This window comes from Homalodisca vitripennis, unplaced genomic scaffold (assembly GCF_021130785.1).
Source record: "Homalodisca vitripennis isolate AUS2020 unplaced genomic scaffold, UT_GWSS_2.1 ScUCBcl_1170;HRSCAF=4456, whole genome shotgun sequence".
Lineage (NCBI taxonomy): Eukaryota > Metazoa > Arthropoda > Insecta > Hemiptera > Cicadellidae > Homalodisca > Homalodisca vitripennis.
The window spans coordinates 11,813-83,901 of NW_025777359.1; the positions used below are offsets into that span (position 1 = coordinate 11,813).

Below are 72,089 nucleotides of genomic sequence, written 5' to 3' on the forward strand. Positions count from 1 at the left end.
CAAAACAAAAATTTAAAGGAACTGTTATCCGCCGCAGAGGACAAGAATAAGAGACATAGATTTCTTAAAAAACACACTTTTATTTTTCAATTATCTTTATGGTTCCCAAATCTGGTAAGCATACTAGATACAATATAATATGTATCCCTCACTTTAGGTTTACCATTTTATAAACCTTCCGAACTAACATACAAAAAACACACATTACTCTTTTGTATACTCAGTGACAAATTTGCTTTGAAAGTTATACATCAATTTTAACAAATTATTTAGCTTTGTTAAAACCAAAACTTTAGTTTTTTGCTTAAATAATAAATTAAGTTTTGCACAGATTTTAATAATTATTTTAGAAATAAACGTAATGTATCTTTTATTCATCTATGATTCATCATACCAACCTGTTATCATGTTTTGCTCACTAATGTGAGCTTTTGAGTGTCAAAAGACATATTATTTCATTATAAGGCGAATACTCTTGCTAAGGCCATGGAAAACTTACAATAATCGTTTCTAAGGTATCGCCAACGTTATGGAAGTCTTGTTTTTTGAATTGTAGTCTGGGAATGAATGGCTCGTTGAGACATGTTAGTATTCATTCCTGTGTACTTTTCCTCAAGCTACGGTAAAAATGCCATATCACAATTTCAGAGAACCAAACCGGTTTCAGGTATATTGTGTGAAAAAACTGTCAGTTTATTCCATGAACGTGAGTTTTATGATAATGTTTAAATAGATTTCCAATGTATCAGTTGTTTCATATATGTCACTAGTGCGAATTCGTGTTTTACAATATTTGTTCAGTAACTTAATAAACTGAGCAACTGTAATTCCCGAATGCATATTACTATATTAGCACTTGCTCTTTTCTAGCATTTTAGGAACTTACCTGCCACCTCAATTTATTTTTAAAGTCACTGGTTCTGAGTTACAAAATAAAATTAATAATATTTCGCACCTGAAATTCTATATAAATATTTCTTCTCCAAACACATATAATATTTACGGTTTGCAAGGAAATTACACAAAATAAAATATGTATCCATGTACTACTATTATACATAACACAGTATTAAAATATTTATCGGCGAAGGGTTGAATTACTACGGTTAAGAATAACCTCAAATAGGTATTTACAAAAAATATAAATAATTAAACTCAGCTAATCAGCAGTATTTTTATGTAAAGCATGCTGAATGTAAGTCTACCTAGCCTCCAGGACTCATAATAATGCCAGTACAACAGTCTAATACTGCCTCTACAATATTGTTTATGACTCGACGGGATCTCGTCCTGAGAAACTTTTCACTCGTTACACTTTTGTTTTGTCACTGCTCCTCACTCATCAAAGTTTACTGGTGCCGGTATTTTGGATATCCATTAGACACAAAGAGTGTGGGTCTACCAAAGAAACCGCTTGTGACCGCAAGAGATGAGGGTTTTCCTGTTGTCCATGCCCCGCGTGCACTGCTCGCCGAAGTTATAAATTTGACATGTCAAGGAAAGTGACAAAGGTATCCAGCACTGCAATGCTCGGTCGCACACCAAGATCGAGAACATATACCAAACCTTATCCATCTATTTTTTTATATGAAGTTGTAACAATGGTTTATAAAAACACTTGTCTAAGCAGTTGAGTATGATATTTTTGATGGGTTATACAATTTCTATAATTATATATATAAAGGATATTAAATATAGCGCTCAAATTAAAAAAAGATTTAAATAAATAAATAATAATATTGATTAAAAATTACATAAACTGAAGTATAAAACTAGTGTTACTGGAAGCATCAAACATTTTTTAACAATGTTTCTTATAACCCACGATATTTTTACTGTATACTACTGAAAACCTTGTAGCCTATGGCAGTTTGTATGTAAAAAGATACGTTATTGTAATTAAATAACCTAAAAATACTCAAACATGTCTGGTCTTGCTTGCTCTGCGATGCATAATATCTGATATTAAAGGTATAATAGTTTTGAGGGTTTAAAAGGCTGCCATCTTGAATCGGAAAATCTAATACCGAATTAATACAAAAAACCTAGATTTAGTTGAAGTAGATATATAAAATAACTTACAAGGAAGTTTGTGCCAGCTATGAGGAACAATCTTTTGCAGCGTTATGTGTATATTGTTGATTTATTCATATACGCAATACACAATTAACCATATAAAGAAACCGTTTTAGCATATTAATTTATATTTTTATACAATTTGTGAACAAAAGCAACAGAGAAATAATTCTTTTCCAGAGTTACGTTGTAATGCAGTGGGAATTATATTACGGATGTTTCATTGTGCACTTGTGTTGTGTGTGCACTTATACTGACTGTCTAAGTTCTAATGAATTATGTAAAAATACCGGCTACTCAAAATGCAAATTTCTATATGCAAATTACAACGATTTTCAGTGCTTTTTTATTTTATACCATTTTATAAATAAATCTTGACTAAATTTTGTGCTTATGATTTTTGTAGATGCAGCCTGTTTTACACTAAATTATATGTACTAGCTTATACTTTTATTGAAAATATTGCTTTATAAAAGGAATACGTCTCTTTTAAAAGCTATTTAAAAAATCATTACCATTATATTATAATATTAAAGTACTCGTTTTGCCTTCTGGGTCCTTTTTGACTAAGAAATGTGATTCAACTTTTGTAAGTTTTGGACAACAGTTTTTCATATTACTATCTTGATAATCACTAGACCACAACACATGATATAAGAATAATTTCCTAAAGTAAAGATATCTCCAAATATAATTAGATGTCTACTTTGAGATTAGGATTTACTTTAAATATAAAACCCCATCGCCAAACATGATAGTCAAAGGGTTACAGAAACTGTACTCCGCTTCCGAGGTGAAATACAGTAAGTCAGATCTATCATAGTACACACATGGTCAATGTGATTATTTCATGTCAACCCTCGATCGAGGAGTAGGCTATTCCAAGGAATTTTGCGGAGTACACTTCTTCCAATATGGAATCTGCCAACATGACGGCTGACCCACATTGGGAGTCCACTGGGCGCAGTGCGAAATTTAGCACGGATTTCGAAGAATTCTTTTTAAGGTTGTGGCTATTGAAATATTTGGACACAATTGATGATATCAACAAATGTTTGTAGTTCCAAATGATCTTGTGATTTGCCCAGTCTCTAAATTTTAGAAACATCTTTGTACTATTTGTCTAAATGTGCCATAACCAGGGAACGTGACATACACGGGTATGGGACTAGAGGCAGAGATAACTACCGAACTGGAGGATACAGAACGGTGGTTTATGAGCACTTGCTTTCGCAGGCAGGTGTTCATTTCATCAACAGATTTGACAAATTCTATGAAAAACTCCCAAACGCTCAAGGTGTAAAAAGCTCGTCTTAAGCGCTTTCTGGTGTCAAAGGCTTTCTACAGCGTTGAACAGTTTCCGGCGTTTAACTGGCAGACCGCCCAATTTGATGACTGACTCCAGCGATCGAAGTGGGTTGAGATTGGCGAAGGATGAATTAGACTGGGATGTATGAAAATTATGTAAGTTTGAACGTTTGGGTAATGTGGTATGTGAGTTTAAAATTCAGAATTAATTATAACGTTTGCCATACAATGTCAAATTGTTACGAGCAATTAAAGATTTGATTTTGAATTAAATAGTGTAGCTAATTGGACAATCATTTATTTTAAAATTTCCATTATGTTATTACGAATTAAAGTTTTACATGAAAAACACAATACACATAAATTTAAATTGGCTTAAGAAATGAGTCTACATGGGCAGAAAAGCCTCTGCGTAGGCTCTAGTTGCTTTCCTGAAAAAGTTTTGACGGATTGTATTTGGGTGATTATCGTATAACATTAACCAAGCTATTATGCGCGCGCAAACACACGCACAAATACACTAACATAAAACACAAGAGAAAAACCTGTATATACATAGTACGGTACTGAAATAAATCTAGCGTGATTACTTTTATAAAATTAAAAGTTTTATACAAAATGTTTTTATAAAATATATGTATATATCTTTTTATTGTATAATCTATCGGGAATGTGTTCATGTATTTTTATATTACTGTATAGTTCAGAACCCTTTATTCACAAATTCGTAGATATAAAAAATTTATAAAATACAACAATATGTGGGGTTTTTTTTGTGCTTGAAAATATGGGTTTTGTTGGTTTGGGATTCTAGGGGTCATGATAGGAATCGATGAAAATATTTCCGGAAATTTGTCATCAAGGGGATTGTAATAGGCGGTTCTTTATTAAATCAACGTAATTTTTTACAGGGTTTTATGTTCAAAAAATTAAAGTATGCATTTTAACACAAACAGGTAAAAGCGTTTTTATAAAATTACATTCCCTTTTCAGTTAATGAGCTTGTACTTATTTTTAAGTACCCGTTTATCGGTGGAAAAAGTACTAAAGTATATAAGGATATATTGTACTTATATGTACAATTACATCAAGATTGTGTATAAATCTATATGGACTTCTGGTTTAAAGCTGTTACAAACTATTACTTTAAAATATCGAGTCGTCATGAAAGTGATTTGAAACTAAAGTTATAACAATTAATACGTACATCAATTGTTATATTGTCTTTACATAGCTTTTATATCTTCTATTTTTTTATAAGGCAAAAGATTAACTCCTTCTGGAGATCTCTTTTTGGCAACCTTTTCTTCACATCATTAACTAGAAGCCAAATAACTTATGATATTGGTACATTACGCACATGAGTTATAGGTTTTGGGAATAACGTACTTTTTATTAATTTACAACCTAATAACTTATGCTATGATATTTAAATACCCACATATACATATGTATTTTACACTTTTAAATAAAAATTTGTTGATTTTTTAAAGTTTCTAAATATATATATATATATATATATGTGTATATGTGTGTGTGTGTGTGTGTGTGTGTGTGTGTTTTTGTGTGTTGTGTTTAAAAAAATAACAGTGTTGTTCTTTAGTAACTAAGTTCAAGGATGAAATCAACTCGATTAAATAAAGTTTTCAATTCTTCAAGACTCAGATTTTTATTTTATTAAAAAGTAAATTCAGGTTGTCAGAAGTTGTAAGGAAAGGACCTGTGAGTGCATGGAAGTTCTACTAGACGTTAAAATTGTATATTTGTGTTAACCAGTCTAAATTTAAGTCTCCCTACCTTCAAGGATTAATAATATTGCCAGTACAACAGTATAATACAGCCTCTACAATATTGCTTATGACAGGACTGGTCATAGGAATTGACGACCGATCACGTCCTAAGAAACTTTCCACTCAACACTCTTTTGTTTTGTCACTGACTGTATCACAGTTTACTGGCGCCGGTATTTTGGGTATACTAAGACACCAAGAGTGTGGGTCTAATGAAGAGACTGCGTAATGATTAGGTATTCCTGGTGATGTTTTTGTTACTTTGTTGTCTGCTGAATGCGCCACATACACTGAGCACTGAATGGATATATCTGACAAGGGCAGTAATGAAGCTAATCAGCGCAGCAATGGTCTGCCAGACACCAGGTTCAAGAACATATACCTAAATTATTCATTTTGTTTTTTGGTTTAAATAAGTAAAAATGGGTTTGAAACTGTATATTTCATGCGCGTTTAGAGAATTTGTTTAATAGTTTGGGGAATTTTTTCAATTTCACGCTCGACGTTGCTTGATCCTTTTATATTGTGATAACCTCTGTATTTTGTAAAGTATCAACAGCTGGTTAGGATCAGTATCAACAGCAGTTAACTTTGGATTATGTGTCGTATATATTATAATTATGTTTCTATATTATTAAATATACTGAGAAAATGTTTCTAGGTTGCTCACCTTTTAAACCTTCCCTTTATTTCGGAACCAAAATTAGCCAAATTGGCCCAGCTGTTCTCGGGTTTATTAAGGCTAACTAACGTCATTTCATTTATAGGCTATGTATAAAAATCATTAACATATGAGAAATTTATAGTTTCTTAAAACATCGGCAACTATAAAAAACGTCTTAAGCAACTATAAAAGTCACGTCAAACAGCAAGTCCTTGTACACTTGTAATTTGCCAGTCTAACCTTGTTAGCTTGATGGTTAGCTGTTATGTCTAGTTACTACTTACAAGTGTTTGTGCTGTCTGATTCACTTTTATCCAGGGTTATGATATTAAATAATCACGTTATTTCGTCCAAAACCTTTCGATATATTTTAAAAACCGAAAATAATTCAATTAAACTGCGGAGCGTCGTGGAGTAGCCTACGTGTTGACAAGATAGGACCAGGCCTACCAACCTTAATTCCATAATATGTTTAGTGACTAATTTTACAATAAATTACATATTATAGATTTGTTGCCACATTTTATTTTAATAATCTCACGAAGTGTTATCATATTTTAAAAACTGGACGCATGTAAATATTTGGAAATAAACTATGATTCTATTCAATATAATTAAAAGTTAAATACTCACTGAATTTCTAGTAACTTTTAGCATTGCATAGGGTATAAGTAACATGTATCCCATGTGATATGTTTATGCTATATACATAAACTCCATCCTAAGTAATCTTCTAAAATCATAAAGCCTACACAGCATCATATCCCACGTCATTAGAGTTGTGAGCCGCGTGACTAAAGCACCGGACACGCGGATGTGTTCTGCTGCTATTAACACATTCCCAACAGATATCCCTTCTTACTCAATTTCATTATTTCTCCATACAAAACGAAGCATATCATTTATTGTGTGTAAAAATACAATGTAACTTTAATTTCAGTACAATTTTGTTTGTGTTCTGTAGAGCTTATAAAATTATTTTTGTATTTCATATTACTTTTATTGGTTTTATATTGGATCAATTATATTTTTACTTAGATTTATCAATTAGACATTTTTGTATAAGTTTGTAATTACTAATTAACTTGTATTTCTTATCAAAATCTTAAAGTATTTCCCAATTAACTATTTTCATGTTTTATAAGATAAACGTATTGTACAACTGGTGACTTCAACATATGGTCTTTGAGAATGTGCGATATAATTTTTTTTTTCTAAGAAAAACTAATCAAGAGTTCTTTTGGTGAAAAGGGGAACTTAAAACAAAAAAATTACAAGATATTTATAACCAAAGTTTATTTACAATAATCTGAATATATATAAGATAGAAATAAACATGTACATAGAAGGCCCACGACTAGACTTTCAGAATCGAAGGTGAGGTTTGTTTTTCATCAAGTGTCTGAAACAGAATGAAGAAAATTAGTTTTGCATGTACATAATTATTTGCTATTACCTTTTACGATATAACTACTTTATTTATTTAAATTAAGTAATTTATAAATATAACAGTTTTTATCTTTTTTGATAGATATAAATTCATTCATGTCTGACATAACCTAAATAAAAAGTTAGAAGTTTGCAAATAGACCAAACACATACACTTGAATATAATGGTGCATGGTATATAGTATGTTATTACGTGTAGGCCTACATGAAAACAATACGTATCACAGGGGGAAATGAAGTGTATTACGGCTGTTATAGATAGTGAATTGATCAATGATTTTTATTGACAGTGCTGTAGGTGAATAAGATTTTGTTTTAGGTAGCCACAGTAGCAACGCCGAGAAAATATTCTGAAGAAGATTGGAGCAATGACCCTAATGGATATCTATGATTGTCAACAGTCTCAGTCTAACCACAGACATTTATGCAAAAGTCAACGTTTTATGGCTAGTTAAGGTTTTAGAGGACAAAACCTCTCAATACCATTCCGGTGTAAAAGTGTTTTTTTCAAAAGCAGCTATTTTATGAAGTTCTATGAACTGTTTTGCCATTTCTATTGCGATGGTCATCAATGTATTTATAGGTAATTATTAACAATAAATAAAGTAGTATGCAAATTTTATACAGTACAATTTAAGTCAAAATACAGTTCAACACTTGATACTTTTTCTACTTATGAATGTCTTTTTAAGTATTATTGTATTAATTTCAAACGTTATCATTGGATCAGCAAAATTCTTTCATTCATTGTTATGGTATAAGCAGATGACGGGTAAATAAGCCTCTCTGGATAAAACAATTTAAATTTTTATATATTACTTACTTGTCTAGTTTTTCCCAGAACACCATGAGTGCAGCACGATCCAAGTGACGTTTTGTTCGAGACACCTGAATAATAGAGACATCCCAGCCTGCCACGTTCTTCTCCAGCCCCATCTCATCATATTTCAGATGAAAACCACACACTATAACAAAATAATATATTAATAGTTTAAGGTCATTACTGTAAACTAATACATCAACATTTAATTATAAACTTTTTTTCTTTCCAATTATTTTGCATTTAATCTGCAAGAATGTACATAAACTTGGTACCATCTTTTTAAATGTGAAATTAACACCTGTAAACTGATGTTTGTTGTCTAATGAGATGTGGTTTATTATTTCAAACTGCATAAATTCATAAGTATATCTTGGTTTTTATTATGAAATATTAATGATTTTATGGTCAGTAGCGTAATCTAGACCTAATTAAAAATGTATTAAAATATATAATTTTAAAAACATTAAAACTTTTTAAGTCAATAAATAGAGTAGTTGTAAGCTAATTTGTTAAGTACTGGATACAATTATTGACATACAAAACAATTTGTTTTTCATAGCATCAGGTTTTTCTTTGAAGCAGATTTCGAAGGAATAATATATTGGGACTGAAACATGGACCCTACGATCACAAATGAAAAAATCAATACAATACAAAACAAACAATGTTTGCAGTTAATAGTTTATTTTAAATATACTTTAATATGTATTTAAGGAAAATGTACTTAACTTATATGACTAAACTGTATTTATATCCAATGTTCCTTCCATGCAATATTTGTTGCAGATATAATAAAATTACAATTTTGTTATTGATGTTGGTCACTTACCTTGAGAAAATATTTCTACAGGATTTCCTTTCCAGGGCCATCCTTTGAACTGCCAAGTAGGGCCCATGGCAAACACAGCCACTACTCGGTCCCAGTCTCCTGGAGCCAGTTTCTGAGGATTGTCTATGACTCTATACTGAACTGTCGATGCCCCATTCTTTCGCCGTTGGAGCAAAATTTCGTTCTCCCGGGTAGCACCTTGTTTCTTCTTATCCTCTGTAGTAACGAACCTGCAAGAGAAACCCAGTGAATGAAGATTGATTTACAATGTATTTTATTTCATTTTTCATTACTTCATATTTTTATTTCATTAATTTAAGCCGATCAAATAAGGTATCATCGTCTTTTATTCATACAAATGTTGAAGTAACAAAAAAGTATAAAGCATCTATTTATTCCTCAATTAAAATGTTATATTTTTAAAGTTATTTATTTATAGAACCTGTTTTTATGCATAACGCTTTTGCTTGTCTAGGGAAAAACAATAATATTACATTTTATTACTCAACAGTATTGCTGCTGCTACTATCAATAAAAATCATGGGAGTGCTCTTGTCCTTTTTGTATAGATTATGATTACTTTGCTGTGGAAGCAATACCATAATTAATCATAAAACAAAGTCATTCTAAAAAATTACGTAGTTTTAGATATTAAACTTTAAAATAAGGTGAAATAACAACTAGTATAATACTACATTTTAATTCGTTTTTAAGTACAATTGTGAACAATTAATTACAATCTTTCAATATTATTTTATAATTTTTTGCTATTAAAAAGAATTGTTTGTAAGATTATAATGGACGTAATCTTTGATTGGTTATTTTAAAATATTACTGTAATAAATAGTTAGATTTTTAACTTGACCTTAGCTAATTCCATTAATAAAGTAGCGATTATTTATAATAATATCTACAATTACCTATAATAACAAGCATGTGTTTATAAATTGGTTTTCACAACATTTATATGGTAATTTTTACATAAACACTAAGCGAAGAAAAGTTTTGCAAATCAGAGATTTTACAGTTTAACCTGGCAGATAACATCTTAATATTTTGATAAATTCTTGTATGAATAACTTTATACTTCTGAAACACCAGGGAGGTAAAGCAAAGAGCAAAAGCTTGTTTAATTTACATTATTTTATAGTATTTTCAATAGCAGATAAAGTTTTAAAATGTACTTATAGATGTTGCTTTTTATTTACTCAACGTTGTCAACACTATACCATATGTAGTATTGGTATTCAATAATGAGTTACTTACTTGAAGTCCTGCAAGATGTCCTTTGCATTGTACATGGTGATCAGTGAGGTGTTTGCTCCAGGGATGATGATGATGGGAGTACGAGACGTTCTCTTGATAGGTTGGGAAGACAACTGGAGACCAGGCTGTAATCATAAAATTCATTAACTACTCATCCATTAGATGTAATATTCATTTTACCAATATTCCTTATATGTATTTCAATTACCTGGAATAATAATTATTTTTATTAAATTACTTGACTTCAAACATGTGCTTCACACACTCACATAAATGTAACTTTGGAAATAGCTAATTCATTCAAGTTGTCTATTATTATGGACCCGATATCAGTAAACAGTTCAGAAACTAAAATTTCCACCTGCTGTGCTTGAATTATATCGTTAAGAAGCAATAGGTTTTATTGTACAACATATGTTTTACATTGCGTGTAATGATGATATATCAAAACTCACATTAATCTGAATTTGATAATGTATTGTATATTGTTGTGGTTTGAGAATATAATTCGAGTAATAGTGACACAGTGAAAGCGTTGAAGGTTATCCTAGTTCCTACTCCTTCTGAAAATTGTTTTTTATAATTTAAATAATAGGTAGGACTGGCATTTAATAGCATCTTCATGTTTCTCATTCAATCCACCTGACTATCAGCTCACTGCTTACAATTATTGTCCATGGTATTCTAAAGTAAACTAAACTAAGTTTGAGCTTAAATTGTATCAAACTGAGAGATATTTTACCAATGGTGATAGAATGTGCTCAGGATGAGGTGTCTGAGGGGATGGCATTTTCTTGTGTTGATCGCCTTCAGTTACTGACTTCAAGGACATTTTGTGGTACGTTGCCATTGTATTGATTTTGAATCCATTCGCCTCTGTAACAGTTTCATTTAAATATAAAAGAGAACTCTCATATTTTAACCCTATATTAAATTATGTATATAAATTAAAAAATAGTTTTCTGAGTGGTCATTACATTTTATTGAGAATAAGGCAGATTATTTACAAAATATGCAATGTTGGTATGACCCTAGTTAACACGTAGTCCAGAAACAAGCACCTGAGACAATTGAGTATAACATTAGATAACAATCCATACGACTCAATAGTATTCTAGTGCCAACTGCATGTTCCTTAACAAGATCAATGGTCAATGCATGTTATATCATTATCTAATAATGTACAATCCCATAACATAAGATGAAAACTTAAAAATAATAATGTTATAAAATTACCTTTCTCCTGTTTAATGAACCGCTCCTGATCGTAACGGTTGTACACTTTGGCCATAGGGATAACTCTAGGCGCGGGGGGCCTGATGGGAGTGGGTTTATATGTCATGGTGGAGGTTGAAGCAGGAGGCCTGATAGGAGTTGGTTTATATGTCATGACGGAGGTTGCAGCAGGAAGCCTGATGGGAGTGGGTTTATATGTCATGGTGGAGGTTGAAGCAGGAGGCCTGATATAAGTTGGTTTATATGTCATGACGGAGGCTGAAGCAGGAGACATTTGTTTGCTCTCCTCTTTTTCCTTTACTGATTGCAGAATGGCAAAGACATCTTGTGCAAACATCTGAAAAAATTTTGAAATAAAATATCAAAAAAGCTGGTTTAGATTTAGTGCAATAATAGAACGGTGTGGTATTCTTTATCAGAAATTTTTAAACGTTCATCAGTAACAACTATTTCATTGTAATCGCATAAATAATGACACATTTTAATATTGGCAAAGAACTGTTAAATAGTGAACAGTGTTGTGTGTGTGTGTGTGTGTGTGTTTGTGTGTTGTGTTAAAGTTGTTTTTAACTCAATTTTTACCTTTTTTCTGTATAAGTGCTTAAAATATATTGCTGGAAATTGTTTAATTTGTTAATGTGCTTAACATTCAATCTACCTACATTCCTACATTGTATCAATCTACATTGTAAAATTATTGAGTGCAATAAATATTCATGGATTTAAGTTTCACCATGATTAAACCTGGAAATTAACTTACTTTTCCCGTGCTTTGTAATATTGTATTTCTTGACCTTCCCGGACGTTCACAGGATAGTATGTCTTTTATGTTGTCATCATCGAGGTCCATCATAACTCTGCGTTTAGAACATATATCAATATCATCATGTCTTTTGATAGTAGTCCTCTTCTTCGCCAAGCGTTTCACTTTGATAGCAGCTATCGTCTCTACTGTCATGGCTTCAGATAGGGATCTGAAAAGAGATTTAGATATTCATAAAATCACTAAATTATTATTAATAGGATTAGTTCATTATCAGTACTTAGAACGATAGTCACAAATTTAAAGATTTCCTATACTTTTGTAGAATGTATCTCTTACGCATCCTGGCCAGTTTAGGCAAAATTGAGTCAATTTCCAAACCTTTATGTGCTTAACTAACTCTCAGACAATACACTAGACCAAGTCTCATGTAGTAGGCTTTGCCTTAAACCTAATTAATATTAATAGTGTAGTAAGGAATGAGTCTGAAATAATTTTATAGATCTTTAGAATTATTCAAGAGTTTTAATTAGCGATTTAATTAGAAGTTTTAGGGTGACAGTAAGTATTAAAAATTATATTAAATATTAAGATTTATATATTGTAAAACATTTTATTTTATACCAAAAAACTCTTTGAAATAAATAACCTATGTAATATAACAATATCATCTTATTATAGAAATGTATTTCCAACGCGCATATACATGTTCCAATAATCTTAATTTAAGCCATTGCTATAAAGAATACCTAAATTCACTTACTTAATGTTGTCAGCAGTTACGGATGCTTGTTTTGGCGTATCCAACCTCGCAGCAAGCCGTTGTTTCAACCTCTGCTCTTGCAAATCTTCTAGCTTGCGTCTCTTGGACGTGCTCTCTACTGAACCGTCACGTGCACGTTTTACTGGTCTGAGGATATCTACAGCTGCATTTTTATCAATATTTACAGAGGTAGCAGCTTCTCCATTTAAGTAAGCCAGAAGGTCTTTACGGTCAGGTCTGCGCACAACTTGTTTATTTTCAGCCTACAACAAATTCATGAGTTATAAACAAATTTCTAAAAAGTATTACCCAAAACAGAGAAATGTAGAAACAATATATTTCTGTCTGTATGTCTGTCCTTACGATATCAGAAAACAAAACGACCTATAGGCTTAAAATTGTACGAGTACAAGCCTAGGATGCTCATTTCTACCTAGTTAAGCTTCGTGTAAAATACTGAGTTCGATGATGGTGTACGTCACTCCATTACATTTGGATGAATGCTAGATAATATGATGCCTCATACAAAATTAACTAAATATATCTTATACATAGTAAAATATATCTTCAGAACACCTGTGATGGAACCGTCTTATAGCTACTAAGGTCAAACAATTAATAATCAACATTTTCAATGTATTTTTAACACTTTAAATGCAATATTTTTTTCATAAATTGTTTTTAAGAAAGGATACACAGTTGGTAAAAAGCGTTAAGGTAAAATCTGTAAAATACTTACAACAGCTTTTCGGACATATGCAGAATGTGTCAGTGTGACATGCTTGAGTAGAAATAGCAAACATTCTAATGTATAATACTCCTTTGGTGCCCCATTATCGGACCTGTAAAAAGCATTTTATCTGTAGACATAACGGAATTATACTTAAAAAATATGATCTATGATTTAATATTAGTTGTATTCCTACCATCTATTCTTTATTGACAAAAATGAACTAATCATTATGAAAGATAATTCATCAATGTAACACTATTTCTGCACACGACTCTAACCAATTCTCTTAAAAAAATATTTTACAAAGAATATAATATCGCCTTTCAATTAGCGCTTTAATATATATTGGTTTGCAGTAAAACTATATGTTATCTCTTAAATACTCATCGAGTAGGCTGAAAACTGTAAAAGAAATAAGAAAGTAACATTTCGGTGCGCATTATTCACATATTTAACATGATAAATCATTCAAAATTCTATTAACAAAAATAAGGTAATAAAATTGTTTGAAATTTAACTTTGATCTTAAGGGGGAGAACCCTACGTCGTTTCACTACAGCCAACTCTTACCTTGCTTGTTTTCCTTGTTCTAAATTACTGATCGCTGTATATACAATATTTGCAACGCTGTTTGGTCATAATCCAAATTAATTGTTAATCTTATACTATTTAATCTTAGTTTAATAACGTTTCTGTTACTTTTGGTTTAGCACTTGTTCTGATAAATCTTTATCGGTTTTGTGAGTTACCTCATTCGATACCTAGAAGCAACGGTCCACCAAGCTAATGTATTTTTTACCATATAAATTATCATATGCATGTGCCATGTTTATTGTCTGTTCCCTAATACAGAAAATAAGTTTGTGTCTTGCATAAATTATTATAAATTACGAGTGATTCAAAGTGCAAGGAGATAAACTAATAGTTATGAAAACAGTATTTTATATTTTGAAAAATATTTACATTTAGGAATCGATCATGTACACACTTGGTGTTACTCATGGGAATCTAGAACCTTTTGAAAATAATTCGAAAAAATGTATAGCTCCTCATTTTATTTTTATTAATTCTGAAAAAAATATAACACGTGTTATATATAGAGCTATGGATGCAGTATAAATAAATATTTAAGTGATACTGCCAGTACGTATCTAGTATTGCATGAGATAATAGATGTTAGGTTTTGGAAATTAAAATATTTGTCCTATGTCTATAAAGATTCCTAATTTCATTTTGATTATTTAACACATTTATAGTAGGAGATTTCAATAGATATGCAAAGTAGTTATAAAGTAAAAACAATCAATTTTGCTGTTTTCCAATTATAAACATTTGTATTTATTTCTCATAAATAGATCCATATACCATAAACCACGAGATTCCTGACGTATCTTGGTCTACATTGTTTAATTAAACCTAGCTAGCTGCCTAGGTATACCATAACTTTTTGGTCTAGCCAAGCCTGGGTACAGAGCAGTGACGTCACTCGCCGGACACAGAAAATCGTGATTTGTGACTACCCTCAGATCAAGAAAAATAGATAACCGAGTTTGAACGTTAAGAAAAACTAACTTCTATAGTAAAGATTAAAATAGTAAATTCAATTTAGCTTCTTTATATTTAGATCTCGACATTAGAGCTGCGTTTAATTATTTACAAACAAAATAGCTTAGACATTTTTATGTACAACTAATAAATTTTAAGTTTTTATTTTATGTTTCTATATTTGTAATTTTAGAATTCTGCATTTTATCTTATTATAATATAGGCAAAACACGAGACATTCCTGGTGTGTTTTAGGAATAAAATAATTTTTTCTTGATAAACTTGGTTTTGTAATATCAATGTCATGGTCTACATTTATTTAACAAAGCTGATGGCAAATCCAATAAAAGCGTTACAAACACTCACGACCAATCACAATTAAATATTATTAATTATTATTTTTATATACAAATACACATCATATACATTTTTCTACAAATGAAATACAATTAATAGAGGAGAGGAAACAAAAAATTACGAAAATTAATAGAATTGTATATACCCAATAAAAAAATTAGTTACGAACGATAAATTCAAGTTTTTATGTATATACAAAATTATGGGGTTTTGGCGCTTTTCAACCAAATTCCAACTTTGAACATTCATTACTTTGGAGCTTTGATGATATTAAAACCAAATATATATGCAATATATACTGTTTGAGGATGTAATTTTAAAATTATAAGAATTAATACATTATCCAATAACTTTTTAACTTAACCGAGCGGTAAGAAAGTCTGAATTGGTCTTGCTACGGAGCTAATTGTTTGATTAATTATTGATTATGAAATTGTCGTCAATCAACTCTAAAGTCAGAATAGCGACTCAAAAAGAAATACAACAGCTTTACTATTGAAAACATGCTTCCTAATAATCTTACGTAAGTGCATCAAGATTTGATGTTATTATTATATAACTCCTTTTAGACACGATTGGCTGTGACATCTGTGCTGATTTTCGGCCAGTTGATATTTAGAAACAAACTGTTAATAATATCATACATTTCTGAACTGATTTAAAGAAGTAAACATACCATATTATGACTCCTTAAAAATGACCATGTGACCATGACCGCTAATACTGTTTGCAAGGTTATATTAAAATCTGCATCTAAGAAGGACAGTCAGAACCATTGTACCCGATGACCTGATCGTTTTAACCGAAACATTTACTCAACCGAAAGTTTGCTAATCTTCGCCGACAACATAGTAAATACCTATGCTGTCTCTAGAGACGGCAGCTTTAAATTAATTAAGTTTTAAGAATTGTTAACAATACGACGCCCAACACGTCTGTGAAACTGCTTCATATTGGTCCATTTATTAGCAAATTGTTTATCTTTTGAACCCGTGTGCAACGTCAGATCCCCTCTCTTACCAAAAGGTGTAGCATTCTATCGACTAGGCCGTAATTAATTAGCCATAAGTACGACCAAAATGACAAAATGTGTTCCTTAACCTTTAAATTAAAGTTGTGAAGATAGAACTACTTATAAACGTGTTTGATAAAAACAAAGACATTAATATACCACGTAGATATCCGGGCAACATTTTTAATGGTCCTAATGACTACTATAACAAACAGTAGTCTAATATATTTCGGGAAATCCATACTTAATTATTATCATCGTAATGAAAACAGGTGATTGCAGAGACTCTATTAGTAGACCTAAGTCTGAAACGAATGTTTTCAGTTATGCATTATTTATTGATTTCTGGATACGAGAAATTTAGATTAGACCCCTTTGTTTATATTTATTTTCTAGACAGTAAAAGATTTGAAAAAAGGTAAATATAAAACAATGGATGTTGCTGAGTATGATGAATGTGGCAAATTTATACATTTAACAATACTGCAAAAGTCAGATTATCGTAATTTTTTGGGTGTCTTAATTGATTCTTTATGTAAGAAACAAATTCTGCATGTGGCAAAATCCAGTAATACTTTGCAATTCCGGTAAAAAATCCGGTTTTTGTTCAAAAAACACTACATGTTCTTGAATGTGAAGCCACATTTTGTACAGTTGAAAGTAAAGTTTAGTATGCCTTTTTCTAATACTGAAGGATTCCTTATTAACTCCTGATGAACTAGTCTCCAAGTAGTTACTGACGCCATAAATACTTATTGTTTAAAACTTAATACGTCAAGCAAATTGATAGTTGGGTTGATAACCACTATAAGACTTTTAGAAAAAATTATAATATTAATATTTAGGCAAATTAGTATTGATTAGTATTTTATGTATAACTATAGGGCTCAAAATTACACTTATTGCATTAAATGAAATAACATCTACATCAAAATGGTAATATAACTAAAGTTTATGTCTAAACCATTTACTTTGCATAGAGTCATTGTGACACAGAAAAGTTTTTATAGCCTAGGTTATGAAAGGAATACTTGAAAATGTTCACTAATGTAGCCAATAAGTGATGGCATTATTGTATGTGTAATGTGAAATCTAGACCCTACATCTTTCAATGTAAGTTCTATTTTTCAATATAACTTACAGAGATTGCATATAAAAAAGACAAAATTTGCTGAAATTGAATACAATGTCCTATAAGTATAATATATAACAGTGGATTATAACAACTCAGAATGACGCAAACAAATATAAATGGCACAATCAACCTTGTACTTTCTGAGATAGCTTGCAAAGATATTAATAAAAAACTGAAATAGTATTTTTAATCCATCATAAACATGTATTTTTAGTTTATGAATACACTAACTATCATACATTAATTTGTTACGGAAGGAACAACTTGTGTAGTAAAACGATTGAAGTGAATTGGACTCCGATGATTCAACATACAATTCAACTATTTTTCAAAATATTTTTAATCATAAAAATCAAGATAACGCTTTTATTTTTATAGTTTACATTAGACTAATTCAAAAAAAATCTGAACTTCCTCTACAGTAAATATGAGATCAATCTAGGATCAAAATTTTTAGCTGTCCAAGTAATTATGCTAAACAAAAAGAACTAGTAGAACTAAAATTACGAGAGTTAAATTAAAATGTAGGGTGTTTATTATTCAATTACTCAGTTCAAGGATTTGTGTCGGCCCGCCTGCAAACTGTAGCCTACATTAAGAGGAATCCGTCATAGGTTACATATTGTATTAAATTTAACTATTTCTCATTATCTTTTATTGTACCGGGATTAGAACTCCAATGGTAGATTCAAAATAAATTGTAAATCACGATGCAAATTTTAAACTTCGTAACTTGGGAAACAACGGGTAATTATATTATAATAGCTGTAATTTATAATAATTGCCAATAGTTCCACAGGATTTAAGTCAAACTGCTTGTTGTTTTCTAGGACCTTAGAGTAAATGGTACATATTCGGCCTCCTGTAACGTTCTTTTTGTTTTATTTTTCGCATTAATTCATTGACAATTGTAATTAGTTAAATGACAAAAATCGTTAAAAGTGCATTATTAAAAAAATATTGTTCAGAGGAGATTTTATAATCCAGTTTAGGTTAATATTTGTGTGTAGAAAAAAATTAAAACATACTAGATAGATCTATATTTGACAACACAAATGAGTCAAAAATATATTTTAAAAAGAAGGTTAGATTAATAACTATATTTCTAGAGGTTTGGTACCAAGATAAAATTAGGTTATAAAACATAATTAAATTATACTCAAAGTAAACTAAAGTAGTAAAGTATGGTCTTTAAAAATTACTAAAGTAAGATACTCGTATGTATACACACTTACCTCCACATAAGGTAGTTGGTCTTGACGTGTTTTGGCCATGAATGCTCGCCAAAAAATATGCGGTTGTCCCTTTCGATGATCTCTTCATTCTTCACATTGTACAACCGAAGAAGATTTAGAATATCTGCCATGACGTTGGTCGACACAAAAGAAAGTAGCAGAGATACTCGTATACTTAGGATACAGCACTACCACAAACAGTCTACAGCGGTAACAATCATAGACTGGGAAATCAATGAGCTTGGGTTGGAAAGGCAACCCCGGAAAGTGGAGGGGGTACACAGCAGTTGCTCGCTGGTGATTGGTGAGGGGATGGGTCGACGAGGATGTGAAGGGGAGAGAGGCGGCCAATGGGACATTGGGACAGCCTAGGTGGGGGTGTATTTTATTCAAAGGGAAAATAGTTGACAGTGCAATAAGAAATATAATTACGATTTAAATAAAAGGAAATTCCCTTCAATGCTATTTCTAGTAATTTTCCAATTACCAACTTAAAACAATTGAATTTATGCATAAAACTATAGTAAGTTATGAGTATTATTTCACGCTGTTAACACATAAACATTATGCGCTGTCCTAGATCATCCGTCCACTATTTATATAAGGAGAAGCATATGAGGTATTATAGGAAACAGCTATTAAATTGCAAACCGACAAAAAAGATATTGGTTACGTCTTAAAACTAGTTTTAATTTCAATTTACAGAGTATTCCTGAAATAGAAGTTCACATCTCCGAATTCCGAAAAATCCAAATGTTAACATAAATTAATTGATGATAATTTAAAATTTTATTTGAAGGCCAACATTTTCAACTTTGTTTTACGTTTTTATCTCTGTCCGTTCCATAAGAGCGCCCAAAAATATTCAACACTTATTCCAAATTTTGAAAACTTTAAATTTAAATTATTTAAAAGAATTTGAAATGGTTAGTTAGTGGTTATTAAATGTTTCAAATACTGATCTAAGTAATTGTACTCAAGACAATTTTTTTATTTAAAAGAAAACTATTCCACGTAATATAAAAAGTATTGGATGAGTTAGGAAGAGCAGTAGAAATTTTACCAAATTTTAAGGTTAGTCCTCTTCTTTATTACACAGAAACACTAGGAAACACTAGTGTGACGGAACATGGCATTGATTATACTCTTATAATGTATGACAAGGGTCGTTCGAAAAGTAAGTTGCAATGAAGTGTTTTATAACACGACCAATGTCAATCTCTTTAACCACCCTGTCAAAACATCAAATCATTCTAAAATTTTACAACTATATAATAAAAACAATAAACTTGTACATATCATGAATAATTATTCTTGTTTAATTTGGATAAAACGTTTACTGGTTATATATGTTTAAATTTGCAGTTTAATCGAAAAGCGCCAAAGTCCTGTACTTTTTTATTTTACCGACTTAAAAAATTATTGTTTCAATAATTTACATTAAATGTTAGAACGTAAAAAAGAAACACCCTAAATTTGATGTAATTCGTGGAATTTTAGCTATACTAGTTCGTTTGCAGTTAGCGTTCAAACTCTGGTATATTTTTTTGTTCAAGAATAGACACACTTATTGAGGAGGAAATTGTGATTTTTCTGATTTAGTCAAAAGTAAATGAATAAAAATGATTAATTAATTAAAAATATGGTTATATGTTTAAACATACTGTAGTTTCTAATTTTGCCACGTGCATTATTCATTATTGGCTATTGCTTTAAATTATATTTATTCTATTATCATTCATTTTCTATAGGGAAACGTAAACAAAGTCATCAACGTAGTCAAATTCAAATTTTACGTTGCTAAGAATTAGTAAAAAGTAAGCAACTGATATATGTTTTTTCCTGAAATGCAGTTTTATACATTGTTTAGGTTACATAAAGTATAAATTAGTGATTAATGTAATTATATAAACTGCCCACTAAATCAGTATCGCTCTACCAGGAAGAACTACTTACTTAAAGATGTTTGCTTTAGAAATTTGTAGGTGTTTGCTATATGAGAACCAGGTTGAGAACAATTAGGCTAACTAATAACTTTAGAATATTGAACAATATTGCCTATATGCAACGTGAATATTTGAGACAAGTGTTTTGGAGGACACAATAAGTTCACATTTCACACTCTAGATTTCAGGGTTACTACAAGAGTCTCCGCAATTACATCATTTTTATCAAGGCTATAACAATTAGGCAAAGGGTGTTCGTAATATTGGACTCTAGTGATTGTTACGGTAACAATTAAGAACATTGCAAATATTGCTCGAAATCTTATGCAGTATATCAACTTTTCTGTTTTTATAATACATTGTTACACAAAGTTGTATCTTTAAAACTTTATTTTACAGGTTAAGGACATTAACACATTTTGCTTTTTGATCGTAATTATGGCCAATCAATTATGGTCCAGACGATAGAATACTAAAACTTATGGAGACTGTGATTTCTACCGTAGGACAATGGTTCAGCGGATATAAAAATTCCAAGGTAACGGATCAATACGAAGCAGTTTGAAATACGTGTTGAGTACCCGCATTCTTCATATTTCTAAGAACTGTAATAAAGAGAAGCCCTAGTCCTAGAGACAGCAGAGGTATTTATGATGTCGGCGATGATTCGTGGACTTCGGGTTAAGGAAACGTTCTGATTCCAGCGGTCAGGTCATTGCAGGTACTGGCTTCTTAGAAGTAGGTTAGAATAAACCCTTTCAAAAACAGTAAGGGTAGTATTTTATGCGATTTACAATTGCTCTTCTGAGGATTTTTAGGTCAGTTGATGTTTGGTCATTTTTAGATAAATAATAGAGTATAAGTGATGTAAAGTATGATAATGAATGTGATAAATGGATAATATTGAAATAATTCTAGATAATTAATTTCTCTCAACAGATCACAATGCTGTTTTAACAAGGTATTGCATATTCGCAAGGAAAGATTCATGAAAAGAATTTTGAAATCGATCAGAAATAATTATATTAACATTAGTTTTTTTTCTCCTAAACATCAAATTACCGAAAATCAATAGAGATGTCACATCCCATAGTGTACCGATGTTAGTAGTTAAATATTCATAAATCGAGTTGCACTATCACAGTATTACTAGCAAGCATTTTTTCAGAACGACAGGATTGGTATTTATGGTTGAAAGTATTTTCTGACTTTTAAGTTAATTGACAATTACAAAAGCACATAATTATTTAAATAATGGGTTTGTTTTATTATTGGGCTGATGGACTAACTGCACAGGCTTGTTGGAGGATCTTAACATTCGTGTAACTTCTGGTACTCGATCAAGGGGTATCTTCAGGAGACTTCATTGCACAAGGAACCACGTATTCCACAACTAGCAAACTATAGCTCGCAATGAGATGGAAATGTTATCTCAGCAACCAGACTCTATAAATAAATATTTGTGTGACCCTCAGCTAAAAACTACATGGCGTAAGTAATATATTCGATACGTTTATTATTTAGGAATCTACATTAAATAAATATTTAAGGAAAAATAAGGAAAATTCCGTTATTTTGGCAACTTTCAATCAAACTGCAAATTTTGAACTGCCGTTTTGATGTACCAAACTTCACACCTCAGAATCGTGTGATCCAGTTAAGACCAAATTTTAATACAAGATGTGTACAAGTATATTGTTTTGAGTATATTATTTTTTAAGTATTACGGCAATTACTATTATTTATACTTGACTAGGTGGTTCAAGAAATTGGGCATGGATCTCGTTAGGAAGCTCTTAAAGTCAATATCTCGGTAATGTAATTTGTAAACGACAATTTAAAAGTTGTAATTTTAAACACGGTTTCAATTGAGCAGATTACGTTAATTTCGTACAACGCGGCTGATGCCTGCTCGTTTGGACCCACAAACCCCAAGGCAGCCGATGCAATATTGCTCTTGACATAATCGGTTAATTAGTTTAAAAAATTCTATACATTCAGTCAGAGATCACTCCGAATAATAAGTATAAGTATTATGTTTATCATATCGACAAGACTTTGGTCTTCTCTTTTAATGGAAATCCTAAATTCTTTATTAAGTTAGTATTTAATTGAATGTATAGCTAATTATTCGTGCAATTGAGAACAAAAAAGAAATTAAACACAGAATATATTTTACGCAACCAGTACTTGTTATAAGTGGTGTTAGACATTGTGATGTTTGAGTGCCGTTTCGAAAGGAAATATTTATATCCCAGCTATTACTTACCTTTGAGCGATGGACAGGTGTTATAGAGCTTTATGACTCTTATCTTACAACAACTTCTTTAAAATTATAATCTTATTACTTTATTTTATTGTTCGTTTGTTATGGAGAAATTTTTAAACAGTTTCAAACACACACACACACACACACACACACACACACAACACACACACTTCTATATTGTATGTGTGTGTGTGTTGTGCCAATCGCGACGTGGTGTTAAAAACTCGTATCAAACTTTGTCTGGCGTCAAACTCTTTCTACAGTGTTGATGAGTTTCTGGCATTCAACTGGGGGACCATGCGATGAGGAAACTGACTCCAGTGCCGGAAGTGGTAGTAATTGGCATGGGATGAATGGTGAGTGAATATTTGAATGTTGTAAGTTTAAATGTGGCCTTGATGTGGGATAAATAAAAAAATTAGGTATGAAAATTGACGTTTGCTATGCAATATATATTGTTAACTACAGTGAAACGATTTGATTTGATTGAAACACAGCGAAACACATTAGTATCCGTGAATCGAAACAACACGCCTGACTAACCATACGAACTGAAGACGTATTCTTAACATGTATGAAAGTTTTATTCCTGGGTTCGCAGGCACATCCAGAATGCGAATCTGATCCATATGTTTGAAATAGAATGATAGGGTTTGAATATGTAAAATTTTTGAATATAATAAATTGACTTTAGGTATGCAATTGTAACATATTGTTTTCGCAATAAACATAATTTGATTTGAGTTGTAAATTTCAACACCACTCCGTCGGCAAACTTGTGCTCTGCGTTATCACTCACGCACTCAGTTCTAATTAGAGAGTGTGGTTATTGTTGCCCAGCAGTCAATTGCCTTTAACTCCTCATATAATGAAATATGTCTCTTCTTTCAATATTGTTTGATATTTAGAACTTAAAAATACTTAACATAAAGGAATAAATAAACTAATGAACCTTAGTACTTTGTGTTTTAAGCAAGTTTTTTCTAGTAGGCCTAATACTCAAAAAATAATTAAATCTCTTAGAAGTACAGCTAAAGATATTGTGGATATACTGAAATATAGTACATATCAGTAGCTATAAAACTAAAAATAATTTAAGCTTTATTTTGAAATTCAATATAACTAATCTCAACATTGACAGCAAACTAAGAGGTGAGGGCTAATTTACATAACAGTTTACAAATATAGTTAAAGGATGATTTTCCTGATTAGCTTGTTGTTACAGGACACGATTTTAACAACAGTAATATAGAATGTTAAAAATTGAAATTATAAATTGGCGAATGTCTTCACAGTATCTCTGCGCAAATCCAAAATATATTACTTTAAATAAGCATTTATCTAAAGTAGTATAGACACTTTATTTTCACTGAGAGATTATGAAAGCAATTTAGAGTAATAAAAGGATGAGTGTCTGTTGATGGAGAACAAAAAGGTTGGTAAAGAGGTTTGTGGTGACCGCGGCTATACCTCAGTTTCCTTGTGTCAAGACGAACGCAGACTTTCGGGGATATAAATGTGCGGCGATGGTCATTTTCCTGTCTACTTGCAAATTACGTCGATGGTCACTTTTCAGAGACAATCAGTGTGTGCCGGTGTTCACTTTTAAATTCAACCTAGGCTATATGTTACCAAGAACCAGGTCTCCGTCTCAACAGTCTAGTCAGATGATCTTACTATCCATGAACAATCAGGTTACCGGTAAACGGAATGTTAGAGCTACCTTCACTAAGAATATTAGCCGTTTGTTTTTATCATAAATAATGTTTACAAATGTTGTATCTTCACACCTTTATTTTACAGGTTAAGGAACACATTTAGCATTAATAGTTGTTATTATGCTCAATGAATTATGGCCCAGTCGATAGAATACTACAACTTATGGAAACAGAGGTTTTCAAAAGTTAGACAATGCTTCAGAGGATATAAAAGTTCTAAGGTAACGGATAAATATGAAGCAGTTTCACAGACATGTTGAGTGCAGGCATTGCTAACATTTGTCAGAACTGCAATAATTAGTAGCTGCCTCTCTAGCGACAGCAAAGATACTTATGATGTTGTCGGCGGAGATTGGACTTTTGGTTGAGGAAACCGGTTCCAGCGTTCATGGCATATTCGCTGCACTTAGAAGCAGATTACAAAAAAAACCAACACCAGTTGTTGTAATAAAGTCATTGTAATTACCATAGCGTTTTATGCGATTTAAAAATCCTTTCTAGATGTTTTTAGGTCAGTGGATATTAAACATGTTTATATAAGTATTAGAGTTATCAGTTATGTAAGCCATTATGATAATTGTAATAAACATATTATGATGAAATACCCCTAAATAATTAATCTGTTACAACAGATCATAATGCTGTTTCAACAAGATATTGTATATTCTTAAGTGGACTCATGAGAAGGAATGTTTAGGGGTTTTAAAAAATATACACTAAAATACTAACCTAACATAAAATTATAGAATATTTCAGTTTTTAAAACTAAGGCGTACTATGTGAGTCATCGGCACCAGTGAGGCAGGTAGGCTGGGCTGTGCGTGAGACGGGGTGTGGGCGTTCGGGTGCAAGGGTCGCCTTATAATCCTCTAGGGTTCTTGAGTTGGACAAACTGTAATTTATTACTTTTCAGGCGGCCTAGTCATCCCAGAACTAATTATAAAAGGATTAACTTTACTCACCTGGCCGAGTACACAGAACTCTGACTAATTGTATAGAATGTCTAACACTAATTTATTACCTCTCAAAGGGTCTAGTCGTCCATGAACTGATTATAAGGGGCTAAACTTTACTGGCCTGGCCAGTCTACAAAATTTCTCCTGCAGACGTCTGTGTAGTGGATGAAGTAGTGCCCATTCCTAAGTTAAAGTACAGCAAGTAACTAACATAATCGTACATAAACCACATTCACAGCACTAAAAGTGGTATAATAGTGCAGATTATAACAAGCTTAGCTCTAGTTAATATTTACTGATAAAACATTGCTATTAAAGTCAGTAATTGTAAAGTTATCTAGCTAAATTATCAGTTTTTAAAGGACTGTTTAATAAAAAACAATATTATATTTTTTCATAAAAATTAATATACTATTTGAAATTACAATTATATTAGAGAAATTAAGAAAAAGAAATCATACACTTAATTAATAAATATTTTGCGTTTAAAACGTAATCAAATATAATACACAGGAGCATAATGTAGTATAACGTAAAGCTATTAAATATTTAAATGATTATTTTAATTTTGAGTTTAAATTTAGTAATGTACATCATCTTAGGTGAAAACGTAAATAAACCATGAAAATTGCTACAATTAATACACACAAACTAGGTGTTTACTCATAAATTGGTATATTTTACTTATCAGAGAAACATTCGTCATAATAACTTGACATTGGCTGAGCTATAGCAAAGCCTGTCTCTCATGAGGCTTGACAGATTTCATGTTTATATGACTGTCAGCACGATACTTCTAAAACGAACTTATACAAAGACTTGAAGTTTTGTATGAAACTATTTCTACATAGGCAATAATAATTTATATGATGGTGCATTTCCAGCCATACAATTTCGTCACGCACCATTGAAGCCCATCACTCATTGAATATCTTAGTGTGGCGTACTTCTACATTGTTATTGCAGTAAATTAAGGTACCTCCTGCTTTAGGCCTACCAATTAAATGGAAGCTAATCTTTCAATAAAAATTCTTTCCGATCACTTTCAAAGAAGTTTGTGTCAGTTATGGTGAATCATTTATTTACAGCATTATGAGCAGCATTCAAGCTCGAGTCAGATGTGTAATACTTTCTTAAACATATAAAAAAACCACAAAAGACTAGTAATTTATATTTTTATCAAATTTGAGAACAAAAGCAACCTAAAAATAATTACTTTCAGAGTTACGTTATAATACAGTGTGAAAGATATGCGCGGTCAATGTCGATACGCATAGTGATAATATCGTCTTCACTGCTTGGACAAGATCAGACTGCTTTTGTGTCATGGGTTCTCTGCTATGAAGTGTTTTTAACATACTGCTTGTGATTATATATGATTTTACTCTTATCCAACAGGACTGATACGTTCTGAATATCACAAAAGTATATTATAAGTGTATTTTTTATGTAATTTGTTATTATATGAACAAATTTAATTATAATTCAACTAAAAAAGAAATCCATCCCACGCTATTTCCAATCATTTTCTAATTACTAACGTAAATAATTCAATGGTTTCGTATACACTTGTGCAGTGCATCATTTTAAGATGCCAAACGAGATTACAGTATAAGGAATTTTCACGCTTTTTATATTATAAATATAAACAATATGCAATGTTTCAGACAATTCGTCTTTTATTTATCTAAGGAGAAGTATATGGAGCTGGAACCACTAATTATATTTATTAAACGTATATTTATTAAACGTATAAATAAGCTACTGAATATGTGTTAACATTAGTAAAGACTGTTTCAATTTATAGAGTATTCCTGGATTAGGGTTGAATTTCAAAAAAGTCAAATAATAATATAATATGTCTATTTATAATAATTATTAAACTTCATGAAACCAAACTTAATCATAATCTTTAATTTACGTTTGTATCTTTATCGATTTTTTAACTACACCTAAAAATATATAAATTAAGATATTTTTTTTTATTAGTACCACCCCTTAAAATAGGCAACCCGTTATCATTCGGTTCAGTTTACCTTATTACTCTAGATAAAAATTACCTTTACAGCGATATCTTAGATGTCAAGATTACTTATAATTTTGATTAAATATCCTATTCCAAATTTTGCAATTGAATCAGAAATTATATATTGTTATTCTTAGGAAAAAATTACTCACATGGGCCAGCTTGCCACAGTGCTAACGTTTTTTTAAACATTTTAATGTTGATTAATTTACAAAAATACCTTCTTTATATTTCTTTTTATTTAATTTAGAAATGTTGTTAAAGATTTTTGTTATATCATAGAAAACATCATGCGGGGATGACAACGCTAAGCATACACACAGGCACACCTACACAGACAAAATTTGGAGGATTGTGTAAAATAAATTACTAATCTGTTTTGTTTCTTATTCAATGTCTCATCAATAATATATACGGTTGTAGAATTCTGTTAAATAGAGTTTTTAAATCTTAAATATCACTAATGGTTCACTTTCCGAATGTAGTGCAGGTTTTCTACAGTCCAATACCGCATATATTTCGGATATAAATCACCTTACTTTCCAAATGAAGCCTTATAACACAGATTAAAATGTTAAACCGTAACTGACTGAAGATTGCCAAAAGTTTGAAGAATGTAATAAATTGGCTAAGCAATATTTTGACATATAGTGACCCTGAAGAATAGATGTTAATTAAAACACCGACCAAGAAGTCAAAAAATGAATGTTACTATTGAGAAGTGGCGTTCTTTTGTAAAAATGTGGTTATCAGCAAAACTTAAAAATATTATTTGATTTTACCCGCAAACTTCATTCATCAATCGCATAAGAAATAAATTGAGAACAAAAATGAATGATAATCTACATGAACTCTTTTAATATTGGTAATGTTTGGCAAATGCCATTTTCAAATACATATTATTAAAATTCTCCTTATCCCATTTTCAAATCTTGTGTTTACAAGGAACCAAATCAAAATTTAAATAACCACAAATCAATAAATAGTAGCCTACTCAACTGAAAAATTATTTTCTTTGAAGTGCAATGTTATAAATCTTTTAAGCTACATAGAGTACAATTCAATACTTAAGATAATTATGCAACCTGCAATAAATATTTATCTGCCAGATAGTATTGGTTATTTTAAACAATTAAATATTTTGGCAATATCTATTTACTTCAGCCTTGTGAGAACCGGGTTGAGAACTTAAATAGCAATATGATACAATATTACCGATTAAAAATGTAAAGATAGTACTGTAAAGTATTTTTGTGGATAAGATAAAGTCACATTTTATCAGCGAGGTTTCGGGATTGCCACAAGAGTCTCCGCAATCAAACATTTACATCACGGTATAAATTACTATAATATCCGTAATATATTAAGACTCTACTGATTGTTATAGCAGTCATTAGGAACATTACAAACATTACTGGGGATTTCTAAATTTGGGCAAGAGTTTAGATGTATAAGGTTTCCATAGATCAATATGAAGCAGTTTCACAGACATGTTGAGTACCGGCATTGTTAACATTTCTAAGAACCGTAATAATGAACAGACGTCGTCTCTAGTGACGGACGCCTCTATTTAGGACGTTGTCGGCGAAGATTACCGGACTTTGGGTTGAGGAAACATCCCAGTTCGAGCGGTCAGTTCATCAGGTCAGGCAGTCCTTCTTAGAAGTAGGTTATAGTAAAACCATTCAAACAACTCCAGGCGTATTACGCTTAATTTTTAAACATGGATTATGAATAAGACAATACTGTTTTCATAAAATAAACATAGGCTACCATTTTTAATGTACCTGAACAAAATCAGACAGAGTGATATATGTAGATAGCCGGATTATAATAACTATCTTATAGCATATTAAATATATCATATGCAAAAGGTTAGTTGTATTTATTCTAACCTAATGAAATTTAAACGTCTATTGAATAATAATATGTAGTCAACACTTTTAATTTAAAAATTTTAACGGTGTGTTGTTAAGTATTTTATATTTAATTTGATTTTTTATAATAAATATTAGAAGAAATGTTTGCTGACAACACGATTGTCTGTAAACTCCATCAAATGGTTTAATAACACTAACACCTACATCGTATATTATATGTTTTATAGTGATGAAGGCAATCCTTCTCTCGGATTAAAATGTTTAGATATCAGTTTTAACGTTAACTATAAACAAACTAGTATAACGACGTTGTTGTCTTGTTCACTCAGCAGTTTGCGCGCTCCAACGTGCAAGTACAGGCATCGGCAAATTGACAAAACCTGCTCAATTACAATCGATGTTAAGACAACACAGCCTAGACAAGGAAGGATTCCAGAAAATGACCAATGCTGAATTTGTAGGAACACCCGCTTCAGAATAAATGTCTAGATGCTAATTAATTATTAATTATTATATTATAAAGTTGTACTGTGTCGTAACAGTATTAGATAAATTATCACGCAATTTTTCAAAGTTATTGCTGATTTAAGTGTGATAGACAGACAGAAATGATTTTTTCAGTTTCACGAGCGTTTAAAATCGTTCAATAATTCTGAACTTCCAAAACTACACATTCAAAAACAAAACTCTAGTTATAACTTTCTAAGGTAATGGATTTTTGAAGTTGCAGTTTTGTTTGAAGGTAATAAAACCAGACACATTTCGTTCTCTATAAAAAGTTAAATTTATTTCGTGTAAGTAATTTGGTTTACATTTCTAATAGCTGAAAGTAAAAAGCTTTAATTTAATGTAATGCCTGAATTGTAGCTCTACTGATCAGCATGTGGTTGGTATTCAAACTCGAGTATGCAAGAAATTTTAACTGGGGTCATTTATTTACTCCTTTGCATGGCCATCCAGGATACAGTTACTGTACAGCCCACATTTTGCACTTAGATATATATTTTGTATTTTAAAACTTAAAGCAAGATCCTAACCTTTAAAATTCTCTACACTTTTATTTGACTGCCACTTTTTGTTTATTATGTGACGGGTCAAATTACGACATTTTAATATTCGCGGGGAATTAGCAGACCGTGACGCAAGTAATTCACATGTTATTGGAATTGAGATTTACGTTAAACTTTATACGGGAACAAATTCAAATAATTAAACTGAGCTAAACATAACCAAAATTCGTATTTACTAAAAGTACCAAATAAAATTACGCAAAAAGCCAATTGTGGGATAAAATGACTTGCGTATTGATGACATCAGAAAGCACATGTTGCAAAAATTTAAATAAAAAGCGATAGAAAAATAGTTAAAGAAAATAGAAAGACTTAAATTGATCAATTATAGTGAACGTGATAAAATTCGATAATTATGAGAAAAGAATTAAATTATATTCAATCGTGAAGACGCTAATTTGAACGGGAGAGGGGTTGAGCATTGTTTGAGACAGTACGCAAGGTTTTGGCCGGAGAATCTTTCTTCTGATTCGAGAGCTGAAGCAGGGAGGACGTGTACTCGTGTAGATCCACCTGGCAGTGATGCAATACGGAATTGTGCAATAGTGTATTAAAAGTTATAACCAGGCGATGGGATATTGTTTTTAATGTATAAATTAACAACAAAGCAAAGTGAGTACAATTAGTTGTTTGTATCACATCAAAATAAATTAACGTATCAAAGTGATTTGCTTTGTTTTAATATGATTGACTATCCCATCTGCGAAGAAGTGTGGTAAGTAAAGAAAATAAGCGTTAGCTCAAAGAATATTACATTTCAAAATTTATTAAAATCAAAGTGATTGATGAGAACCCAGTGAATATTTGTGAACTTTATCCTGATATAAATAACCATATTTATAAAAGCCTTCAATACAGTGATATTTAATTTGCACTATCATTTAACCTATTTAAAACCTGAGATGAATATAGGCCTAGGCCTAGTGACATATAACGTGTACTTTCACTAACACTCAATATACTTCCAACAACACTACATACAATTTCCACAGCATAGGACGCATCGACGTGGGAATTGGAAGTTTGAACATTATTTAAACACCGATTCGGAGCAAAATGACACAGCCAACATGGGACTACAACACTCTTTAAAACTGATCATATTCAATTATACTGGTAATATACATACTTTCATTTAATTATAGCCTTAATCCAAGTACATCACATTTATTACAATATTTATTTTTAAAATATAATTTTTTTATTTTTAACGATAGTATTTTAAATGGAATTATATACGAGTCTGAATCATTAAAAATTCCAAATAAATAATGCTCCCTATACTAACAAACAAGCTTATCTAGCAAGGATCACAGAGACATTAGAATTTATAAGAATACAGGGTTGCGTCGTTGTATGCTTTGTTGTTAAGAACTATTGTACTGCATTTAAAAGTAAACTCACTAATTAACCAGAAAAAGCCATTGTCAACGTTTGTCACAGATTTATGGTGAAGAGGAATGTGAGGATGAGTTTACCCTTAGGATTATTCCAATTAGGACCTCTGATGGTTCAGGACCTCCGTTTTTCATCTTTATATCTATTCACTCCTGACTACGTCACTTGTCATGTTTTGTTGAACATGTTTGTGCACAACAAACAATTAATTACTCACTTTTTAAAAATATCTTAAAACCTTCATGATGTGATATAGAAGAAAAGAATATAAATATTAACTGGGATGAATTTAAACTGTACTGGATAAGCAACGGTTAATGATTTCTTGCGTAATTATTAGGCCAGCAAAAACTTTCTTGAAGATATTGCAAATTTTAAAGACTACTTTATTAATAAATGCTCTAACTATAATTTCAGAATGTATATATATCAACACCTATATATCGCGGGCTCTGATTTTGTTTACTGAACTAGCAACTGAAATTATATCTAAATTGATCTTATCCCAATATATGTGATGATGTCTGATTGCCAGAAAATCACACAAAGTAACCAACAGTCTAATACTGCATCTACAATAATGTTAATGACTGGACGTATTGACCGATCACGTCCTGAGGAACTTTCCACTCAACACTCTTTTGTTTTGCCACTACTCCTCACTGCATCACAGTTTAGTGGCGTCGGTATTTAGGGCTTTCCTGAGACACAGTCTTTGGGTCTACTAAAGAGACCGCATAATGATGAGGGTTTTCCTGTTGACAGGTTTACTACTTAGGTATCTGCGCCGAGCGCTGCATATCCTGTGCGCCGAAGTAATAAATCTGAACTGTCAAGGAAAGTGACAAAGGTATCCAGCACCGCAATGGCCGCTGGACACCGAGATCAAGAACATATAGCAAACCTGATATATATATATATCTTTAAAATAAAAAAAGTAATATTGGTTTTTAAACATTCTGTATTTTGTTATGTAAGCGGTAGGGTATAATATTTTTATACGGTATGAAGTTATTATATACGGTAATAAAATTAAATAAATCACTGCAATGTAAAAAACATAAAATAAATAAACCATAATATTATTGTCAAATGGAAGAAAAATTACATATACTTAATATATATAAATTATGTTTTGTAATAGACTAACTCTGTGTACTAGTTACAATTACTTGATACTGATTTTTGTAAATAGTGTGCAGCTTATAAACTATTGTTACTGGAAGCACTAAACATGGTATACAAATTGTAATTGCAACACACAAAAATGTTACTTTATATTACTAAAAACATATTAGCCTAAGGTGGTATGTATGTACAAAGATACATTATTGTAATTAGCCTTAGAATACTCAAATCATGCCCTCGTTTAGATCTGCGATACTTAGTAACTGATATGAAAGGTGTAATGCATTTTAGAGTTTTAAAGGCTGCCATCCTGTATCGAAAATGAACAACAGAATTCCATCTTGATAATCACTAGACCACAACACAACAGATGATATGATACAATTACAACTCCAATATCTAACATGTAGAGTAAAATGTTAAAGAAAGTAATCCGCCATAGAGGACAAGAAACCAGAAACGTATGTATAAATTTAAGCTGTTATTAGTGGACTTCGGAGATTTCCTGGCAACATAGGTCGGTTCAAGTCCGTAGCAGTTAAGAAACAGTTCAATTAAAACAGGTTTTAAGTAGATGTTTGTACAGGTATGAGTACAGTTAGGGTTGGATAAACCACATGGAAAACTGTGATTAGTCTTAAGAACAAATATGTGTAATAAATTACTGCGTTTTGAAATAACATGAGCAGATCGTCTGAAAAGTAACCTTTAAAACAAGGACTGTAATTTGAACTATCTATTACAAATATAAACTTTACAAATAAAACAGAGTCTAGTAATTTTGAAATCGTCGTCTGTAATGAAGTTAAACTCTTGCAGTCCAATACGATCACTGTATAACTGTAATTGAGTTTGTCAGTGTTAAACATCACTATAGAGAAAAAACTACACTTAAAAGAATTGCAAAGAGCTTCTATATATATAGAATTCTATATATATTTTTTTCTTCAATCAATCATACACTATCTTGATCAAAAGTATTACTTCTTTAATTAAATAAAAATTCTGTCTCAGTCAAAAGTAGTAGGTATACTTCATGAAAACATAAATATTATTAATTTAGGATTAAACCGTTTGAAATAAAAAAACATAGTTTAATATATGATATTTAACATATTTTTTAAGCAAAATCAATATAAAATCCTGTTTTGACTAACTATCTGGAAGAAACGTAAAATTTATCACGTTATTCTAAAATCTTGTGTTAGACATATTTTCACACTTCTAATTGGACGGTTTCAGACCTGCTGTGGCCCTGAACTGATCTCTGGCGTCAAGAACTCTATAAAACCATGCCCAAATTCCACTAATCTTGCCTCACAACACCCTAAGTCTATATGTCACTGATCTAGCACCCTGTCTGGTGCTGTTTCCACAGCTCCTAACCTTTGAAGGGAAGTACACTTTTTTAAACTTTTGATGTTCATTGTTGATGGTGTGGTTTATTTTTGTTAAGTGAATCATAATCTTTCAAGTTCACATATAATAGTATGTGGAGATAGTTTCTTACTTAAAGAAAACTGTTATTATAACATGTGGTATATCAAGATAGTAAGCTAAAACAAATCTTCTCCCAAAGTTACAATGGTGGACTTAAATATCTTATTTACAAATCAGACATAGAGGGCAGGGCGAGCGCATTCGTACTGTACTATACTAGTACAGGTTTTTACTTATTTTTTAAAGATAATAACTTCAAGACTCGTATATAGAAAGCTAACACATTTATTTTAGAGGCAGACACGCAGAATATACAGTAATATTCAAAACCAAATAACTACATAATAATATATTAAATAATGTAATTAAACTTCAAGTCACTGTTATGTTTTCCATTAGAATTCATCGAGTATCCGTGGAAATTTGGCCAAATTATTACGTCCCGAATATCTTTTTTCACTTCATTAAAACGTACTTCTTATAGAAGTTTAAATGTAGGTTGCTCTTGTACTCAAATTTATTAAAGATAATAATTACCAGCTTATTATGGTTTATTTACACGTTTTATATAATATTAAAAATCTAAATAAAGCAGTAATCAACTCATAACACTGCAAATAACTTTTTCCTCATAATTAGCACAAAATTCCTCGGAAATTATTGTCTATTTTTACTGCAAGTAAATAAAATGATGGAATTACATTTTTGTTAATCAAGGCCGTTTAAACCTTTAAACAGAATTATACCTAGTATGTCAGTTATTATACATAGCAGAGCAAAACACACATTATTTAGAATTCTCTTTTTTACAATAATGTTTATTTTACGAACAAACTGCCTTGCACTACAAGGTTTTCAGTAACATATAGTAACATTATTTCTGTTGTGCACAAAACTGTTTGAAACACGTTCTATTAACATTTGTTTATATGCTTTACTCTTTTCATAAGCATCAGTGTCCAAATATTCTAAATAGTAAAAAAAAAACTATTTAAACAAATACTATACTAACAAATACTATAAGACAATTTATAACTGAGATTATTTTAAATTGTGCTGTATCTTGATTTTAATGAATTTACATATCTTAACCTAATATTTTATTTTATTTCCATAAATGGCAATAATAATGTTTCAAGTTTTAAAATTTAGGAGTTCAATAATAAATCATATACTTTCCTAAGACTTGCATTAAAAATACACCTTAAAATGAAAATAAAACATATAATATGGTATAATATAGCTACTATCGATCCAATGCACTATTACTTGTTTTAGTTACAAGTTAAATAATAACTTTCATCTTCACAACAGTTCAAGTGCGGTAAAGGACGATTATGAGTAGGTCGACTTGAATACATAAAATAATATATCAATTAATTCTAATGCTATTACAGCTGCATAATTTTGTTTCATTATTTTAACAAACTACTTTAATGTTAGGATGAATTTCAGGAGAAACATTATTGTAGTCTACTCAGAACATAATTTTTATGGTATAAAAAAGGAAAAAATATAGTAATATAATACTATCCAGTAATATTTACTGTATGTCCACAATATAGAATAAGTTCAAATGACTATTTAATGATTATTGATTGAAAGTGGATGAGTGCCAGCGAAGACTGACACCAAATTAGACTAGATATAAAATATATTATTCCGTAGTGTACCATTTTCGCCCTGTTTTGTGGATAATACGAAACGAATACAGCTGCTTGTAAATACTGTCTTTCATATTATCCCAACCTTATGACAAGTGTGATACATACAATATGAATTATTCAAGAATGTTAACTATTAATTATTAAATGGAAGGCGCGTAGTCTTGAATTTTATTGTCTCAAGGTTCCAAAATATAACATTTGAGTTTGGTATAACCGGTTCAAACCATATGTGGATATCGATGCTTTTCCAGACCCTCCTAGTATTTTTCTTGAAAATCCAAAATGTGTTGGCTCAAAAATTAAAAATAAATGCTTATTTAGTGTAGATGTCCACCGTTACAACAACTATTGCAATGGCTTTTGCACAATGAAGCTTTATTTCCTCAGAAACACTAATAATCTACCGCTTACACATGATAAATAGAGAGTTCTAGATAAACCATTATTGCATCTTTGGATTAAAACATTTCAGGAATAGGTTTGGCATATGTTCTTGAACCTGTCGTCTAGGCGACCATCGCAGCTCTGGTTACCCTGTCACTTTCCTTGACAAGTGACATTTATAACTACGGCTCTCAGTGACCGCGGCGCTTGGTGCAGACATATAAGTAGTAAAACTGTCAACAGGACACCCCTCATCATTATGCGGTCTCTTCAGTAAACCCACAGGCTTTGTGCCTCAGCAAAACCTAAAATGCCGGCTTCAGTAAATTTTCCCCAGTGGCGACCTGCTAGGTACTCCCACTAGCCTCTGTCACCTGGAAGAACCACATTGCTAGGTCCACTAATCCTTGCCGACAACACTTTAAATATATCAGCAGTTTACAGAGAGGTGACAGCTTCTCATTATTACAATTCTTAGAAATTTTTAATACACAGCACCAAAGAAATATCACAAATGTCACTTCATTGTTTTGCTCTCTGGAAATTTCCACGTGGTCCAGTCAGTGACCAGCTTTAGAGACGTTTTTACAAAAATTGTATAGTCTATTATTAATAATTAAGTGTTAGTAGCCAGATTTATTGTATTAAAACACCTAACAATGTGCTATGATGGAATATGTTATTCTTATTAAAAGTTAACTGGGTGGCACCACCCTCTAATGCGCTGTGAGAAGTTCCAGTACAATTAAGTGCTATTACTCGTTAACTGTTATGTAATTAATTTACAACATACATAATACTTTGTAATGATCTTCACCTTTCAAGTATATTTTATCCTCCATAAATTGTTAGGAAATAAATATTGTACATCTAGATTGATTTTATACGCTTGTTACTAATATATGTTTATGACTTTTATTTCCCTTTTGAAATATCAGTTCATAAACAACTAATTTAAAAATCTGTTTTGACCGTTAAACGTGAACTTATATACTATTTTATAACATAAATCAAAATTGACCTTTTTCTTTAATATTGTCAAGAAATTTTACGCAACATTTATTCTTAATTATTTTAAAATAACTATTAAGGTACTATCAATATCGTTACCGTTAAAGAAATGTACCGTTATAAGTAAATATGTTTACAAACATAGTTTCTTTATTAATTGTAACTAAATCAATACCACGTTTTCGCATATAAATCTACAAATATTTGCCTATAAAACTTTACTCCTCTTATGGTTTCATGATTATTGACTTTCAAAATAGTTATTTGTTATATATGCATGAAATAATTTTATTGCCATAATAAACTTATGTACACTTTTTATAGATAACCTTTGCAGGAGTTTGCAGTATTTTTACCACTTTCTATTCCTTCAACTCTCGCTCCGCCCACTCACAACCCTCAGGAACATCTCCCCCTACCACTCCTGCTACCTGCGTAACCCCTGAGGAGTTTTGGGTTTGATGGTCAGTCTCACTTTACCAGTGGTACCTGTCACGAGTCTATAGCTTGTAGTGCGTTACAACTTGTAGTGTGAAGTTATTTTGAGAGCAATGGCTGCGGTAGCGGATCTGCTGCACGGACGTCCTCTTCTACCGACGTTCATTCACACAACGGAATCACGACGGAAGTAAGTAAACTTTACTGTATATCATTGTTAATCATTTATATGTGGTATAAAACCTATAATTAGTCACTGTGATGTGCTGTCTTAGCTTCGACATGTCCTATAACATTGTTAGATTATGTTTGTTTTCCTTTCTGTTAAACATAACCTCTCGAATTGTATAGACTACAAGCAAGATAAAGTAACCCGAGTACTAAATATGCAGTATGCTTTATAATATATATAAAGCATTATTAAGCTAAGTAGAGCACTAGGCTTACTGGCCTGCGAAGTCCCGCTGCACAGTAATATGTATTAAATTGGTTCACAACAAAAAGACAAACATATTTATATTCATATTGTATATATTTATATACTAAAAGTTATTCACGGTTTTGCACGTTATTTCGTAGATTTTAACTGGTTTCAGTACTTCTTATTCGAGTGAATTATATTTCCAACGCCAATGTCAAGTTAGCCTTGTTGCCACCACCAAGAAAATATGTTAAAAGTGCGTATGTATGGTAATTGTGATTTGGTAATGGGTAATTCTTTTGTTCCGTAGATGATTTTATCGTTTTCCCGATCAGGAAAATATACATCACTGATCAGCGATGTTTACTTCTGTTAAAATAAACTAAAAATGGTTAAAATAAAAGGTTTTAAATAAATTTGTTATTAAAGTAAGATAACAACTTTTTGTTCTATGTTTAATACTTAATATTTGATAAGAAAAACTGTTTATAGTAAATTAACAATAACAGTATTTGCGTGTTTGTTTCTTTATAAACTGTACCATATAATTTTTATATTTTAGAACTTTGAGAGCTGGAATTGATACGTTAGTTCAACCGCTAAGTCCAGCTAACTGTCATATTGTAGTGTTCTTGCCGACTACTTGAAAGGAAATCAGTGTTTGGGGTCAAATTATAAAAATCTGACGTATAGGACAATTTATTGAAGTGCTTTAATTAGTTTATTTCTAGGGTAGAGTACTTAGCTAATCGCTTAAAACTAAAAAGGGTATAAAACTACTATTCGGAAAATGTACACATTAAAAATGTAAATAAATTGAAAATAATGGTTAAATTAATTATCATATGTTTGTGCTGTCATAAAACAATGTTTACACATTAGAGTCGATTACATTTGACAGGTCATAACATACATTTTGGCCACTATGATGGGCAGTCCACAAAATTATCTATTCAGTTTAAAATGTAGTAACAAGTAAAAAACTCGAAACCCCCTAAAGTTATTGAATAAATTAACAAATAGTTAGCTTATATAAAATCATCGCTGAATGATTTACAAATCTAGTTCACAGTGTTAAGTACTACATAATGATAAGTTGGACTTACTTGCTCAATGTTTTCATTTGAACAACGAGCTCTAAATATATTTTAATCAATTATACGGTTAAAATAACATTGATTTTTCAATTTTGCATCTTTTTATATTGAAAAGCCACGTCAAAAGTTTAAGATCTCTCGAATTTTATAAGACATGTATATTAAATAATAGTTTTTGACACCCAAAAGCTCTATAAAAAAGAAAGAAATTATTTTAGTAATATTAATTCATGGTTAAAATTTTATATAAATTGAATAATAAAGCAGGCTATAGTAAGAACAAAGAAATCAAATGCGGGGCTTAAGGTTTACAGTTTGTTTTAGCACTGTTTATTAATAAATAGTGTTATTTCACTTGAATTAGCCTTTTAGACGGTACAGAGTGTTCACAAAAGGGAATCACAAACTTCTATGGATGATAATATAAATCATTTTAAACATAAATATCATATATACTAAGGTCGAGAATTCTCTAGTTTAGTCTCTAGTTAACATTTTATATTTTTTTTTAGAAACAATTAATATTTTCAGAACTAGTAAAGCTACTCATATGAAACATTGTACATAGCAAGTAAAAACATAATACGAAAATTAATATAAAATGGGTGTCATTTGCTTTAAAATTAACAAAATGTCGCCTGTTGAAAGTCTTCAAAGTCAAATGTCAAAGAAAGTGGTTGTAATATAATTTTGTACAATAACATGTAATAACATTGTACAAAAATGCACTCGATACTAGTTATTTAGTAATCCTATAAAAATTCTAAAGTTATCTCTTCAACGAAATCTGTCAGTACATGAGCAAACACAATGACTTTAAAGGAATGCTTGTAACAAGCCGGGAGCATAATTTTTCAATTTTATAACAATTACTGCAAAAACCGGTAAATTAGTTAAGATCTTGTATTTTTTACAACTGATGCAAAACAGCTGATAAGCTTCAACTGATATACCAGCAGGAACCTAAATAAAATTTTTAGTATGCGAGTTCGATATGCAACGTCCAGACTTTCAAAGTAATGCCCCTGGGCAGTTCTGCGGTTTACACGTTCAAAGCAAAAGGAACGATGTATTAACAAAAACTGTTCAGATAAAGATAAAATGGTGTTCAATTAGTTTCAAGATTTTGTTTTTATTTTTAAAATGTAACCTCCATAATGAGAACAATGCCAAATGTTTGAACCGTCCAGTCAAGAATCAAATTAAAACTTTTAATTTATCGACAACTTTTTCATACAATCAATATATTCCAAAATTGCATACTCTCAAAATAGTACACATATGTATATATATATATATATATATATATATATATATATATATATATACGTAAGTAACTGCTCCCTTTCTGACGATTTCTATACGAAAGCGCTACCTTTCTGACGATCCTGGCCCATTCTGACGCTCATCAGAATAGGACATGGCAGTTATTAATTAATAAACGGAACTACGTATCCACGATTTTTATTATATGTTTTATGTTGTTTAATGACTTTGAACTATTTCTATGTTTTTAACTTTATTCTTCAAAAGTAATAAGACTCTTTTATCCCTGAATAATTACGTCATGTTTTTTAGTTCTTGGACATAAGAGAAAATAAAGTATTGTATTGAATTGCACAATTCTTCAATGCATTGCATTAAAATTAGTAGATAAAAAATAAATACAAGCTATGTTTTCTTAGCTTACAAAGACCTACTGTTTCATTCTTCTTATAGATACACCTCCTCTCCTACAGCTCATAAGTAGTAAACACATGTAAACAAAGTTATTTGGATAAATTTATTATTGATAAACAATCGAAATCGGGGAATGAAAATGTCACTTCTGACCATCCCCACACTTATCGTGATTAAGTTTGGGATTTTTTGTGAAGCCTCTTATAAATGTAAGAAATATCGAATTCGATAAAAATGCATACACCTACAAGGTATTTGACTGAGCGCCATTTAAGCTTAACTTTCATCATTATATCTCGAGAGCTGATTGAGCTCCAAACTTGGAATTTTAGATATTTATATGCCATTCAGTGTACTGGCAAAATTGATTTATGCCTGTCTGTTTGTCTTTCGCAAAGATATTTTGAAAACGAAATAAATGTCTTATAGACTTTGATGATGTATGAAGCTTTATTTCTAAATAGAGATCACATTGTTACTCTTACAAAATCTTACAGGGAATTTGGCTGAGCGACAGCAATCTCATGTAGCCCAGGTCTTTTTAATACGGGTCTTACAGTCTAAACCAGCACTTGGGGCATTGAGGCCGCGTGCAGGTAGTTGCGTTCTTCAGCTGCAGGCGCGTTTTGTAATTCAAATTGATTATACCTATGAAATAGGTTTTTTCATACACTGTTAAGGTTTGATTTGTATAAATGCACTTTGAAAGTATTCATTGATTAAGTTAGCTTATAACGTTTACCATTGAAAAATATGATATATTACCACATCTCTTTAGTCAACAAACCTCAGATATAACCGATTATCTGAAAGTGTAAATTAAAAACTATTATTAGAAGTTGTGAACCAGTAGTTTATAACCTAATAAACAATACATATATAATATATCTTTACAGTAAATGCGATTAAGACTTCAATGTCCGAGTGTTCATAGTTTACATTTAGTTTAAATAATCTATATATCCTAGTGGTCAAAATGATGCAATGATAAAACTATTGATTGCATAAATCATAAATATATTTGGACTTTCATATTTACTTTTTATTTTATAAACTCCAATGAGTAGTTTTATAGTACCCATCGATACCTAGACCAATAGTGTTGCCGCATTTTTACCAGTCCTGTTTTGCACGTGATTATATAAATAGTCCTAAATATTAGATTTCTTGTATCTTTGGATACTTTGGATAGCCTATAAATCACTTTAAGCATACAATTTTAGGCTTAAAAATACAATTGCATATGGAATGGTCAAAAATATTTACAGCGTTTATATCTTTGTACTGCGAGATACCTGTATACGGAAATTGTTAATATACATACTTAGGTCCCATTAAGGTGGTGCAATAAGGCTGTTGGTATTATGATACCCCTGATGCTATTTCTAAATGCAGAAATATTTGTTATTTGTCTAAAAATGGTAGGAATGTGAAGCATAATTTTGGACATTATAACATGGCCCACAGAAAAACTCTTGAAAATAAAAATAAGAACCTTTACAGAAGGCTATACATAAAAAATAACTAGATAGTGAAATTTATATTTATAATAATGTCATCCCCTTATGTCATAAATTTAATAACGGTCACTCCCTGAAGCTTGTCTTATTTGCGTAGGCTACTATAACAATTTTTCATGTGTATGTTCAGCGGTTTATTTGGGACATTACAGAATTGTTTACATTTTGAACTTTCCATACCTGCAATTCCTAGTGGACTGATTAAAAATATTTTTATAAAACTGTCACTTTGAAAAAATTATTCCACTTTTCAAATTTATTTAATTTTTTGTACACAGTTAAACAGAATTGTACATTAAAATATTGTAAGGTGATCCTACTATCGGTACTTTGTAGGTCAATACTATCCTTCAATGAAATAATTTGGCTAGATCTTTCTAATTATGTTGCCGTCACCCATAATCCCCTTCAAACGAGTAGAAATGAAATATTTTTTTGACACGCCTCTGTTTACGTGTAGCCTACAGGAAGGCACTACTATGATGCATCTATATAAAACTTTCCCTACTATGACCATTCTATGCTTAAAGGTGGATTAGCATTTGATGTTTGAGTATGGTTCCTTGTAGTGTTTAAAATATATTGGGTACTTTGGGATTATACCAACCACACCAGTATTAAGAACACAAAAATATAAATTTATAGAAACAAACATGATAGAACGAAAAAACAACTCTTCAACGCTTAAACTTTTTTCAATGAACTTAGAACGTCATAAAACGATGTAGTTGAGTAACAGAACTAAAATTCCATCAATCAACAAGCATTTCCAGTTATTGTGATCGGTATTGTTGTCGCTGTTATCTTATCTTTCTTGAGAATCCCGATTACGGCAGGCCGCGCGGCATCACATGATTATTTAAGTTTTTTGCACGGTACATAATTGCCTTTCCATTACAATTCAATTTATATTTCTGATCAGCCCCTCTAGAATTTGATATTTTACAGATAGGTACTATCTCGAGGGATGTTTTTCTTTCGTTGAGGCACTCGCATTTTGGGTGGCGGAGTGTAATCAAGAATAAAAACAAGTTTTGTGTGTTTTTTCTGAATTAAGAGTTTAGTTCTTGTTTGGTAATGTTTGTTTTTGTTGAATTTTTGTGTTTGGAGAAATGTAGGTGTAAAACACAGAAGTACAACAAAGCGACGCACCAGCTGAACGGGCGGCGAGACTCTGCAATCACGTTTATCTACTAGACCGCTCGACTTTGACCTCTGTCTGAGGATAGGGAGGGGTTTGCGATAAGACAATTCCTGTTTCATATGGACGAAATATTGTTCTACGCTAATCTAGTAATCAGTAAAAGCAAGATGTCAAATAACGATTCATGTCTGGATGTGGTCGTTATAATCCCAAAGTACCATTTATATTGTTATGTAAATTGATATTAGAAATAGTTTTTTATAGGCATCATTGGACCTAGTGTAGAAGAGATCAAATATAGGTTTTCAATGTCTGTACTTAATTACTATTATAAAGACTATTGCAAAAGTAAGTCTATAGCTAACCTACAATCAATATTGCTTAGGTTTACTTTTAAAACTAACTGTCTTTAGCGAGAAATGCCTCGGTATTGATTGATAATAGCTCAAAAGGTTATGAATTTGTATAAACAAAACTGCATAAGAGAATTTATTTAATGGTTTAAGACAACTGATTTTATAGTATGTTACCATTGGTAAAAAGGCAGAATTTTCCCAGTGAAAATTGTTATCTTTAGGAAGACTGAAGTAACTGCAGATTATGATAGTGTTACCAATAACAACCCCTCACCTATTCAATATCACAATACAACCCACATAACCATCCCCCTTAAACCCACACACCTACTACACACAAAATCCACCCCTACCCCCCACCCCAACCAAAACAAACCACCTCCACAAACACCTCCTCAACCACACCCCCTATCCCAAAACCCACCACCCCATAAATTACAAAATCCACCCCACTCCAACCCACCCCCCCAAACAAACCCCCCCCCCAAAACAAACCCCCACCCAACCCAACCCATCAAACCAAAACCCCACTCCCCCACCCTCAATCCACCTAACTCAACCATACCCCATCCCCCTTCTTTCCCAAACCCCTCCACAACCACCCCCCATCATTTCCAACACTCATAACACACCCCACCCCAATTAACCCAACAAAAACAATACAAAAAACCCAAAACTCTTCTACACAATTCCTCCCCCCCACCCCCCCCAACAAAATAAAACCCACACAACACCTAACATATTATAATCCCACCCAATCACTCAACCCAACAAACAATCCCCAAATAAACATTCCCCCCCCCTTCCCCAAAACCAATAACCCCCAACCAAAATAACCCTATCATTCCCTAAAATTCTATATCCAATTTCATAACCAAACCATACCCATATCCACCCAAAACTACACATTCCACCCCCTCCAAGCACCACCCAACCAACACCACCACACCCCAATACCATCCACCCAATATATCCACACATTTTCATCAACCCACAACCCACTAAAACCCCCCCAACCACCCATTATTACTCACCCCCCCACCCACCCAAATCAATCTTCCATACATACCACCACCCATTCACCACCCCCTCCCTCAAAACCTCTCCAAACATAATTACCACAAACACTCCACACCCCCACACAAGGAAACATATGAAATTTGGGTAGGGAGGGTTATTAATTTTAAAATAGCGCTCACTTTGAGCATTCATCAGTTTATATAATTGTTATGGCACATTTTCTAACAGTTAAAATTTTACTATTCTTATTGAATTTACATATAAACAACCTGGGCTTTAATGAAAATTGTGGGGAAGGAAATACGTATAAGATTGTGAAGATGATAATTGATCTACATATAGTGAAGCTAGCGTGTAGGGATCAAGATACTGTAACTAATCCATACCCCAACCTACCTGAGAGATTGTTTTTAAGTTTGTAAAAGATCTTACACACATCACCCCACCCCCACTCATCCACCCCACCCTATAACAAATAACCACCCCCTCCCCACAACATACCCCCAACCAACAACCCCCCAACACCCTTTCAACCCCCCCTACCCACCTCACACCATATTACCCATCACTTAACTTTTCACATTTCCCCTAAAAATAATTCTCCAACACCTCTATTAAAAACCCACCAAATCAACCTAACCAACCATTATCAAACAATCCCTTCTTACCAATATCAACCCATCCCCCACCCACAAACCACCCCCAACCCCACCACAAATCACTAATTCTTACCCCCTATAATAATCCCCCCCAACCATCCACACCCAACCCTCCAAAATAATCATTAAATCAACCCAACATCATTCCTCACCCTTATAAAGGACTTCCAACACACTATAGTATAATATTGGTCACTATGGACTATAACTGATATCCTTATTGTTAATATATAAAATGAAATTATTAGATCAATATTAACTCTTCATAAAACACGGAAATTATCTTTAATCATTTTAATAAGTGTTATACGTATATTTGTTCCACACCCACAAATTAAAACCCCTCAAGTCCCCCCCCTCCCATGAATCCACCTTTTAACCCCCACTGTTAGAAGAGGAAAAACAATATGTAAGTTATCTATTTGATTCATTATAATTATTGAAGAAGCAAAATCTCAGTTTGGAATAAGTGTTGTAGTGGAAAATTAAACATATAAATAATACAGATAAACATTGGAGTTAATTGAGAAATAATTATAAAAATAAATATATAATATAAAAAAAACCCAACACACCTTTTCTCTAAAAAATATGGGGTCGTTTAACATTTACTCCCTGCATTTCTGCAGCTTTTAGTTAGTGAAAGACATTTGAACGTCATAAATGGTGGCACAGAGATAATTTGAAAAGGGGAAATTTGTGTATGATTCTGCTCTGATGATCTTTCTTAATAAACCATTTAGTGTTCCCTGGAAACATCAGTGTAGAAGGGATATCACCTCCAAATTGTTCCACTACCCCCACCAAACTACTTACATTCTGTACATACCATGTACCAAGGTACAAAGAATAGCTGTCAGCGTACCATCTAACTTGAAACTAAATACTAATATTTAGTAACTGTAATTTCAAATAGTAAAACTTACCAAACATAAATATTTTTAGCTAAAGTCTTTAATCAGGGATTCATCAACTCCATTCCCAACCAAACTATGCCCGTGAGTGTTATAAGTTTTATATAAGTTTTAAAACTGACACCCCCCCCCCAAAATGATGTTTTTGAAAAATTTCTTGTTAAAACCATATGAGAATAATAAGTAAAAAAAATCGGTCCCCAAAGCAAAAACAACATGGTCACACCTATTGTCATACTCTCCCCCCCCTTACTTCACAAAGGTATTAGTCACCCCCCTTACAATACCACCCAACAAAAAACAACCAAAAACATTAAAAGCTTTCATTGAAAACTACTCCAACTCAATAAAAAATTATAAATATATTTTTTATATCAATCAAATGATTAGGCACAAAAACTTCTCCTTTCATCTGCAAAATTTTGTTAAAAACTACAGTATATTCAAATCTTAAACCATTATGTTTCTTGAAAATCAAAACCATGAAGTACTACATGATTTATTGGTCTTGCTGAAACTTTTATGCAAGCATGTATTATAATATTTTTATAAAAAAAACTTCAGATTTGTTAAGATAAATAATCCATTTTATCCCAGGTTTTTACCCATTACCACCCATAAATAATGTTTTTAAAAAGAACCTTTTAAAGTTTAGATTGAAATATGTTGAACTTATAAATGCCTATTAAATAGATTTAAAATAAACTTATGTTGATTTCAAGGTCCCATCTGAGGTTTCTTTAACTTTTGGATTTAGATTTTCTGTAATTATTAATATTAATTTTGAATTTTAAAAATTTACTAAAATTAAAGAGGAATGGCCTTTCTTTAATCATTGAATATCTTGTTTTTCAGGTCGTTAAATGTTTAGATATTTCACCTTAACCTATCAACAAAAAAATTAATTTTTAAATTTATAAAATTTATTTCTTATTCTTTTACATGTTCTTTGATAAACATAACATTTGTGTTTGTTTTTTCATGGGGTTTATACACTTCTCTGAATATTTTAAACCCCCATTAACAGTACCACACATCCCATAAACTCCATTAGAATGATTTTGGACCCCCCAGTAAAAACCTCTTCTTCATCACCCCCCAACCTGATCACTGTAGAATTTCCACATCCCAGGGATCCACAAATTTTTCCCCCCAATGAGATATATTACACCCCCCATATATGGAATAATCATTGAAGGCACAATCATAAGTAGATTAAAAATATCCTTCCCCCCCCCCCACCACTAGCCAAACCCCCAAAACCATTAACCCCCCCTACCCCCCCCAACCACACATCCCCCAAGTCAGGGAACCCTACCTTCCAACAACCAATTGGCACCCAACACATTGTCCAGTTACCATTCCTTACCCTATAGCTCAAAATGATAGCCAGTGTAGAGATATACCAACTTATGAATATCGAAAGGAAGTCACTCAGGAAATCTTAATCAAGTAATAAGTATCCCAATGGAAAATTTATTTTCTTCCAGAGACGTATAAGGGATTCCCAATAAATATTTAAGTCTGGGTTTAATATATTAAATTTAATTATACACAATACAAATGTTACTTCTTTTTAAAATAACTACTGTATTAAAACATTTCCTCATACAGTTTAAATTTGAAAAGTTTAGGTTACAAATAAATTTATTAAAAGAAAAATCCAGTTTATAAAACAGACTACTTTTTTCAAAAATATGTATAAAATCATTGTGTATAATTTTACATTAATTAAATCTACAGATACAACGGAATTGTAAACAATGTACATAAACAATTCATATATCTTTTTCTTGATTAAATAAAAGTTTCTACCTTTTTATACCTAAGCATCCCCCCAAACCACCACCAAATACCCACAGTCTATCTATTAATTCCAATAATTACCAACACTATACCCCACAACCATTACAGTACATATACCACAACACCCCCCCAAAAACCCACCCTTATTATACCACCTAACGTGTCATACCCCATAATGTTCTGTAAAATGATAATCCCAACCACCATGTTTGTAGTTGCCCTTCTAAAAATTTGCTGTCACCCAGAAACCCCCCCCTTACAAATATCCCACTCCACCCTAAAAGATGTGAATCCACCCATAAAAGACCCTTACCAAACAGTTGAATACAATGTTTCCAGACTAATTTATTTACACCATACGTTGCTGTATAAAGTCATCTCCCACCCCTTCAAACCCCTCAATCCAAAGGAATTTTCACAGTTTACCCCCCACTACATTTTGACTTTCTTACCACCCCTTGTATGTGTAGTGCTTATAAACAAAATAAACCAAGTTTTATTTTAGACCAAACCCAAAACCTAACAATCCCCAAACCCCAATAACCCCCCTACAATTTAAATTCCATTGCACCCTATAAACAATTGTTTAAAACAGAACGTCTAAATTTTGGCATCCCAACATCCGTGGTCATATTGTTTTAACCCCTGTTGGCTAACAAATATTTAATTAGCTGTTTGTTACACTGGCTTTCTCCCCCATTTATTTAATTTACTCGTCTCAGGGCAACAAATGAAGGTGTTTAAATATATTGGTTATAATTAGTATTAACCACAAACACTTTTAACCCCCCTCTTCAAACAGAGGATATTTTGTTGTGGTGTTTTTTATATTACATATTTCCCTTTAAAACCCCATGACCCACCCCCAATAAAACCCCCCACCCCCCTCAGGGGGGGGGGGGGGGGGGGACTACAGTGTTATCGGTGTGTTGATATTATTTTAAAAATATTGGTCTTAGCTAAGAAATAATACAAATATTACTTACGTAGTTACAAAATATTGCAGTTAAAAAAGGATGGCCCCCAAAATTATATGACCACCATAACCCTTTACTGTTAAATTGAATATTTAGTAGGAGTTGAAAACTGAGATATATCAATGACGTGATCTATAACAATCAAATTACATTAATATATATTCTTATAAAGAGCCGAAAACGTTTTTAAAAAAAAATATTTTCCACCAACAAAGCTTCTAATGGAGTATTTCTTCATATCTCATTAGTTTGTCATTTAAAACCTTAAAATAAGTCATCGTGAAGTAATTCGACTGGAACATGTAAATTTTAATTTACTATACCTTCCAATGCCATTCAAAAATGAGTAAATGCTATTCAAATACTAAAAATACATGTTGTACTTAAATATTGAAGGTTTAAAAACATTTGAATGTATGACTTTTCATTATATAATGCCAAGTCCATGTTGTGTATCTTTTTTACTCGGTAATATAACATTTTTTGAGGACCCCCCCCCCAAAACCCCCCAAAATTATAACCCCCCAAAAAATTGTTTCTCAAATACCAAACACAAGCGTTAAATCTTAAATTTAAACCTTTTTTTTCTAATACGGGACCATCAAACCTTTGTCTACTTATGCCTTTAACGTACCCAACTCTGTGTAAATTTTTAAACAGTTTCCCCTCATCCCACAAAGGGGTGGGGGGACTGACCATATTTAGTCACCCCCCTTTATAACCCCAAACGGGTGTCCTACCCTACACCCCTTTGCAGTACAAAGTACATACCCACCCCCAGTCTATTAGTCCTAGGTATGTACACCCAACCCCATCCAGTGGTCAGATAACTTAACATCCCCCTGCACCATCCTTGTGAAATTATCGACCGCCCCAATCCTGCGGTCTACACCTAGTAATCCCCAACTCATTCTTAGCCAGTAAATAATCCCCTTCGCCTGGGCGGTCAGTTTTATGTCCGTGTCAAACAATAGTGCGGGATTTCAACGACTTACGCTATGTAGGTCTAGTGGAAGTGCATAACCCGAGTGGCCTACAATCCCAACCCACCCACTAATCCGCCTACCAGTTTTTAAAACTGTAACCGGATTTTACCGGTCAAACCTGACCATCGAGGTCCTTTCAGTATGGTTATGACTATGTGTGCAATGTCACAATTAATATCCCTTCCAAATAAACACCTACCAAAAATTAAACACCAACTTAAAACAAAACACCCCCTTTTCCATTAGTGTTGTCCCAACTTAACATCCACCTTTTTAAAACCCCACCACATACTAAAAGGTTATGTACATACCACACCCACATATAAAGTTTACCAACAAATCTCCAATTCCATACCAATTACATACACCCCCCTGGTTCCCCCCTAACAACCAAAAAATCACATTTGCCTATGAAACTAATTTTTTTCCCCATTTATGTTACATGACCTCATTGACAAAACTTATTCAATCCTTGCAAGCTATTTTAACCCAAATCCTTCACAATGATAGTTAAATTTCCCTTAAAAACTCACAATAAAACCGACATTTTTATAGTAACCACTCACCATTCCCCCTCCCATATATAACACTGAAAAACGCACTTACTTTCCCACCACACAAATATATAAATATTATAGACCACGCCAAATTCCACCCCCCACCACCACACCACAATCCTCAAAACCCCCCCCCCACCACCACACCCCACCCACCCGTCAGATAACAATTACCCCACACCCAATTAGTACTTTACCACCCAAAGTTTAACCCTCACCCCCACACCAATATCACTGTTACAATTCCCCTTTACGTACAATTCCAACCCCTTTTTTGTAACCTTCAAAATAACCACTACCCAAACTTCGTTAACCCCCCCCCCTAAATCACCACCCATGGCTATAAATTTCAATTAAGAAAAAAGCCCCTCTACCTACCCCCCCTCACCCACCAACCCCCTCCGCCTTTTATGGTATCATAAACATCACCAAATGAATAACAATTGGACCTTCATAAACTTGGGGTTCATGTAATAGAAAAAAGAAGTTCCCCACCCACCCCAATTAAGACTCATACTCCCCTCCTTTTTTGAACACCCCACCTTTGTAGCCACCACCATGTTTAAAAAATTAGGACCCCCCCAGTATATTCCACCCTTTTTAAACCCCCCCCATAAAAGGTTCCCAAATCTGTTAACAGAAAATCAAACCAATTTCAACTACAAGTTACAATATTTGATTCCCCACATTTAACAACCACCCCAATATTTAAAACCCAGATTGTTTCAATATCATAAACACCCCAACCCCCCCACCCCACAACCCCAATCATTTAAGATTATGCTTAACAAAATGTAGTTAATTATATATATGGGACTAACCATCACTAAAAACACATTTCCCACCACCACCTCCACATACAAATTAACCCAACCCAAATTCTCAAACAATACATAATATAGAAGCAATTACTTGTATACAAATCCCAAATACGCTGTCATAGAAATATAAAAGTATGACTTAAATTGAACATAGATTACAAGTATAATGGGTAAAGCAGCCTAAATTTTTTTTAAGAGATTAAAAAAGATAATAAAATAAAAGTTTTGTTACCTTAGTAACATGTGTGGTGATTCGGATGGATACTTCCATAATGACTGTTTTAATTTATATAATCAATACGTGAAAATAAAAATAATATAACCAATCATGGTAGATAAACAGAAAATTATTACACGTTATGTATGACTCCTATTGTGTATTTTGTACAATAACAATATATAAAAAAATACAATGAAAATTAAATTTCTTTTACGAAATATAAAAAATTCCAACATAGTATTTTTTGGAACCAAACAACAAAAAAGAAAAACATTACTGTAATAATCATACATTATGTTTACTTTGCATACATCAAACATATAAAAATTAAACAGACTATTTTATTTCTACGTGAATAGGAAATCTTTGCAAAATTGTTTTACAACTACAAGTTATCACCAGATTTAATGTAACCAATCTCATATTAATTACGGCTAAATTAGATGTCAGAAATGCGTAAATTATATTAAGCTATACTACATAAATCACAAATTGCAATGTATAAACGAATGTGGTATTACAGAAAGTACTGTAACACAGTCTGAAGAACAATAATTTGACTCATTATTTAACAGATTATTTTTTGTTAAGCTGAGTGATGGGGTATGTTAAGCTTATTATAAACCGGGTTTATAAACAACGAATAAGCAACAAATTTAAGAAGTTGTTGACTACAAACACAAATGTAGAAATCGTCCATGTGATTGTGATTTGAAAACTCTTTACTATTGCTGCAAAGTAAGTAAAATTTAGATCTCTTGTTTCACAATTCTTTCTCATTCACAAAACAACTATATAACATTGTAGATGAGGTAGTTTCATTGTAAGTAAATTATGCCTAAAATATATTGAATTATATATATATATAATAATAATACTAACTTTATTTTCCACCATTTACAAACAAATACAAAACAAATATACATTCTTTGGAAATTAACAACACTGACCAAGAAAACCAGTAGACCTCTGGTCAGCGTAACAAAAACAAAACAATGTACAAAAAAATAAAATAAAAAGAGTCCCTTTCCTAATAAAAATAATATTTCCTGCCAAAAGCTGCTCTTCCATGACGTCTGCATCTGATTAAAACGTCCAGAGGCATATGATGAGAATACAGTACACATTTATACACACATACATATAGTACACATAAATATAAAATACAATAGACAAAGTTGCCATTCACTAACCTAAATTCACAATAAATCTAATATATTAATTAAAAGTTTGGTCTAATACCAATTACAAGGAAAAATAACAAAAGTTTTAATAATGGTAAAATAAAATAAATTCCAGAATTTAGTGTACTATTTGAAAAAATTAAAAATTGAATATTCAGCTCAAAACATTTGTTAAATCACCAATATTAAGATGTGTCAAAAAGTCAAGCTTTCAGCATTTATCCAGCATTTAGACACATATCCCGTATTGACTACCATAAATTTTACCAGATTATGTTATAGATTAAAACAAAAAATGTTTGCCATATAATGTATAGCCCTGTCTAGCTTAGTTTTCTGTCTGTCCATATTGGGGGTTTTTATTTGTAATAGTTTATATCTCCAGTGATGGTTTGTGATATCAAACTGAAACTATATACGATTAATGGTCTAAAACCGTCACATCTTAACACTTTGAGTGCCATAGCGTCGCCAATTTTGACTTTCCGTATTTCGATAATATTTTATATAGTACAAGATTATTTTGGCCAAATAACCAGACAGCTGTATTCAATAGGTTCCAAACTTATCAATAAATATGAGTTTTATGTTGTTTCTCTACTATTTATCTGTGAAACTTAGTTGTTTGTGTACTTTATCAAGAAGCCACTATTTTTGGACGAGTTTTCCTTACCGGGGACAAAACAAATTACAGTAAAACACCTAACTTTATTTAACCAATTTTGGAATTTTACAAGTTATTACGGACAGCCAATGGAAATCAAAAACTATAAGAACAAACGTTTCATTATTCGAAAATGTCAGATCATTCGTGTGTCTATTTGGAGAGATTTGGAGATAGGAAGTATAACTCATCGAGTATTATTCGATTCGTTAAGGAAGAAAGGAAGGTATAATGAAGTTTAATTTTGATCTCTGATAAGGAAAACCCGTCCAAAAATAGTGTGGGCTGTGATAATTACCGAAGTACCTGTGTGATGACTTCCAGTCCACGCGACGTTAGCGGACGAGTACCGTGTTGCGTAAACGGCCATTCTTGTTGTTTATGTGCCGATAACCAAGCATTTGAGTAAATACAAAATAAAATAGTAACTTATACTGTATTTTAATGTATTTCTCTACAAAAGTAATCTAGTGTTGTGTCCCAAGCGAAAAAACGTAAATTTTTCACTGTAAATATTATTAGAGTTATTATTTAGTAAGCGTAAACTTTTATGTAAATATGTTAGCAAGTATTTGATTAGCAAACATTTACCAATCATATTTATTTGTGTTATATTGATGTTTTATTAGATTTATTGGGAAAACTACATCATTACTAAGTAATTTCTAAACTCTGACAAATGAAGTACAGTTTATAAAATGTCGGTACCCGGGCAGCATTTTGTTAATACATATAATGCCATTTTAAAAAATACTAGAATAAGATATTACACGTGGGTTTTATTTCGAATTATATGGCCTCTAATCATGGTATAAAGAAAAACTCTTAAAAATACCGTACACACTCAAATTAGGTCGAAACTTAACTTTTTATACAAAAGTAAAAAAACTTTTTTATAAATACTGAAATGTTTATAAATCATATTTTATTTGTAACGATATGTATCATATTCTGCATTTAATAAAAAAAACAACAACAAAATTATGGAAATCTGTTTGGTAGTTATTTTACAACAGCTTTTTCCCCCAAAAGTTTACAAATATGCGAAAAACAGTGTGGCACTTTATGCATATGCCTTCGGAATACACCCATGGCACTCAAAGGGATAAATATTCTTTAGTAATACATTAAATTTAGTAATATTAACGACGTAACAAAACCCGTGGCATTTTAACAAATTTCAAGGCCTCAAAGCAAGTTCTATTTAGACTGCACTTTTGGTGTTGCATTGAACGTTACTCAACGAACGAAGAATTACAAAAATACTTTTGACTTTTCAAATAAACCATAATTAATTTATTTAGACCGTTAGAAAATAAACAAAGGAAGAGCAAACATAAGTTGTTTAATTGTGAGTGAGTAATCTTTTACCAATACAATTACATTCTTCACATATGCAGTGTAAGTTTAAGGCTCTGATCAATGAAATCATCCATATTTTAGCATGGTCTTGTAAATGAGCTGATTTCATTTAAATTTTAGAGCTGAGATAATAGATAAAGAGTAAACTATTTGCCCTTATGATTTGTTTACCATCCACAACTATTTATTACTTAACACCTTTTCCCAAGAATAGTTAGACCATTAAACAAACAGAGCTTCAGTTTTCTTTTCAATATCTCAAATCGCCACTGCTGATATATAAATTATTACGAAAAAAACAATAAACGGAAGAAATATAGCTAGCTTAGATACGGTATTTTATATGTTACAATGGTCCCTGAATATGAAATAGTTTGAAGTAAATTATCTACTTTGGAAATTGAAAAATTTTGTTACACTTCTCATTTCTGTCTGTTTTAACTACATATACTGGTATACTAGCTTGGGCCATTTACCTTGTTTAATTTATCTATAATGGCAACAATAAAAATGCTTCTTCACGTGATTCACTTCAAATAAGAGCCTGTGGCAATTTTTTTCAACTTTTGAACCTCTTAACAATTAATTGTAAAAATAATATTTAGAGTTAAACATGTCTACTTCCAATTAAAAATTATATTACATCGTAAGCGTTTTCACTAAGCTTTCCATTAATTACAAAGTACAAGTGAGATGTCACATTGTTGGGGCTATACATTCAAATGGAATTTTGCAAATAGATATACAGTATGTATTTTAATGGTACTCATATCAACTGACTTCCGGACCCCAAAATTTTTATCTCTTCAAACTAAAAAGTCCAATCCATTGGAAAATAATATGGCTATGACATACTTGTTATTCAATAGGTAATTGCGGGCAAAGCTACGAGTAAATGCTAGTTAATATAAATATGTATATACATATTTTTGAAATAGGAATAAATATATACATATTTTTAGATGTTATTATTAGAATATAAATAAGTTCAACTAAGGCGTAATGTATGCAAACTTACCTGAACCCTTTTTTCCTTTTATATCTTGACCAACATACATTTTCTCTAACTTTCGGAGCCTTATAACAATCTTCACGAAAGAGCCCCTTTCGATACTTTTCTGTAAATGAACCATCATATTAAAAAATGATTATAGCTGTTAAATCAGTGATAAATTAGATTAAGCATACATCAGTATTTTATAGTAACAGAATAAACGTGATTTGCTATGCTATTTGCTTATTTTTAATTATTTTATTGTCTACTCGCTACTGCTGTGTATTAAATACTATAATAAATAATCGTTCATTAACTTTTGTAAGTAAAAGTCCTAAAAACTTCCCTGTACATCACATATTTTGCTACTCTCATATTGCAGAATCACAAGACTGTCAGGAGACATATGGAGGATAATGTCAGGAGAGCCCCTTTATTATTATAAAATATTGATTTTTTCTTTTCTTTTTGAGGTAAGGTTTATAAGTTTGTTGTTAATTTTAGTATGGTTTAAATATTTCAATAGATTCAATTACTTTAAATTATCTTTTGTATTTCAAACACCATGGACAACGTTTTTTTGGGGTAAAAACATAAAATATGTACAATATTTAAATTCTAACTAATGTCATATTTCATTACATTAAGAACAATCATATCAAAGTTACTAATTAGATAAATTTCTTTCTAAATTTCACACGTGCTTTGTGAAGCACATTAAATGTATAAATGCATTAAATACAATTATTGAATAAAGACTTTTTGAACTTGAAAGTCATACTAATGGTCATACATCTGTCGTTTAAGTACAGTTTTAGCACTTTACGAGAAAAAAAAAAACATTTAAAATCATATTACTTAAACTTTTTACCTTTTCGTCTTTTATATTAAGCCCTAACTATTACCATTTGCTCATTATTTAATTCATCATAATTATTTCTTGTATTTTTTATTAGCACGTTGTATTTGTATTTATCGAGGATTGCAATGAACATATAGACAGTTAATAAATATATAAGGTTATCAAAACTTCCACCATTAAAGTTGTATAATATTTGTGATATAATTATTATATATAATATAATAGTATTCTGCACATTTTGTTGGTGCCACCCCACTTTAAGGAGTATCCCCCAATATTTTTCATGTTTTAGAAACTTTTTCAATTGAATGTCACAAGCTAAATCCTATATGTTATCCATAGAACAAAAATGCCTTATATTGTTTTGTATGTTTAAAAAAATAATTGTGAGAGTGTATTATTGCTTAGCGGATCTAAATTATAATTTCACCTAGTAATAAACTGTCGTGATTGTAGTAAAAGATTCTCCTTATTTCCGGAGGTAAATATTGTATTCACTTATTTTGCACTGCTATGTTGCAGTTTTAGACAGTACAACAATAATAATTGCTATTTGTTGTTAGTCGAGCCTTTATATTCCTGTATGAGAAATAACATTAGTAACAATAACCTTAAACTCACAACTAATATAAATACCGAGGTATATAGTTTTATACAAAGATAGAGACATGTATGTAAACTACAAAGAACAGACTTAAATTTTTAAGGGTGTTCCACATGTGTATAATATGTAAAATTAACCATTATGTTATGGATGCCTATAAATCAACTGGACTTATAACCATCCATAGTAATAGATGTTTGGTAATTTTTGTTGTATTACAATCACTAGTACACTCAACAACATATTTTAAGTTTTTTTTTTTAATTTTATACTAGGAAAGTAAATTTGTAATATTAAATTAGTAAAGATAGGAAATGAATATTTGTCATACAAATTTAGTTATTAAACAAATATAAATGGGATGATAAGTTCTTAAGCCATGTTTTGTATTAATATCTTTTAGTTTAAGTTCAGCAATATAGTGTCTCAGCAATATCTTTGTCTGGAAATATTTTGAGTTTTTAATACTTTTCTAGGGTCTTAATGGCGTTCATATATTTATACGTTATATACCTAGAAATCTAAACTAAAATTTTATAATTCCTGTTTTCTATCTTATTATTTGTAAAACTAAATTAGTTTTAGTAAATATGATTAGTAAAACATAGGAAATGAATAATTCTGTTTTAAAAATGTTTAATAGTTAACAAATATTAATCGGGCGATAATTCTTTACACTGTTTAGTTTCAATAAAATTCACATTGTAATAATAAAAATAAATATTTTAAATTTTTAAGCTTTTCAAACAAATTTAATGTTAATAGATTTTATTTTTTTACTAAGCAGTAGAGTAATATAGGGCCTTAGCAAAATATTTATGGCTGTAAGTATTTTGAGTTATTAATATTTGTCTAAGGCCTTAGTTTATATAGGAGCATATTTATATATTTATATTTATCCACCTACAACTCTAGACTAAAAATGTACAAACTTTACGTTAAACTAAATAAATTTCGTTAAAAACGTTTTGCTGACTAATTCTTTCCGGTGATAACAGAACTAACTGCTAAGGTACTCCAAATCAATGGTTTAAACTTACTCAAATCAGGAGTATGAGGCTGATCCCTGAAGCCGCTTGGATCGTAGTCAGGATCGCTGTCTGTATCGTCTATAGCTGATGACATTTCATCTTCACTTTCTTCTTGTTCAAGAAGCTGGCGAACAGTAGCTTCATTCAGTGGAGACCTCGATGGCTTTTTCTTATTTACTTTGATAATTCTAACCAATTTTATAACCGTAAAATCGACAGAAAAAAGCACTTATAGCAGGTGTAACGCACTCCCAACATTTTAAAACTTAGATCAAACACATTTACATCTTGGATCACTAATAACTGCTATTAAATGCTGTCTCATAACAAAACATAGAAAGTTAACTATATAGTCGGGATGTTCCACCACTACCCCACTATCTATTACCATAACGAATAACGCGTAATGATGGACCCCAACGACCAACACCCCACGACCATACCACTGACTGAAGGAACTAGGCATACAGCAGCCACCTAGCGCGAACCTTGGAGCGGATAGTATCGTGTCTGCATCACACAGTCCCCCACCCCCCCCCCCCTCCTCATCACTCGCGACGTGACCACGTGTACTATCAGTAACCAAGAAATACACGGCGACACCGTTGATTAGTATGACTGTCTGTATTATCACCGAGACTCGCTAGCATATCTCTATCTCTGTAATAATTATGGCCTGTTAAGTTTTCATAAAAAGTTAAGTATTGTTTTTTTAAATATTGGGAGAGTAAAAAAGAACTGTTTTGCTATAAAACATATTAAATTTAAAAATTAGCCTATATTATAATTTGAAATATAGTAATATTTTTTGTACAAAATAAAGAAATGCAGGAAATTGTGGAAATAAAAAGGTGGAATCTAGATTGAACTGCAGATAGGGAGTTATTCCTTCTTTTCAGCTTATCATTCAAAAAAAAATAAACAATTAGTTTCCTCACGGGGACTAGGGTAGTGAGATATCGCATATCCTCATTTATTTGTTTTTTCAAAAACCATTTATGGGCGATTGCATAGCTACGGTGTAACATTTGTACAAACCTTATGTGCTTTTATACAATCATAAAAAGGTAGATTAAATTGATTTTAATGTGTATCAAAATACTTCCTATATGTATTTAAGATATTAAATTTTTATACATAATTTACAGTATTAGCAGTAGAAAAACATGAAAAACTTCTATTACGAGTGTTTACAAAACCTATGTTTCTGAAGAGAGCCAATGTCTGGGGTAAGTACTTTTTAAGTCCCAATAGGGATTCAGTTTACAGACTGGTAGCTATGTTGATTGTAGCCACTTTGGAAAATGTTAAAATCTAATGCACTTTTTCGACTTTATTTTTAGTCCTATAATTCTGAGATATGTTTCATATTAAAGATATAAATGTATTTTACGCATCCAAAGGCTTTGTAGTTTTTTTCGGTAGGTTTGCCAGGTTTTTGCGAAATTATTTGCAGATAAAATTAATTTGTATTTATTAACAGACATAGAACAAATCAAGTAGACAAATAACACCCTTTCTTAAAAAACAAATAAAATAGCATGTCATGTATAGTTTGTAAATATATAATTACTCTGCAATATTAGGACCATTCTTGAGGTACGAAAAAGAAGTAATTTCTATTGTATATGCCAATAATAAGTGTACGATCAAATATGCTTAATAAATAATTAATCCCTTATATGGTACTTGCAGTTACCAGTTTCATTTTTTAAATCAGGGACACAATGAGCACATTATTTTTAAGTGGCAGTCCCAAACACCTGTATAAATGTGTATAAATTATTATACTGATTATTCTTGGCCTTGACAGGGGATTAAATACAAAAACTATCTACAGTTTAAGCCAAGTCCATAAATATATTTATTAATGGAGTTATAAGTAATTTTTCATAACCAGTGGGGCGTAGCCCGCAGGGATGTTCGAAATAGGAATAGACCTAGGAGTTAATCAGAGACTAAGAATATCCATGTAAAATTTCAGTTCAATTGGTCCAGTACCTTTCAGGTGATTGAACAACGCAAACACAAATACAAAAATATACGCTATTAGATTTTTTATATAATAACATAGTATAATGTATTTTTTTTATAAATCATCCTGAAGTGATTAGAAATAAGTTTTTGGGATACTAACAACATATGTGAACAAGGAATAAAGTAAATAATGTAGAATAATGTAGAAAAGCGTTGTACATAACAACATTAATATAAGTCTGATATTTCACAAATATTAAACCATCACGTAAAACACACATATATATATACGACAGCCAGTCTAAACGTATCTTATTTGAAGAACAGCGTCGTCAGGTGTACACTTCCAAGACCCCTCGCAGATCGGAAGTTCCTTTTGATAAAGAACTTCCGGTGAGTTGCGAACTTAGCAGATTCTCGTGGGAAGTAAACAATCCGTACTAATCTTAAATTTATTTCCTGTATTGTACTCACAAAATAGGAAATAAAGATTTAGTTAGTTTTTAAATATAATTAAAGGTATTAGTTTTATATCATACCATGGTTATGAAATACAATTTAAATTTAGTAGAGCTGTGTACTTGTCACATGTAGTGATTACTATTATTCATATTGACACATAATTAACCGTTCTTATTAGTCCATATAAAATGTAACTAAAATTGTTTAAATTCCTATGAGGTATGAGTAAAATGTTGAAATCAACACATGAGAGGTCACATGAAGGCCATTTGTTCACTTTTTATATTTTTAAATTTTAATTCAATAGGAAAACCCTTATAAAAATCATGTGACTGATTTAACTGTGTCTCAGAATATGTTTCTATTTTTACAGTAGATTCTGTAGTAGTTTAAGAATGGAAAATTAATGAAACAAAATATAATTTTTATTCTAAAAAAAATTAATGAAACAAGGGGAGACTCATCTCTTCAATGGAGAATTCTGAATACCTATAAGAACTCCGTTGACAGAGTGGAACTAGATAATGGAGTAATCTTATCTGATTCGTCTTTAGTAGCTGACACAATTAACAATTATTTGTTCGAAGAACATTCAAGTCAATATGAAAATTTAGTCAATGAGGTTTTTTTTTTACTTTTCCTACAAATGAAAATGAAGTGTTGCACGTAATTATGAAAAACAAAACATCTTCAGGTTTTGATAATATAAGTGTAGCATTAATCGAACTTATTGCACACATAATATCGCCTGTTCTTGCTCAGCTAATTAATTTAAGTTTCTATACTTGTAAATTTTCAGAACAACTAAAGTCCAGTATAGTTGTGCCAATTGACAAGAAAACCGTTTCTGTTAAATTGGACAATCTCAGTCCCATTAGTTTAGTTTACTTTCGGATTTTTCTTAAAACTATTGAGAAATTAAGGAAAATAAGATTACTTAATTATTTAAATAATGCAACATTTTTTAGTAAAAACCAGTACGGTTTCATGAAGGGAAGGTCTACCGAAGATGTCCTTGTTAGTTGTTACTGACATAATTTATTCTGGTTTAAACGAAGGTAAAAAAATGTGCTGGTCTTTTCGTAGATTTTAAGAAGGCATTTGATTTGGTAGACCATTGTATCATAATGGAGGCGGCTGCAGTGAGGGGCTTGGCCTTTAGCTGGTTTCCGCAGCTTCCTTACCGGGCGAGAGCAGCGAGTGCGTGTTGGTCAAACTGTCAGCGCACCACTGCCCGTCAAAACAGGGGTGCCGCAAGGCTTTCTCTGCCACTTTATTCTTGATTTTTATTAACGATGTATTAGAGAAAATTTTTAATGCGATGATCAGTGCATTCGCTGATGACATAGCTTTTTTATACTGTCAAACAAATATCATACACAATTGTTACGGAACCAATTTAATGAAGATCTTTCAATTTTGAAACATTGGTGTAAATTAAATAAAATGTTAGTAAACGTTGAAACAACAAAGTATGTAAAACTCCGTAAAATATGGAGGCGGCTGCAGTGAGGGGCTTGGCCTTTAGCTGGTTCCGCAGCTTCCTTACCGGGCGAGAGCAGCGAGTGCGTGTTGGTCAAACTGTCAGCGCACCACTGCCCGTCAAAACAGGGGTGCCGCAAGGCTTTCTCTGCCACTTTATTCTTGATTTTTATTAACGATGTATTAGAGAAAATTTTTTAATGCGATGATCAGTGCATTCGCTGATGACATAGCTTTTTTATACTGTCAAACAAATAGCATACACAATTGTTACGGAACACAAATTTAATGAAAATCTTTCAATTTTGAAACATTGGTGTAAATTAAATAAAATGTTAGTAAACGTTGAAACAACAAAGTATGTAAAACTCGATTTTAAAGATTTTAACTTTTATTCTGATTTCAAATTTCATGAATTAAAGTTATACGGATAACATAGGAGACTTATGTAACTGTAAATATATTACAAAGGAAGACAATTTTAAATTTCTTGGAATACTTTTTTATTCAAAATTAGCATGGGAAAATCATATAACAGTCTTGCAAAATAAACTTAAATCCACTATAAGAAAATTTTATTTTTTTGCGAAATTTCTGTGATGACTGATTGTTACGAATTCTGTATTTTGCTCTGGTAGAGTCAAGCCTTCAGTATGGAGTTGTTTGCTGGGGAGGGACGTATAAATATTTAATAGAGAGGTTAAGAGTCATACACAATCATTTTATGAGAATAATTACGCACAAAAGAATACGAGAGAGCTCCTTTCCTATTCGCATTCAATTTAAAATTCTACCACTGCAACATTTGTTTATTTTTAAAACTCTTATGCTGTTTTACACTAGAAGTGGGTAATTTAAGAACAACGGTCTTAAATTATCCTACCAGAAGCACAGACCGGCGAATGTTCAGAAACGCCTAAAGTCAACAAGTCAATACTAAAGCATTCTTTTCTTAACAATGGCCCAAATATTTTTTAATAAATTGCCTTATAAACATTAAAATGTGTGTGAATGTTAGATAATTTTGTTGTAAATTAAGAACGTTGTTGTTATTACAAGAAAACTGTGACTCATTTTACAAGAAATAATTTCCCCCTATAGTTATAATTTGAGTTATTATATAAATCAATGTGTACAAATAAATTAGTATTTAATTAACATAAAGAAATATGTAAATAGCAAAGAATCATGTATTTTACTTGTGTATATTTAACATAATTTCTAGTTTCTAGTTGAGAAGGAAGGGTTATTGAGATATATTTTTTAGTTTGTAAGATAAAGATTGTAACAAGGAAAGTTTTTTTTAGTTCTGGTTGGTGATTCATACAGTCCATTATTAATCTTGTAGTGCAGGCGCCACGGGGAGCAGCCCGGCTAATATCTTAAAGAATCTATAGACTGGACTCTGATAAAAAACCTGTTTTATTTTACATTTTTACCAGCTTCTTCTTATTGGAAACTAAATGCTTAATATATAATCAAACACTCCAATAAATGAAAGATTTTTTATTTTTATTTTGTGAGGCCTTTCGTGCTCAAAGAACACATCGTCAGACCCACATAACTGAAATAAAAGTAAATTAAATAATAAAAACAATTTAGATTTAAATAAAAACATATGTCTTGAAAAATACAAAGAGATAAGATTTTAAAGGCCAGGAAGCATGTCTACTGTATATATAAAAAATTAATATTTAATTAGATTAAAGGCAGTAACGGTGAATTTTGTAGAGGTCCAGGTTCATTATTTACTAAATAAATTTTGGTTCTTCTGCATAAAAATAGTTTCGTAAGCATCGAGGAATTTGTTGTCATTGATTTCTTTTAATAATTTGACTTGTGAAAAGCAGTGTCCAGTATGGAGTGCATGTTTCGCCATGGCCGATCTTTCCTCTTGCTGATACTTCAGACATGCTTTATGTTCCTTTACTCTCTTTTTTATTTTTCCTTTTTGTTTGGCCAATATATTTTAAATCACATGTTGTCACAATTAATTTGATAGATTCCAGATTTTTCTTCATCGTCTATTTTATTCTTTGGATTTCCTAATATGTTTTTTAGTTTTATTTTGGAATTTGAGGATACATTAATACTGGCATGTGTTTTAAAACTTTTAGCAATTTCTGTAGTTAAATTGTTGTAAGACACAGATATCCATTTTTCAGGTTCTTTGCATTTAGTTTGATAGAGAGTTGTTCTAGAATTTCTTTCAATAATTTTCTTTTTCTTTTTTATCATGTTGTCAATCATTTCAATTTTGTAACCATTAAATAATGCAATTTCTTTAATTTTCTTTACTTCCTTTTTATAATTTTTCAATTGATAGAGGGGTATGTAAGAGCCTGTGGATTAAAACTGTGAAAAGCTGCTCTTTTTTGTGAAGGGGGATGAAATGAATCAAATGGGATAAATCTGTCGTTTTGTGTTGATTTTCTATATATATCAAATTCAAAATGGCCAGTTGTATTTTTTGTAATTAATAAATCTAGAAATGGGAGTTGATTGTTATGTTCTATTTCACAAGTAAATTTTATCGAGGGGTAAAATGAGTTAAGCGAAATAATAAAATCTTGAAGATTTTGTTTCTTGTCAAAAACAGCAAATATATCATCTACATATCTCTTCCAGATTCTTGAAAATAATCCATTGTTTCTTTTGCATGAGTTTCAAATTTACTGAGAAATATGTTGGCGATAAAACATGAAAGGGGATTTCCCATGGCAGTACCATAACACTGTGTGTAATATTTGTCTCGAAATTGAAACACATTTTGTGACATGCTAAGATTGACTAAATTAATGTACTCGTTAACAATAGTTTTTTTCTAAATTTATGGAAATCAGCAGTCCTCGATGATTTGTATGCTATCTTTAATAGGTACATTAGGATAAAGAGATTTGAACATCAAATGATACAAGATATTCGTCTTGTTCGATCTTAATATCTTTTGTAGAATTTAAGAAATCATATCTATCTTTAATGGAAAAAGTTGGGGGGAATTCAAATTGTTGAAACTCTTGCACTAACCATTTTGATATAAAATAAGAAGGCGAATTTATACAAGAAACTATGGGCCTCATTAAGTTTCCTGGTTTATGTATTTTAGGAAGACAGTACAATCTTGGTATAATTGGATTTGATACTGTGAGTGATTTTGAAATTTCTTTCGATATTATTGTCTTGCAGTGTTTTAATGAAGCTGTTACCGACGCAATTTGTTGATTTAGAGGATTTTTGTTAATTTCTACATAAGGACCATCTTGAAGCATATTTTCCACTCTTGAATAATATTCACTTTTATCTAATATAACAATTGTGTTACTTTTGTCCGCTTTCAGGTAGAAAACATCTTTGCTTTTTAATGATTTTATTACATTATTGTTATTTCTAAAGACGTCTTGAGATGATTTTTGAATTACTTTTTGTAGATTTCTTAGTTTTAACTTTAAGAAGAGCTGAATTTTACATCACTTCTAATTGCATTTCTTTGATCATTATTTAAAAATTTTATGTTTGATTCAACATCAACAAATACATCTTCTTGTTCTTTACAAGATTTTATGCCGTAGTTTAAACCTTTATTCAATATTGATAACTCTGCAACCGTGAATGTGTTTGAAGACAAATTTTTAACCAATGTATCTTTGGAAGAACTATTTTCTGGTAGTATTTTTGTGCTTATATTTTTGCCGAGCAGTATATTGAACTTCTTTTCTAGTTTTTCTAGTTTATGTTTGTGTTTGTATTCAATACTTTCTAAGATCATTGTATATTTCATGTGAAAAATGGGAAATTCAACGCTATTCAAATTTCTAGTGATCTCCAGATGGAGTTCAAATGCTTGAAGTTCAAAATTTGATTGTTTTGAATATAAAGACTTAATTTCTAGATTTAACCAGTTAATTTTAGCATTATGAAGAACTTTTTCTGTAACAGAATTCTTTATAGGAATCGATATTTTAATAAATTTAGGAAATATTTTGTTTTTCTTACACTTTTTTTAAAAACTGTATATCATTAGATAGTAACCTTACTTTTTGTTTCAGTTGATGTAGTTTGTTGAGCTGAGAGGACTTGAGTGTCGATGAATACATTTTACCAGCTTCTTCTTATTGGAAACTAAATGCTTAATATATAATCAAACACTCCAATAAATGAAAGATTTTTATTTTTATTTTGTGAGGCCTTTCGTGCTCAAAGAACACATCGTCAGACCCACATAACTGAAATAAAAGTAAATTAATAATAAAAACAATTTAGATTTAAATAAAAAACATATGTCTTGAAAAATACAAAGAGATAAGATTTTAAAGGCCAGGAAGCATGTCTACTGTATATATAAAAATTAATATTTAATTAGATTAAAGGCAGTAACGGTGAATTTTGTAGAGGTCCAGGTTCATTATTTACTAAATAATTTTGGTTCTTCTGCATAAAAATAGTTTCGTAAGCATCGAGGAATTTGTTGTCATTGATTTCTTTTAATAATTTGACTTGTGAAAAGCAGTGTCCAGTATGGAGTGCATGTTTCGCCATGGCCGATCTTTCCTCTTGCTGATACTTCAGACATGCTTTATGTTCCTTTACTCTCTTTTTTATTTTCCTTTTTGTTTGGCCAATATATTTTAAATCACAGTTGTCACAATTAATTTGATAGATTCCAGATTTTTCTTCATCGTCTATTTTATTCTTTGGATTTCCTAATATGTTTTTTAGTTTTATTTTGGAATTTGAGGATACATTAATACTGGCATGTGTTTTAAAACTTTTAGCAATTTCTGTAGTTAAATTGTTGTAAGACACAGATATCCATTTTTCAGGTTCTTTGCATTTAGTTTGATAGAGAGTTGTTCTAGAATTTCTTTCAATAATTTTCTTTTTCTTTTTTATCATGTTGTCAATCATTTCAATTTTGTAACCATTAAATAATGCAATTTCTTTAATTTTCTTTACTTCCTTTTTATAATTTTCAATTGATAGAGGGGTATGTAAGAGCCTGTGGATTAAACTGTGAAAAGCTGCTCTTTTTTTGTGAAGGGGGATGAAATGAATCAAATGGGATAAATCTGTCGTTTTGTGTTGATTTTCTATATATATCAAATTCAAAATGGCCAGTTGTATTTTTTGTAATTAATAAATCTAGAAAATGGGAGTTGATTGTTATGTTCTATTTCACAAGTAAATTTTATCGAGGGGTAAAATGAGTTAAGCGAAATAATAAAATCTTGAAGATTTTGTTTCTTGTCAAAAACAGCAAATATATCATCTACATATCTCTTCCAGATTCTTGGAAAATAATCCATTGTTTCTTTTGCATGAGTTTCAAATTTACTGAGAAATATGTTGGCGATAAAACATGAAAGGGGATTTCCCATGGCAGTACCATAACACTGTGTGTAATATTTGTCTCGAAATTGAAACACATTTTGTGACATGCTAAGATTGACTAAATTAATGTACTCGTTAACAATAGTTTTTTTCTAAATTTATGGAAATCAGCCAGTCCTCGATGATTTGTATGCTATCTTTAATAGGTACATTAGGATAAAGAGATTGAACATCAAATGATACAAGATATTCGTCTTGTTCGATCTTAATATCTTTTGTAGAATTTAAGAAATCATATCTATCTTTAATGGAAAAAGTTGGGGGGAATTCAAATTGTTGAAACTCTTGCACTAACCATTTTGATATAAAATAAGAAGGCGAATTTATACAAGAAACTATGGGCCCTCATTAAGTTTCCTGGTTTATGTATTTTAGGAAGACAGTACAATCTTGGTATAATTGGATTTGATACTGTGAGTGATTTTGAAATTTCTTTCGATATTATTGTCTTGCAGTGTTTTAATGAAGCTGTTACCGACGCAATTTGTTGATTTAGAGGATTTTTGTTAATTTCTACATAAGGACCATCTTGAAGCATATTTTCCACTCTTGAATAATATTCACTTTTATCTAATATAACAATTGTGTTACTTTTGTCCGCTTTCAGGTAGAAAGTAAAACATATTAAAACAACTGTTTTATTTTGTTATCCACTGACCACACTACTTGCAAAAGTGGTCAGTCAATCCCGAGCTATTATAATTTTTTATTGATGTACATTTTATGTCGGAATAAATTCATTATTCATTCATTATTCGTTATTAATATATTCATATACTACTTTAAATTATCTATAAATAACTGTGCTAATAAAAACATATTAAAAGTTCTATACAATTTACCATAATACTTAGATTATGTGGGAGGTTATGCGAGAACAAATACTTTTTCGTATAAATAAAAAAATCTATTAGTAGGCTACTTCAAAAGAAAATAAGTATAATAAAATAACAACTTGTTAAATGTAGCCTAAATTGAATTTATTATAAGTGAGTGATTGTAAATTTCTGTATCAGTCAAAATTGCTGAATTGGTAAAAAACAATTTGTATTACTTTGAAAACAAAATGAGTTAAGGACTAACATGTAAAGATGTATATGAGAGAAAATCATATGAGTTCCCTAGCTGCTGATATTGTTAATCATAACATTACTATAAATATTTGAAATTGTGGCAAGCTGCCACGGGTGCGATCTATTGCGTGCAATCATTACTTTGATAATTTAATTTAGAGAACAGTACACGGGTATCGGTAAGAATATTTTGGTTGAAATGTATATAAATTCTTCGCCCATGATCTTGTTGTGAATTCAACGTTTAACTGTATAATATACCTGAAAATGGCCAAAAAGATAACTGTAAATACGAATAATTTCACATAATTTACTTTAGCCTAAACAAGTAAAACAATTAATTAATATGGTTAAATGTTTCAAAGTTTGGTGCGAACTCGATATTTACTTGTATACACTACCTGAAAATAGCCATTCACAAAAAAATGGATTGCTGAAGTGAGCAGTGTAAAGAATCCTAGTAGCGTGCTTACAGCAAAATTATAGTGTGTATAATTGTATACTCTATGTATTGTATAATTGTATATTAATTGCATATTGTATTTGTACCTGAAAAATCGTCATAGAAATGGACGGAGCTGTAAGTATGAACAATATAAATGTGAGTAAATACTTTTTATCTGGCAAATTAAGACAATTGGATCGTTCCTTTTACTTTACCTGAGTGGTATATGACATTCAGGTATGTAATCCCCAGCAATGTCTAGTACAAAGGGAAAGAATAAAAACTTTCCAGGAAATGAACCAAATAATGGTAATGCTGACCACACTACTTATCAGAATGAAAGACATCCTTTTGCGGTCTAGTTTTATATGCTTAGCAATATTAAGTATAATCATCATTACATAATATAATGTAAAGTAACTTATTGTGTTTGTCTGTTTGTGCATCTGTATTTTCTAAACTACTCAACGGATTTGATACGATTTTCACTGTCGGCTCCGTTACAAAATAGGGGGGATTTTAGGTATGATACATCAATTATTGAAAGTTGAAAAAAGTTTATATGGTGCGAAAATTGATATTTTTGAGCTCTTTAATTGTTATTACTGATAAACCTTACGACTTGTAACAAAATAATGTACTAAGAAACTGTACCTTTCAAAAAAGCCTACAAAAATTCTGCGGTAGCATATATCTATATCCAACAATGGCAATGTGCCATTTCTCGCTCTCCCTCGCTCGAAGCGTGGGAAGTGTGCGACAGAGACTGGTTGTTAATGTATCCATCATCGCTTTGAACGGCTAATTGTAATGATTTGTAATGTAATGTAATACTTTTAACACGTTCATATCTCTATTTCATAAGAGTGTTATTATTTTTTTTAAGAGAAGTACAACACGTTTAGTTTGCAGATTTTACTAGTTTAAAACCTTTTATTTCATTCGATGTTATTGTTACACTTTTCAGTAAGCTTCTACCAAAATTTTAAAAGTGAGGTGTTTATGATGTGTATTACAAATTTTTTCAGGAAACAGAGTTAAATTATTGATGACAAAAGTTATTATATTAATTTTTATAAATGTTTAGATTTTAATTTCTATTTTTTTCACCTGGACTTTTAAGCAATTTCCGTTATTGAAAAAAAAAGAATACAATGTGATAGTAATGAAGAGGGGAGTGTTAAGACATTATGTCTAAAGACTAAAACTATTGTATACAATTCTCTCACGGTCCGATACCTCAGACTATCCGGAAGACCTCGCAGAAGAAAAATGTTATTGAAATGCAGAAGAAAAATAACTGTATAATATCTCAGTCTTGATTCCATCCAAATATACCAACTTTAAAAACCCTGTCGGTGGTGAACAATGTGGAAAGCCTTAATTGCCTAAAAAGATAAATTGTGCTCATTTTGACTTAACGGAAGCCATTTTCGAAGACATAAAGAAACAGCGAGGATTGTGGAGATTGATGAAACCCAAATTTATATGCATATATTAGCCTACGTTATTGGTTTCAAGAAAGAGGGACAGTACAGTAATTAACTAAGTTAGTGTGGTGTAATAGAACAATGCAGATTAGATTGTACGTTATTGAGAAATATAAAATTTTATCAAATATTTTGAAGAATTTTGAGTGATTGATATTAGTTTGAAGCTTTCAAGATTAAACTATAATTTTTTTGTATGAATAGGGTATTTAAAATGTTGTGAGGACACCCTGATGAGTTGAACAAGAAAGTAAATATAGGAGATAGCTCAAAATACATCTTTTGATAAATAAAGAAGAGAATTAAAAAAAGTTCAGTTGTGGTGCTTCAAGCGCTCGTTTCTTGGTATACTGGACGAAAGTTTAGCCTGATCAACTTAACAAAGTTATATTTGCTTAGTGGCGCGCCAACACAAAATTCGTCAATTACCAAGGTAACGGAGTGTGTCCGTCCCGACCTTGAACAAATAGATAACGTGTAGTTGTTATCTGTTGCAATGAAGTAGGCGACTGTATGACGACAGCTGAAGTTCAAAGTTCGTCCACCTAGCGCTGGGAGTGATGAGTCACGAATTAAAA

At 31.3% G+C, this 72,089-nt stretch overlaps 1 protein-coding gene across 1 annotated transcript; it reads right to left on the bottom strand.

Moving 5' to 3' along the window:
- Nucleotides 1-7,203: 7,203 nt before the first annotated feature.
- On the bottom strand, nt 7,204-19,115 carry LOC124371290 (parafibromin-like). Its single transcript, XM_046829630.1, has 11 exons — nt 18,985-19,115; nt 13,707-13,809; nt 12,968-13,230; nt 12,202-12,415; nt 11,714-11,778; nt 11,442-11,569; nt 10,933-11,081; nt 10,206-10,330; nt 8,940-9,169; nt 8,111-8,252; nt 7,204-7,240 (listed from the first exon to the last, which is right to left on the bottom strand). Exons 1-11 carry the CDS (start codon nt 19,113-19,115, stop codon nt 7,204-7,206), a joined length of 1,587 nt encoding a protein of 528 aa, XP_046685586.1.
- Nucleotides 19,116-72,089: the final 52,974 nt, after the last annotated feature.

Bases quoted from the DNA above. Each gene is read 5' to 3' on its own strand.
- LOC124371290 (XM_046829630.1), bottom strand. From the start codon at position 19,115: ATGGCAGATATTCTAAATCTTCTTCGGTTGTACAATGTGAAGAATGAA. The intron at 13,810-18,984 runs GTAAGTGTGTAT...TGCTTTTTACAG, and splicing joins ACCAACTACCTTATGTGGAG to GTCCGATAATGGGGCACCAA. The intron at 7,241-8,110 runs GTAAGTAATATA...ATTCTGTTTCAG, and splicing joins TTCTGGGAAAAACTAGACAA to ACACTTGATGAAAAACAAAC.